General features: G+C 43.8%; 1 protein-coding gene across 1 annotated transcript; it reads left to right on the top strand.

Moving 5' to 3' along the window:
• Window positions 1-30,288: 30,288 nt before the first annotated feature.
• Window positions 30,289-57,042, top strand: LOC147627312 (vacuolar protein sorting-associated protein 32 homolog 2-like). Its single transcript, XM_086815947.1, has 7 exons — window positions 30,289-30,436; window positions 30,587-30,731; window positions 55,774-55,873; window positions 55,974-56,059; window positions 56,327-56,418; window positions 56,514-56,628; window positions 56,708-57,042. Exons 2-7 carry the CDS (start codon window positions 30,660-30,662, stop codon window positions 56,897-56,899), a joined length of 657 nt encoding a protein of 218 aa, XP_086672073.1. The 5' UTR covers window positions 30,289-30,436; window positions 30,587-30,659; the 3' UTR covers window positions 56,900-57,042.
• Window positions 57,043-72,089: the final 15,047 nt, after the last annotated feature.

Consider the following 72,089-nt stretch of genomic DNA (forward strand, 5'->3'; position numbering starts at 1 on the left):
TGAGCTATTGTAATGTACTAGGGTTTTCCCTCATCATAGAAGCTTGGAGGGATGAAAAGGTTGGAGGAGTGGAATTGGAGAGGCAAAAAGCTTATCTCGAGCAAAGAGGTAAGATCTAATGAACTAATTCTTGAATTAATAATGTTAGTTGGGAGGAAGGCCACATGAATGTAGCCTTCCCCTCGGCAACTAGACGAAGCTTTGGAGTTCTATCAATTTTGCAAGTCTAGCTTATATCATGCTAGGACGTAGGCCACATTGATGCATCCTTCTCTTAGGCATGTTTGTTGATAGTAAAAACAATTTGACACATGCACTAGGATCAATGATTTAAGATGTCGAATCAATGATCAAAGATCAATTCGAGAAGTTAGATCAACAATTAAAAATGTGTGACCGGTGAGGTTGGATCACAATCGTAAAAGTGAGATCAATGGTTTGAGATAGCTTTATGTCTAGGTGCCTGAGAAAATAGAATGGTATTTAATGAATTAAAAGATCACATTATTTAATGTTTAATCGTAGCATGATGTTTGAACATTTTAGTGTGAATGGTCCTTTGCGTGTCGTTGGTCTGAACGTCCACCTTAGTGTGAAAGGTTGCATCCACTGTTTCAATTGTGAGCTATTATAATGTACTAGGGTTTTCCCTCATCATCGAAGCTTGGAGGGACAAAAAGGTTGGAGGAGCGAAGAGCTTGAAATGAAGCTTAGAGGGGAAAAAAGCTTCTTCGAGAGCGAAGAGGTAAGATGAAATATGCCTATTCTTGAATTAATGATGTCAGTTGTTGGGAGGAAGGCCACATTAATGGAGATGGAGCCCTATTGATTGCAAGTTTGGCTCATATCATGTTGGGATGTAGACCATATTTTTGATGTGTCCTTCTCTCGGGCCCATTTGACAGTAAAACACTTTGATGCATGCAGTAGGAAATGATTTAAGAATTTGGATCAACGATCGTAGAAGCAGGATCGACGGTCAAATATTTGAGATCAATGATATTGGATCACAATTTAAGACCAATTTAGGAAAAATTCACAATTTTGGCACTATTCCCTTTGGTTAATACATGGAAATTTGAGACTGTCTTCTGCACAAAGTTACGAGTGAGAGATGTTGTTTCTTATGTTTTGAAATGAGGACGTTTTGTTAATAAGAGAGTGATTGCTTTAGTGACTTGCATGAAACTCGATTCTATAGGTGTGGGAGAGAAAGAGCTACTGTATTGTAGAGATAAAGATTTAAATTAACTTTTTTTAAGGTTACGATATTTATTTTTTAAAATAATAATTAATTTTAATTATAAAAATATTTAATTTTATGTTTTTAAATTATTTTTAAACTATCAAAAATTGGATTTTATAAACCTTGTTTTTTTATACCTATTTGGCTTTTGATTGTTGTTATTGTTGATGTGTTGTGTGTGTGTGTGTGTGTGTGAGAGAGAGAGAGAGAGAGAGAGAGAGAGAGAGAGAGAGAGAGAGAGAGAGAGAGAGAGAGAGAGAGAGGAAACATCTCCACAAAAATTATTTGTGAGAAAAATAAATATTTAAAGAATTTGAGGCTCAAACTTGAAAACATGTTATGAAATTGTGGTAAGTGCTATTTCCATTATCAAAAACCACAGTTACAAATGTTTTAGTCTCAATATCCATAACTAAGGCAATCCGTAACCCAAATAACCATAAACATCTAAAAGTAGCCTTATAGTATCACACATAGTGGGCCAAACTTGGGTAGGAACCAAGGTACTTCACACGAAGCTGCAAATGAAGGAAAATATGTATGCACGAATTCTTGCTTCATCACCTTTGTTGACCATATAGAAGTATATGTGTAAAGTTTCCTTTGAAAACATCATGAAGATTGCTTAATCCTCATGATCTCCTTCCTCACTATCATTGGCATAGGTGGTATTTTCAAGCTCCAAACTTTCTTGAGCCCTTGAGATGATTGTTTTTGGAATCTTTCTCTTGTCTAGCTTTTTTCACTTCCTTGGCATCTAGCTCCAACTAATGCTACTAATATGCTTGCAATGTTGAGGATCATTTTCATTTCACTTTAAATGCTTTTTCTAGCAATCTTCATATGCTTTTGCATCAATCACGTTCTCCTTTCATGCCCCTTTCCTGTGACAGGGGGCAATATTGAATCTTAAACTCTCATATAGTTTATCAAGTGTTTGTCCATATCAACATTTGAAACTGTAACCCGTAGTCATACTGGATATGTTGTGTCACTTGGCCGCACAAGAACAAAGTTATCTTTTGTCACATCAACTTCTCCTTTGAACTACTCCCTTGGATTATGACGTGCTAGCCTACACCCTTCATTCTCGTCTAGTCCAATTGTATCCTCGTTGTTGTCAGGGCCATTAATGGAAGCATCCCTTGAAGACATGCTTTTGGGCCAAAAGTCATGAGACAAAAGGCACTCGCTTGAAACTGTAACCCGTAGTCATACTGGATATGTTGTGTCACTTGGCCGCACAAGAACAAAGTTATCTTTTGTCACATCAACTTCTCCTTTGAACTACTCCCTTGGCTTATGACGTGCTAGCCTCATTCTCCTCTAGTCCAATTGTATCCTCGTTGTTGTCAGGGCCATTAATGGAAGCATCCCTTGAAGACATGCTTTTGGGCCAAAAGTCATGAGACAAAAGGCACTCGCTTGCACATTTGTAGTATTCAAGGCAACAACCATATTCTCCCATACTCAATGATAGGTTTAATCCATTTTGCATATGTTGAACCATCTCCTTTTATTTTCATAAAACTTTTCCACTAGGTCAAGAAGGTATTGAGGCCTTGTACAACCTAGATGTTATCCTTTATGCATTCATACACATAGGCAAAATCTTTCGTACACCTTGAGGAATCATAGGTTCCCCTTGATCATTATGCTTCCATAGTTTAATTCCACGGTCAAGCAACCACTCATTTGATTTGGGATGCACTTTGTGTTGCATCAACGATATGGCATGATTCATGTAAATCTAAACTACAATGGCTTTGAATGGGCCTACTAATCTGTCTACCCCATCATGCAAGTACCCTTTCACATAATACTTGAAATCTGGCACCTCCTTCATAAAAAAAGATGTCGGTTTCATTCTTGTGCACTCATTAAAACTTCTCATCAAATGAGGAAAGGTAAATGTCTAACTTGTTCTAAGCTACTCAAAAAATTGACTAAACAATGCATTAATATCCTCATGCGTGTGCCGTGCCATAAGAAAACCAAGTTGTGCCATCTCTCAAAAACTCTTTTTGCCACCAACAAAGACAAATACACAAATATACAACAATTCTTGTTCTTAGATCCACAATCAATAATGCCTTTAGAAATCTCTTGAATGTATCCATTTGAATGGTAGGTTGAGTGTCCTAAATTATGTCCACCATTTGAATGGCAGGTTGAGTATCTTGAATTGTGACGTCATTTGTTTCTCTGCCCTCATTTGTTTGCTTAATTTCATAATCTTCTGCCACAAAACTACCATCTTGAGTGTCCTGATTTGTTTGCTTATTTTCATCATCTTCTACCATTGAACTACCATCTTGAGTGTCCCCATTTGCAATGAATTTTATCTGCTTAGAATCCTTTGATGCACAAAATAATATTTTTTCATTGATGATCCAATGTTATTATAGACATCCATCATTCAAAAATGCTATGTGATGTTTGAGTACTGCCACTATCATTTACCAATTCACCATGCACATGACTATATGTTCTCTTAAAGTTTGCAAGACATTTTGATAAAGAACCAATTGTGACATTGTAGACATCTTCTCGAGTACACTTTTTGGAGAAAGATGCATTCTTGTTAGTCTTCCTTGCTTGCCTAATTTTCATTACATACCTTCTCTTTAAAGGTAAATATATGGTGGTCTCATTGTTTGTGGTCTCATTATCTCCATGATATTCTTCTCACTCAACCATCTCTGAACTGCTATTTTCATCTATATGACTCTCTTCCACTATCAATTGTCACTGCTTGCCTAATTTTCATTACATACCTTCTCTTTAAAGGTAAATATATGGTGGTCTCATTGTTTGTGCTCTCATTATCTCCATGATATTCTTCTCACTCAACCATCTCTGAACTGCTATTTTCATCTACATACCTTCTCTTTAAAGGTAAATATATGGTGGTCTCATTGTTTGTGCTCTCATTATCTCCATGATATTCTTCTCACTCAACCATCTCTGAACTGCTATTTTCATCTATATGACTCTCTTCCTTACTATCAATTGTCACTACTATTTTCATCTATATAACTCTCTTCATTACTATCATTGTCACTGCTCAATTGATGTTGATGATCATTGTTAACCCATGACGGACATTGAGACGTACTATGTTTTACGTCATGTAATTAATTGATTCTGAGTCATGGGCCGGGCTTGTCGGCACCATATGTAAAGGATAAAGGGATTGGGTGATCGCCGATGAGAGGCGCACCTTGAATATCAGTAGGATAAGGGTTAGGATCGACCGGCCATGTATGGACGCCCATGTGTGAACGGCTAAGTCACCTATAAGAGTCAAATGTAACCCTAAAACTCTCATTCTCAATGTGTTGAATACAAAGTGTGCTCTTGCCTTATCTTCTCGGTCCCCTTCTCCTGCGTGAGAGAGAGAGAGAGAGAGAGAGAGAGAGAGAGAGAGAGAGCGATCTGTGTGGCGGCACGGCGACCGCGAGGCGGTAGAGCGGCGACGGCGGCTCCTTCTTCACTGCGACGCGAGAATCCTTCACGAGACGGCGGTTTGAGCGGTGAGTGACACACCTTTGCTTTCTGTTTGAGCTTGCTAAGTTCTGGTTGTATGCTTGCAGCCATTCGTGGCTCGCATACGGTGTTCGGCAAGTCCCTAGCTCCGACTCGTGCAGCAAAAGCGCACATTTTTGGCGCCGCTGTCGGGGAGATACCCTGCACCAAGCTCCAGTTTGCAGCTCGGGCTGCTACGTGAAGTGAAATTTACACTGTAGAAAAGGCGACTGTGTGTATGTTATTGATGTTTTTTCATGTTCTGTAATCCGTTTCTGCAATTCTGGTTCCCCTGGTCAATTTCTTGTTCCGCGTTCTGTTGTCTGGTTTTTTGAGTTGCGCGCGTGCGCGAGCAGACGAGGGGGATTTTTGAATCCCTAGCCCTGCGCTGTGTGCGAGCAGCGCCGCAGCCAAGTCCAAACCCTAGAAAACAAACCCTAGAAAACTTTTTCTTTTTTTTAAATAAAAAAATAAAATTAAAAAAAACTAAAAAAATTATTTTAAAAAACCCGTGTGAAGAGGAATGAAATTTTGTATTTGAGAAAAAAAATTTGAAAAGAAAAAACCCCCAATTGACCCCGACTCGGTCTTTTGATATATAGATATAGGAGAGTGAGCCTCCATAGCTTTCTTTCATGTGAACGTTAAAGGGAAGTGGAGCTCTATATGTAGCCCAACCCCTAAGGAGTGGAGTGAGCATGTGGGATAAAGCCTTCACCCTTCCCCCACAAGCAAATAGACTGTTCTGAGGACCACAGGAGCTCCGGATAGGCAAATACTGTGCTGTAAAGCACGCTAGGACCCCTCGAACGATACGCTCGTCTCGAGCTATCACACGCCCTAGTCCAGGTTCGACCATAAATAAGGGGGTAAAAAACGGATTGATAACAATACAAAAATAAGTAAAAACGGGGTGCGAAACACCCGAGAAACCACTTGGGTGGCTTCAAGGGTAGTTACCAACGCCCGTAGGGTACCCACGTCACATGCATCTACGCTCTGGTCAGCTGCTAGAGTCTGAGCAACTAGAAATCATTTCAGTTTACGCAGGCTCACACCATCCCTCCACGTTAGCATCTTGGCCTTCAGCTGGAACCCAAGGAAGTGCAACCCAAGATCCACGAATAGCGGATAGTGAATCGTCCTCTGACTCAGAAGCCATGGAAAGGCACCCTACCAAGAACCCTGAGGAGGCAAGCCAAAACATGCCAGTTTGGGCCCCACAACCCAAATCTAGCATGTTTAGTCGTCTAATAGAGACCTTTAGTAGAGCTACACGCTCTGAACATGCGACAAGCGAAGTAAACGAAGAAGGAGGGGTAGTAGATTCACCATTCACATCTCATGTAGACCCTACCTTCCCAAAGAGTGTCCATGTGGATATTCTACCCACTTCGTTTAATGAAGGCCCTACGGAGCTACCACCTTCTGATGCGCTTCCTAAAGTAGAGGTCCCTAGAAGTCAATCCATAAGAAGTGACATTGCGTCCACTTCAAGAGAACCGCTTGGCACTCCAAGTCTAGATGGGATATTTCTCAATGAAAATTGGGAATATGATCTACACACGGAGACTCTGACTGACCTATACACGGGTTACACATACCATGTAGGTTGGTTAGAAGTCATACGATCTACATCTAGTGCCACTAATCTAGAGGAGCAACAACAAATGATATGTGAGGTTATTCATAGAATTATCCAATTTGAGAGGCAAAATAGGGGAGTAAACCTAGTTTCCATTGGCCCTATGAAATTTTTGGATACGGACAAGCCCAAACAACCAACCCTGTCACAATTGGAGACTCCCTCGGTGAGTCCCATAGACCCTTCGTATGTTGTTTCGCCTGGAGTCTCAATGCAAGTTGAGCCCACGAGCAGTAACTTTAGCTTTCCAACCTTGGCTCAACTTTCCATTAGGGAATCCACAATGCCTACTCCGATGATGAGCATGACGAAAAGTGCACCTGTTACCACTATAGTTAGTACGACACCGCTACCTAGTGGAACAGTACCTACAACAGTGCGTGCCAGTGCCTATCGACCATATGTACCTATCGCTACTCATGCTCATGTAGCTCCCATGCCTCTTGTTATGCCAATGGCATATGCTCCACAACCACCTTATCATGACCCTTATCCAAGAGGAGCTAGGCCTAGTCACATATCATATCCTATGTCAGCTGCATACATACCAAGACCAATGCCAACTCCTGTCAGCCAGGCTATCCCAGAAGCACCTCCACCAGCTATGCCTGCTCACCTAGGTGATCTCGCAGCATTTGCTCAGACGATCGGACGATCTATTGCGGAAAACATGCGGGGCATGCCTGAGAGAGAGCCTAGAAGCAAGGCGGTACAAGTTGCTACAGTGGGGTAACGAGGATGTTAGGAAGCACATTGAAGTTTTTGAACATGTGTGTGATTCCTTGGAAGAACACAATGAGCTACATAAATGTAAAGCCTTAGGCTTAACCTTGAGTGGAAAAGCCAGAGATTGGTATCGAACTTTAAGGGTTGAAGAGCGTACTCACTATCCCACTCTCAAGAGATTGTTCTTGAAGGAATACATACGCAAGGGTGTGCTTTGGGGAGTAGCATCTCAACTCCAAAAAGCTGAACGCGAGGAAGGGGAGTCAGTGAGAGACTTTATTAGTCGATTAAAGCATCTAAATTCTCGTTGCACCACTAGCCTGGTCAAACACACCTCAAGTACCCACGCTGATGCCTGCACCACCTGTCGAGCAACCATCTCACAGCACATAGTTCCAAGGAACCCGAATGTAGTCCAGTCTGTGCCGTTACCACCGCCAGTGCTAGGACCACAACCTCCACATCCAAGGATTACTCCTATAAACCAGATGGGTTGTCAGTCACATAGTGCGTGTGGGGATTATGAAGAGGAGATAGACCCCACTGTTTCATATGGGATTGATACGTTACCTCCTTGTTTGCCACCAAGTTTGTTTTCTATGTGGATCATCAAGCATTGTTGTATCTGGTAAAAACAAACCATGCTCCACAGGAAGAATCACACGATGGTTATTGATTCTTCTTGAGTTTGATTTCATTGTTGTTGTGAGACCTCGCAAAAAACATGTCATGTGGCTGATCATTTGTCTCACATACCTAATGGTGAGGCTCCTACAGGAGTTGATGATGACTTACCTGACACTTCCCTGTTCATGGTGGAGACAATGCCTGAATGGAGTGAGAAGATTGTTAACTTTTTGGTTAATGGCTTTCCACCCACCAAGGAGCTTCGTAAAGATCTAGCACGAAAGTTGATCAAGGAATGCGAACCCTATTGCCTGATAGTAGCCGAGACTCTTTATAAAAGAGGAAAGGATGACGTTCTTAGGCGTTGTGCCTGAGAGGATGAGTATCTATACATTTTGCAAGAGGCACATATGGGCGTAGCTGGTGGTCACTTCTCAGGAGACTTAACTGCGCAAAAGATCTTACAATCAGGGTATTGGTGTCCCACTATGTTCCAAGATGCATCACTTTTTGTAAAGGGTTGCGATGAATGCCAACGATACAAGAAACCCCAGCGGAAAGATCAGATGCCCCTACACCCAATTAAAGTAAACCAACCATTTGAAAAGTGGGGTTTAGACTTTGTAGGTCCAATTAGCCCAGCGGCCCGCAACACACAATGGCCACCAACTGACTATATGACCAAATGGGCTGAAGCGAAAGCGACACGTAAGGCAGATGCAAGGACAACAGCCAAGTTCCTCTTTGAAAATATAATCACACGCTTCGGTTGTCCTTTTGAACTTGTGAGCGACAATGGTACACATTTTATAAATGAAGTGATTAAGGAGCTCACAACAAATTTCATGATATCCCATCATAAATCTACCCCTTATTATCTGCAAGCGAATGGCCAAGCCGAGAGTACCAACACGACCTTAATCTCTATTTTGACAAAGACAGTTGAAGCTCATTGCACGGATTGGGATCTAAAGCTTACGACAGCTTTATGGGCCTATCGTACTACTGTATACAAAGTGGCTATTAATTGCACACCATTCAAAATGGTATATGGCCAAGAAGCAGTCATGCCGTGGGAATTTGTCATTCCTAGTCTTCGTGTTGCTACTCAAGAGGGTTGGGATGGTAATCCCTTAGTAGAGCGTCTGTATATCCTTGAGCGGCTAAACTAAGAAAGACAATTGGCTGTGTACAATGCCCTTGTGGAGAAGGATAGAAGGAAAAAATTGTTTCATCACCACCTGAAAGACAAGGACATCAAGGTTGGGGATAAAGTCCTGATGTATGGAGTGCGTAATGAAAAGAAGAAGCTCAAATATGCTGGTAAGGGACCGTATAGAGTATGTGAAATTACCCCGCAAGGTACCATCCGAGTGGAGACTCTCGACGGAGTTGAAACTATTGGATTCCTCAATGGGAGTAAATTCAAAAGATACTATGACTCCCTGAGCCAAGAGGAGTTACATGCAATCCATCAGAAGAAGGCAACTAAAGAACAAGTTGAGCTTAAGAAGATAAATGTCTCCTCATAGTCTATGGCATAAGTCTGCGCATAGCCCTTGGCAACCAATCTTGCCTTGTACACCTGCTCACTGAACCATCAGCATTGTGCTTGACTTTATACACCCACTTACATCCAATTGCCTTCTTTTCCTTAGGCAAAGGCACTAACTCCCATGTTGCATTTGCATCCAATGTTGCCATCTCCTCATCCATGGCATCTTCCCATTTCTTATTTCCAATTGCCTGTGCTCATCAAAGCAAGTGGGCTCAACCTCCTATATTGCTTTTACCATGTAAGCATAATGATGGGCTGTATATCCATCATATCTCAACCTGTCATTAGGGTATCTAACCCTCGTAGACCTGCGTCCACTTGGATCACTGCCAGGTGTCCTCAAAACAGCCCTGGTTCTCCTTACACCAGGAGTAACCACAGACGGAATGCCAAGCTCCTCATCAAGGCTCTGCTCAGAGCCACTAGAGTCACCATCCACATATGGGTGACCTACTAACAGATCAAGCATAAAAGGTTGATCTACCTTTTCCTTTCCTTTTCGTGATACATGTGTACTTGCATCATTCATCAACATACCTGACCATGGGCTACTGACCATGGGCTAACATTGGATCCACTGCTTGAGGACTCCCCAAGTCCACTCAGCACCTGTGATTTTGCTGCTCTACATGTGGTGTAACATCAACACTTCTTACATCTTCATCTTCTCTTACCATCACTACTACTGGTGCATACCAGCTACTCACCTCATCGAAGACAACATCTCTGCTTACTCGTATCTCACGAGTGGTAGGGTTATAGCATCTATAACCTTTTTTTCTCCATAGCATAACCAATGCAGATGCATTTCTCTGAATTTGGATCCAACTTTGTTCTCACTTCATTAGGAACATGTACATATGCAATACACCCAAACACTTTGAAGTGAGACACATTCGGTCTTATGCTGCCTGTAAACTTCTGTTCAGGAGTCATACCATGAACAACTGCAGTGAGTGTCCTGTTCATAATGTGCACAACAGTCGGCTACTACTTTTGCCCAAAAGTAATGTGGCATATTCTTTTCAAAAACCATTAAGGCACGTGCCACTTCTACAATGTGCATGTTTTTCCTTTCTGCAACCTGTCCAACAGAAACCAGGTTCTTTGTAATATTTGAAACATGAAGTACATTAGCCAAGTACTTCATTTGGCCATCCTGCATAGACAATGGCACTTTACCAACATGCGCAGTATCATCACCTGTTTTTACATAACCTGGTTTTTTCATTTTTTACATATCTCTAAACCACTTAGTATGACTAGTCATGTGGTTAAAGGTGTCAGAATCCACATACCATATATCTTAAGATCCTAACACATTCCCTGTTATGGAACTAAGCATGTGTTGCATCACAAACAGCTGCTAACTTTTGTCATCACCTCCATGTTTGCTAGATGATGCATAGTTGCCTTGCTGCAACTTCCCACTTTTAATGTCATTTTGCTTTTTGTAGCAGTCCTTTGCCATGTGTCTTGGTTTGCCGCACTAATAGCACCCTATGCTATTTGCATTTTGATTTCTTTGCCAACCACCTTGGCCTCTTTGGCTCTTTGGCTCCCCCCTGCCTCTAGATTGGCCTCTTCCACCTGTGTATGATTGCTGCTGTGAATCATTGGACTGTTGTTGTCCAGAATTCTGATTTCCTTGTCCGCCACCACCTTGGCCTTGACCACGGCCTCTACCTCTGCCTCTACCTGAATTAGAGTAGAAGTCCTATTTTCGATGTGTTCTTGCTTTGCGAAGAAGAATCCTCACCTAAAGCCTTTTCTTCTATAATCAGCATAGATATCAAGTCCCAAAAGTTGGGAATCTTCTCCCTAACTGCAATGGAGGTCTTGAATGGCTTATACTCTTTTCCAAGCCCATTCAGATAGACACTCACCAAATCATTATCCTTCACTTATACATTGATAGAACCAAGGGATTCAACAATGCCCTTGATCTTAAAGGCATATTCATTGATGGACATGCTTTTCTTTTCCAAGCCCATTCAGACAGACACTCACCAAATCATTATCCTTCACTTATACATTGATAGAACCAAGGGATTCAACAATGCCCTTGATCTTTAAGGCATATTCATTGATGGACATGCTTTTCTTTTCCATAGTCTACAACTCTTGCTTTAACTGCAACTTCCTTGCCTTTGTGTTAGTCTGGAACATCTGAACCAGATTCTGTCATGCCAACTCTGCTGGAGTGTTTGCATCATATATGTGTTCTATCATAGTGTCTGTGACAGTAATTGAAAGCCAAAACATGACTTTTCTTGCACCTTGATTCCAATTCTTGAATGCATTTATATATGCAGGAGTGGCATTCTCCTTAGATAACTCTGGAGGCTCCTCATTGTCTTATTCTACATAATCCCAAAATCCTTTACCCATTAGCAAATTGGTCATTCTAAACTTCCAGGCATGGAAGTTATTCTTATCCAGCTTCTCACTAGCAATCTGATTAATTTCGTGAGACATGTTTTCTTATTGCAATCAAATAACCTACAGACAGACAACTTATGTATGCAACCTGTAATACAGCAGTATCTCCTGTAATTGCTGCAGTAGTGGTACTTCAGCACAGCCTGTGTGTCACCAAATGTGACTAGAGTACATGTACATACACCCAGTATCAACAATACATGTACAAACCGTGTCTGCACTTCCAAAATGCATTGCTGCACTACAATAACTAGATTTTGAGCAGAAACAGCTCTCTACTAGAACTTCCTGAAAACTATCGAAAATACCTTGTAGTGACAAAACGGGGCCCATGCCCGAAACACGAATCTGGGCTAAAAAAACTTTGTCTAGTAGGACGATATACCTACCTTGTAGCTCCGCTTCCACGAAGACAACTCCTCAATCATAGATGTGTAGCTCCCAAAGCTACTGAGGGGGTGTTGTACCTAAACCAAGAAGGGGAAAGAGATGATGGTGCTCTTACCCGTGTAGTACCGCTTCCTTCCTTGCTTGTTCTTGCCTGGTATAGTGCTTGTTAGTTGGTTGTACAGGTTGAAAAGTTTGAGGTGGGTTCGCTTTCAAATCCTGAGATAGCCGCAACGCTCATACAAAAATATCTCATCAAATTGCGGGCATTTCTCTCATCGAATCAAGGAGATCTCCAAAATATAGGTGTAATTCTTCCATGCCCACTCTCTTTCGTTTTTACTGTTCAATTAATTGCATGAACTGAAGGCATGACCACATGGAACTTGTCAAAGTACTACTTAGTTTTTGAAGTTGCCTGACGTGCTAGTGTAAATCATTAATGAGCTTAACCTTATCGGATATATTCTTGAGAATGCATGAAGTCTTTAGTTAACCTGGGAATATGGTTGTCTTAAGTCTAGGGTTATAACCATCTTAATGTTTGAACAACCTGGCTGTGTGTGTGTTGACCTCTAGGACATAGCTTTTACCCCTTTGTCGAAAGGATGTAAGAACACATTACAGTTCAGGAGCGAAATCAAAATAAATAAATTTAAAAAAAAAAGCCTACAATGAATGGCAATGCAAGTCTATTATGTGCTCTAATGTTGGCCTATCGCCTTATTGACACTTGGTAAGCGAGGAGTATTCTACTCCAGACCGATGCCCTGGGTTGGTAGGGGGTAGCCTTGTCTAAGGTGAACTAATAGATTCATGGAGAATGCCTTGTGTTAAACATAGTACCAGGATCGATGTTAGTTTTGTCTTAGGGAGGTCGCCATTGTGTGTAAAAATGTCACGTGCATAAAGAAATATTGGCAAAAGGCTCCTGTAACTTTGATGTTTCTTATGTCCCTAGGCTCGTGGTATTAACTTGTTCTTAGAGCAGACACATTGTGGTCATCTGTTTATTTATTAAGCTGGGTAATTTTCCTTGACTTAGGCCAGTTATAGACCTTGATTAACATTGTGGTCATCTGTTTATTTATTAAGCTGGGTAATTTTCCTTGACTTAGGCCAGTTATAGACCTTGATTAACCTTCGACACCTTGTTAACTCTTGATTTACTTTCAATATTTTTAAACTCCTGTTAATTTGCTACGCTAGCTCATTCATGTGACCCCTTAAACTAAGTTCTCATGGCAACATCCATTGTGGTCTAACATGCTTGAATTTATTACACTTTATATCTTTTGAATTCCAGCATACTTTCACTCTACTTCCCTGTTTTGCAGACGGTCTACCACAACAAACCCTATCAAGCTTACCATACCATAGATTCCGAGGATGGAATCTACATCAGGAAAGGGGGCATGTTAACCCATGACGGACATTGAGACGTACTATGTTTTACGTCATGTAATTAATTTAAGTATTCTGAGTCATGGGCTGGGCTTGTCGGCACCATATGTAAAGGATAAAGGGATTGGGTGATCGCTGATGAGAGGCGCACCTTGAATATCAGCAAGATAAGGGTTAGGATCGGCCGTCCATATATGGACGCCCATGTGTGAACGGCTAAGTCACCTATAAGAGTCAAATGTAACCCTAAAACTCTCATTCTCAATGTGTTGAATACAAAGTGTGCTCTTGCCTTATCTTCTCGGTCCCCTTCTTCTGCGTATGTGAGAGAGAGAGTGAGTGAGAGAGAGAGAGAGAGCGATCGAGCACTGTGTGGCGGCACGGTGGTGGCGAGGCGGTAGAGCGGCAACGGCGGCTCCTTCTTCACTGCGACACGAGAATCCTTCACGGCAGCGGTTTGAGCGGTGAGTGACACACCTTTGCTTTCTGTTTGAGCTTGCTAGGTTCTGGTTGTATGCTTGGCAGCCATTCGTGGCTCGCATACGGTGTTTGGCGGCAAGTCCCCAGCTCCGACTCGTGTGGCAAAAGCGCACAATTATCAAGAGGTGGTCAAAGGATTATCAATAATGATGCCTAGGTTTGTTTCTTGTAGTTCCTTGAAGTTGATAGCCTCATAAAGGTAGAATGGCCCCATCTCCAAGTTTTTTTAGTCTTATCCTCATTCCAGACAAAGACCCTTTTCTCTCTCCAAGAATCTCTTGGTGGTGTTGATTCAAGTTGGTGAAGCATGCCTTCCCCAATGTTGTTAGTACATTATGTGCAATCCATTTCATCTCTTGATGCATACAAAAGTAACATGATAACTTATGCATGTGATAATGGGCCATCAGCAACATGGTAATTGATGCATCCTGAACTAACATGGTATCTGGCCATCTAATAATTCTTCCAACTACTTCACCCATTATAGTAGCATCCATTATTGGAAATGGAATAGTATAGACATTCTCAAAGCTTTTAAGAACTTGTATTGAAACACATGCATCACCAATTTTTATGATGCCACAAATCTCACTAGGATCATTGGAGAGAACGTTTCCACAACCCAATCTTGAGGCTACTTATAAAAGAAAAACTTTATCCCCTTTGCTTCACATGTTTTACACCTTCATATAAAAGAACATCAGAGTGTGTTAACAATTAGAAAGCAATAGAACTCCATGACACACAATTCAGATGACACAAACATTATATGCACATTGGGCCAAGAGTTTATGGTAGTACTTGATCATGTAGAGGATGCAAACAGTTAGGTACCCTTTTTGATAGGCAATTAATGTTGTGAGTTATGAAGTATGGAGTGGGGCTCAAACTTGAGTTTGAGGAAAATAATCTTATTATGTTTTCTTGTCATCCCATACTCGAGCCACAGTTTGGGATTATGCAGAAGCTTAAGGCAAATAATCTCACTATGTTTTCTTGTGATCCCATACTCGAGCCATAGTTTAGGATTGTGCACAAGCTTGAGACCCAAGCTGACACCAGTGGGACTTAAACCTAAGATTGAGTGAGCTTCAAGCTCCAACTTGAGATCAAGCTTTGAACCTAAGATTGAGCCTGAGGGAGAGGCTAAACTTGAGATCAAGCCTCAAACCTGAGATTGAGCCTGAGCTTGAGGTCGAAACTTGAGATTAAGCCCAAGCTTGAGGCCCAAACATGAAATAGAGTCTCAAAACTAATGCTTGGTGTAGAAAAATAAAACACGCAACAACAAGATGTGTTATTGAGATCAACATCCGTTTGGATTATCCATTGGTGGTTTCATTGCCAGGGGTCCATCGTCCTTCCAATCATGAGAATCTTAAGAGTCCATGTAATGCTCATGTCTTCACATCCTTATTCTATAAAGCATGCCATCTTGTTCTCAATCTAATCTTCTAATCAACATCAATTCAAAGTCTTGAGAAGCTACACAGGCAGAGGGGATGCAGTGGATGTACCACAATGATCAGCAATACCCAAAGCTTACTACATCTCTCTCTTGAGGTATTGCGAGTTTCAATCTCTAGTTTATGTGCAATATATTGGCAGTATTTATTTGGTGACTGAGGCTGCAACTCTAAGGTAATCTTCTCTCTGCAAGTCTTAGTAGTAATAAAAAGCAGGTGTTCTCCCTACTAAGCATTTACACACGCTAGTTTCTCTGTGGCAGCTTGATGACTACTAGCACGGAGCTTGCAAGGGTATCTCCTTGCAATCGCTACTTGGCAAAGGATGGGTTCTTGGCAAGCCATCATGCCCACCAGCCTCTCATTGTTGTCACCTCCAAGAGTACCAGATGGAATTTTGCACACTTTTGTATATCTAATTCCTTATCCATAGCTTTTCCCTTTATCTCCTACAAACCATCATAAGCCCTCTAACCTTATTTTTATCTTTCCCTCTCCATTGCAAAACCTATTATTGTCTCTTTGTCTTCTTCACAAATCCTCCCTTTTCCCCTAGAAATGCTAGCCTCCTTATATTGTAGCTACCTCTTTATATTGTAGCTACCTTATACTGCAAATTGTATCTACATGAAGCCTTTTGTATTACAAGAAGGTAGCTTTGAGAAAACAAACCTATTCGTGACAGATTGGGTTCTAAAGAGGATTGTAAGTAGTTCCAACCCTGAACTTCTAATCTGAACCTTTACCAATCAATTCACTTATGCTTGTTGCCAAACTGACAGTGTGAAGAATGACTATCCAGGTGACAGTGGCTCTTTCTAGGCTGCATTATTCTTAGATTTGGAATGCTTTGCGGTGGGCTTTGTCATTCCAAATCTTTAAAAATGCAAGAAGCTGAGAAGATGCTCTCAAGTTGATTCTGTGTTCACTCGATAGGTTTATATGGACAAACTACTTACCATGGACACTATGCTTATTGCCAAAGAGTGTACCCTCCAACCACTTGGAATACCCTTCTTTTATTTTGGTTATGTTTAATAGCATGCTCATAGTTGTTAGAAATAGTGTCCAAACATGTGCTAGATTTCCTAATGTTGTTTTAGAAATTATAGAAGTCATTTAGCACCAAGCATAAAAGGTGAAGCTTGTGAGCAGATTCTACTGTAATTGAGAGAATCAATGAGCTGATTTTGAGGATAAGATTGTGGAGAAGGATTTGCAACCTCCAAATCTAATCAGTGATGTACACCGCTTGAACCTTTTGCCTATATAAAGGTGCATCTAATACAAAGGATTATATGCGTGTTTTGTCTATTATCATTCCGCCTCATTATTTATTCTACTAATCGCATATCCCTAATCATGCTTCCATTATCACCATGAAGTATTTAGCTTTTGATCCACCATAGTTTTCAATAAATGGTATTAGAGAGCCAGATTCAGCTTCTGCTACGTTGCTCTCTGTCATCACCTGCTATGACCAATAAACATCAGTAGAATTGTTGCCTTCAACTACTGTAATTACTGCAGCCCGCCCGTTTGTGCCATTGTCACTTCAGCTTCACAACGCCACTATCGTTTCGATCTTCTGTTCAACGTTCTTCTTCAACTGTGCTTCTCTTCAATAGCCCATGCCAACACCATCCTCTGAGAGGCAAGGCATCCTCTAGCCACATTAACAGCTGGCACATGTCGAAGTTCAGTGCTGCTCGATGTTGGCTGCTTTTGCATAGTTGCAGCCAATAGCCGATGTCATCACGTTTTTCAGCTCCTCATGGTATACTCAAGGTTTTCATCAAGGATTTTCTTCAAGTCTTCAGAGTTGATTCCGACTGCCCATCTGAATTTGACTGCCCGGCTGATTCCGACTGCCTGTCTAAATTCGATTGCCCGACTGATTCCGACTGCCCAGTTGATTTTGACTGCCTGTCTAAATCCGACTACCCGGTTGATTTTGACTGCCTGTCTAAATCCGACTACCCGGCTGATTCCGACTGCCTCCTGTCAAAATCCGACTGCCTGTCTAAATCTGATTGCTCGACTAATTCTGACTGCCTGTCAAAATCCGATTGCCCGACTGATTCCGACTACCTGAGTGAATCCGACTGATTAGCTGATTCTGACTTGTTTTGATGATTTCAATATGTTTTGCTGATTCTAACATGTCTTGCTGCTTCTAACTTCCCGACTAATTCCGACATGTCTTGCTGATTCTGACTAGCTAATTCCGTCTAGCTGATTCTAGTTAGCTTATTCCGTCGAGTTGGTTTCAAACTTGCTGATTTCAAACTTATTGATTCCGAAGAGTCCAACTGATTCCAAACTCACCTTGGATTTCTTCATGACTTATAAGTAACGCCCATTCGTAGTGAGAGTGGCTGAAATCATTAACATTTTGACTTCTGAGAGTGAAAACTCATCATTATCTTCAGTCAACCAACTCTCCAAATTTCCATCGAGCACCTCTAGGAGAGAGAAGCTACCCATTAGAAGAAAAATTAATAGAGCTTCTAAAAAACTGTGGAATGCAAAGAAACCTTGGTATTATAAAAAAGAAGGCATTAAAATGGGTTTCAGTCCTTATCTTGCATACCAAGAGAATGGCTTGAAAGCTAGCCATGAGCCTTGACCATAGATGGCCATCTCCATAGTAGGAGCCAAAGGTACAATGCAATGCCCAGATTAATAAAATGACAAAAGGTACTATCCATGTGCCCAAGGCCCTATTTATAGTGTTTTACTCATGGGCCCATTTACATGTATGCTATAGGTTTATGACAAACCATCCCTTCCCAAAGATTTTGTCCCTTCAAGTATAGGTTCATGACAAACCATCCCTTCAAGTATGGCCGCAATTTGAATCTTTGAGAAGTAAAGAGGCTCCCCAAAAAATGCTCTTGAAGTACATTTGGAAGAAGAAACCCAAATGTAGTGAAACTTGCAAACTCCTTCTCCAATGCAATCATGTGAGACTATTATGGTAGCCTTGTTGTCGGTGAAGATCCTTGAAAATACTTCATGAAATCTCCATAAAATGGGCTGCAATTGATTCATAACCTCAACCAAATGAGTCCCACATCTTTTCCTTGTATCATAATGATCTTCCAAGTGTGTTGGAGTAGAATGATGGCCCCAACAATGGATCCAACCCAAGCTCTCTAGAAATTATAGTAAATCTGTCCAGAAATTTTAGCATATGTAATCCTCATGTAATGCCCATTCTCCACATGCTAAACATGCCACTTGGTATCTCAATCCCAAACTATATTGAGTGGAAAACCATGTATCTTGAATACATGCTCCATAAATTGCTTGGCAATGTGAGAGGCTTCATATATAGTCTTGGAAACAATGAAATGGGCTGATTTAGTAAGTCTATCCACCACCACAAAGACTTGATCCCATCTATGCTTTGTCTTTCGCAGACCCGTGATGAAGTCCATAGAAGTGTGAGTCCATTTTTCCCATCCGGAATATGCAAAAGATGGAGTAAACCACTTGGCAATTGGTGACTATCCTTATTCCTTTGGCATGACACACATTCCAAAACAAACTTCTTTATATCTCTCCACATGCCTTTCCAATAAAAGCTTTTTCTCACTTTGTCAAATGTCTTGAGTACACCAAGATGACCCGAAAGCGGTGAAGAATGCATCTCGTGAAGCACCTTGAGAATGTAAGATGAGGTAGGAGCCAAATACACCTTATCCTTGTGCCATAAGAGACCATTCCGAAGCTTATAATGAGGAAATTCTTCACCATCTCCTTACTGTAATTTTCTGTAAATATGGACAGCACTCTCATTGACAAGATACTCCTCTTGAATCCCTTTGATTCATTCACTATACACTTCCATAATTGATGTCATAGTGCAAACCCACATTCTAGACAATGCATCCGCTACTACATTGTATTTCCTTGGAGTGTAGCGCAAACTCTTTGGCACTTGGAAAATGTCATCATAATCCTTGAGAAGAGCTGCCATTTGTTTGTCTATGTGCTGTCCATTACCATCCATCCCCTCTTAAGTGACATGTGCTGTCCATTACCATCCATCCCCTCTTAGGTGACATGCAACACATAGATTGTGCCAAATGCCTTGAGTTCCTTCTTGAGACACTTTGGATTGATTAAAGAAATCCCTTTTGGTGCATTTCCAGCCAATACCACTTGTTGTCCATCATGTGAAAAGCTCATAACACCTTGTTGTTGGAGGTTCATGTGGAAATTGTTGAAATATACAAGTGAATAGGGTGTGTGCGGGAACAAGCCCTTGGCTAGAGAGGCTGTAAAAGAGAATATGTAAATGTGAGAGAACCTGTGAAAAGGTGAGAAGAATCTACTGGGAGAGAATAAAGGGTAGCATGAGGAGATTTAGGAGGTGCGGAGATATTCTGGGAGAGGTGGAGAGAATCAAGCAAAAGAGGTGGAGAGAATCAAGGAGAAATCAGTGGGATTAGATGCTTGGATGTAAACTCTATAAATTGAGGCATTGGCCTAATGAGAATTTGCTAGTTTTTGATTATCCATGCCTACATTAAGCTATCAGCAGTTAATTGCTCATCATGTCTTAATTATCATCTAATCTCTTTGTTAATGATGTTGATTCTAGCATTTGATCCACCATAGCTCATCACATTGCTGTAATTTTAACATGGTATCAAAGCTTAGCCTAGAATCCATCAAGTTTATGAGCCCATTATCTAACTAATTAGGATTAGTAGATGATTGAGAAATAATCACTTTTTTAGCTATTTTCAACTAGGCCTCTGTACCCCCAGCTAGTGGAGGGGCTTGATCTCCCTCGAGGAGCAACATTAGGGCAAGCTCTTCTGGGTATACATAGCTACTTCATTGGTGCTCCAGCCAAACAAATCAGCATAGCAAACCGCCTACGGAAGCTCACGTTTTTCGCTAATATGCAAGTGCCTTTTTGAGGAAAAATGACATATCTTCTTCTCCAATTGTAATGGGTCTAATTCCTCTCGGTTCTATGGGTTTTCAAGGGTGCTCTACAAGCTGGTGAAGTCAGAATTTGATTTGATCAAGTCTACAGTGAGATCCAAGCTCTTCATCAAATCTGCAGGTGACTTTGGCAAAACAGAGATTAAGCATTCAATATTTGGTCAAATCTTGTGTTTCTTGGCTTAATCCTCTACTAGACTAATTACTATTGATGGCCTTGAAAGCATTTGAGCTCATTTGAACTCTAAGGCATCAAATCTGGGCTCCCCGCATACTTTGTTTTTTGCACACAAAACAGAGAATTAATTTGCTAATCAGTGATTAATCAATGCTAATCACTATTTTTTGGTGCAATTGAGGCTTCAAATTAACCATTAGGTATCTAACACAGATCCCTATAACTTCAAATTATTGCAGTTCGGAGATGGTTTGATACTCCAACCATTCCGTATAAATTGGTTACCCTTGATTTAATGTAATTTCTGGTGATTTTATGCTGATAAATCTGTTGTAATCATCTCTTAAACACCAGATTGAGTTGTAAAAGGGTAGACACTGCCCTTGAATCTTGAAATTCAATCAAGAGGTAAGGCCCCCTTCACATCATCAGTACAACACAAGAGATAGCCAAATTTAATGGTGGGGAGGAGCAGTTTTACACATGGCAGACAAAAACCATGTATCTGCTCATGAGGAAAAATCTATGGGGGCTAGTTGAGGGAAGAGATGAATGCCCAGAGATGAGAGGGAAAAATGAGTGGAAGAGTAGGAATGAAAAAGCATTGGGATACAATGGGCAAAAGATGCATGGGATGAACTCAATAAATTATTTGGCACACAAGCTAAAAATTGAAAGATAAATCTGTTAATGCAATTCTACAAATTGGATAAGAAGGAAATTGAACCTTTAATCACACACTTGAAAAAATATAAAAGCATTAAGCAACAACTGGCAGATATTGGCAAAAAGGTACAAGATGATGAGGCACTAGCAGTGCTTCTGAAGAGTGTGGATAAAGGTGAATATGAAAACTAGCAGTGCTTCTGAAGAGTGTGGATAAAGGTGAATATGAAAATATTGTAGCAACACTAAAGAATGTACTTGAATTGAAGCTACACGAGATATAAGGAGCTCTACTAGAGCAAGAGAGCAGAGGCAAAGAGAAGAAATGGCTCGACTCAACAGCAGGAGAAGAAAAAGCATTCTTCACCCGAGGAGGATTCTCTCGAGGATGAGGACAAGGAAGAAGCAGAGTAGGAGGAAGGACCTTCATTTACCACAACTGTGGAAAGCCAGGACACATGTCAAGAGGCTGCTACAGCAAACCCAGTGGAGAAGGAACGACATCAGCAAACTTCATGGAGGCTCCTAAGGAAGTGGAGTCGGCTCGGATCATCTTTTCTGAGAGAGAGAGAGAAACCCCAGAACCCAATGTAACCTGCCCCAACAGAGTAAAACCACCTCTGAGCCACCGATGATGTAGGCCATGTGGTAGATGTATGTGTGAGCACTTTAGTCAAGGTCACGGGCACTTGTATTAGCCTTGGACACATAGAGAGAGAGTGTGTGTCAAGGACTATGAGTTTAGGGACTTGAGGCACTGGTCACGGACTATCAAGTAAGAGGAAAACTTGGTATAGGGTCTAGGTGTGCTAGGAGTATTCACTTGAGGGGTGGTGTTGAAATATACAAGTGAATAGGGTGTGTGCGGGAACAAGCCCTTGGCTAGAGGCTATAAAAGAGAATCTATAAATGTCAGAGAACCTGTGAAAAAGTGAGAAGAATCTACTGAGAGAGAATAAAGGGTAGCATGAGGAGATTTAGGAGGTGTGGAGATATTCTGGGAGAGGTGGAGAGAATCAAGCAAAAGAGGTGGAGAGAATCAAGGAGAAATCAGTGGGATTAGATGCTTGGATGTAAACTCTATTAATTGAGGCATTGGCCTAATGAGAATTTTGCTGGTTTTGGATTATCCATGCTTACATTAAGCTATCAATCAATTGCTCACTAATCACGTCTTAATTATCATCTAATCTCTTTGTTAATGATGTTGATTCTAGCATTTGATCCACCATAGCTCATCACATTGCTGTAATTTTAACAGAAATCACCAAGAGAAGCTAACCAATCACATCCCATAATCACATCAATGGAAGGGCTCAACAAGGCCAAGTTGAGCCCTTCCATTGGTGAGGCATGACTCATTCATTACAACCAAAGAGCATGGACTCATGCTTTTCAATCAAATTCCAAGAATCTTTCCTCCATCCAACAAAACCACTCAACTCCAATCACCACAACAATGGCAAGCCATAGATTCATCATAAGGGCATGAATGCTTGCCTTGATCATCAAACTCTTCAAAAAGGCATCCCACATGTGGCTCAATGGCAAATGAGAGCCCTAGAATTTCAGCCCATCAAAAGCTATCAGGGTGTGCAAATCTTTCATCATTCTTCTATGGATCGTCTTCACATGATATCCATCATAGGATGCATATGGGGCATGATTACATAATCCGTATAAGTGTTCTCATCTTAAAAATCATAATCTTTTAAGCTATCACTTTGCTTAGGCATAATCCATAATGAATGAAAAGCATAACCATTCATAATAAGCATAACCATTCATAATAAGCATAATCGATTCATAAATTCACCCTTTTCTTATTACCCAATGGCAAAGAAAATAAACAAACATGTATATGAGGTTAACTTACCTTCATTCTTGATCTAACCTAGCCAATAACATTTTCATAATATGCTTTTCAATCAACAATTATAGTCCATAAACATGGAACACCGTATAACAAGATATCGATCCTTATAAATCATCTTATATGCAAACAAGCATCAACTATCACTCCCATTCTTCAACCCCTAATAGCTGTTGGGGGACTAAATCTTAACACACATAGTTCCTCAGTTCATTACAAGCATATAACCTTGAGATCCTTGAACATTAAGTGATAAGGTTGATCCCAAAGCATGCACATACATAGTACATACACACCACTTAGTGAAATGGATATTCTCAATATATATATTTATCTACAACTCATGTAATCTAATGACAAATCCATTAGAGTTCCCACTAGCAGAAGTGCGCATGTGTGGAATGGCCATATGCTAGGGGGGAAGGGCGTTGTCTCCACTCTTTTCTACGTGGGGAGAGATGTGACTCCGTGCACTAGTCAGCGAGGTTGCTTCTGTCCATGTACTTGAGGAAGAGGTCGAAGAGATGGAGACGTTCTAGAGAGAAATGAAATGAAATTTTATTATTGTCTTTGAAGGACCATAACGGGTCCATGAGACACATGTCAAACATACATGAATACATAAGTCGATGAGAGAGAGAGAGAGAGAGAGAGAGAGAGAGAGAGAGAGAGCGTCTACTAAAGACCCAATGGGCCTATGAGACCAAAGTGATACAATAATGTCCATGGCATATCTCATCATGGAATGGAAAATAAAACAGAAAGAAAACATAAACATAGCTATCTCACTAGAGTGATACAAAACTATCCATGGAAACTCATCATAGAATACTAAGACAATAGAAACATGAGAGCAACATTAGCTCCGACCAGATGGTATACCACTCTCCAACATTAGCTCCGACTAGATGGTATACCACTCTCCAAAATATCAAGCATGGGGCTAATGAGTATGGCCGAGAGGTCTCCTTCAGCTATGTCACATGGAAAGGTAGCTCGATGGCGGTGGAGCATGTCTTGGATCTGGAGCTGATGAGGTGATCATTGTTAGCGAGACAGGGGGGGCCGAGGGCGTTGGGAATGCTGGAGTGCAGAGGCTCGGTTCAAGGTTACTCCTCTCGGGTGAGGTAGGTCTAGAGCAGCTCGTGGAGGGTCCACAAGATCCACTATGTCGGGTCCTCCACCTCCTGGGTCCGGAAGAAACTGGTGATGGTTGCCTAGCGAGGGAGGGGCAGGGTGGCTGGGGTCGAAGCTCTCTCAAGAAGGTGTCCCTGTGTCTGCGGGGCCGGCGGCGGAGGTCAAGCAAGAAGAGGCCTAGGCAACGCTAGTCCTGGAAGTTAATGATCCTGGATAGTGGACGAAATCCCTCACGAAATAGATAGTGAAACCTCCCATGGATAATGCTCCTCCATCTCAACCTCTTGTGGCATAATCGTTAGATCCTCTCCTCTTTGGGTCTCCGTATGAGCTTCCCGGCTCTGAAGATGCACTCAGCTCTACCTGTCTCCACTTTGAGGCGCGGTGGGATGAAACTTGTATCTAGCCAATCGCAATCTACATGACATGGACATGTCAACACTCAAGTAGCCCGGCTGCTGGATGAATCCATCATCAGTGAGTGTGAGGAAGTGATCTCTGTAGAAGTACATCTTCATGGGGGAGCTCCGGAGGTGTGATCCATGTGCAATGGGTGTAGAGGGTGTAGAGGCTGAGAAGATCTAACCGGATAACCCGGTTGGTATCCTCGTGAGACAGCTAGAGAAAAGGGGAGTCCAAACTCTATTGAAAGGGGGGGGTAGTGATCCATGCGGAGCCCATATACTGAGAACCAAGTGGAAACTAGTGCATACCAGACTCCAGAGTGGCCCTCAAGTGCTAGCTGTCTTGAGGACTCTAGGGCAAGCCTCAGGTACCTGTGGGGATCCATGTGACTGATGCGATGGAGGTATCTGACTGTCTGGAAGAGTGCATCCACTACCATCAGGGCTGCAGCAAACTCTGCCTGGATAATCTAGTGTGGGACTGATGGTTTGCTGCGGATCATACGGGAGAACATCATGACCTGGGGCCTCTCAACTCGCTGCTGCCAATCCTCATCGGATAAATCTGGCCCCCAGAAGGCTGCTCCATACATCAAGGCTGGTGTGACGAGGGTGTCAAAAAGCCACCCCTTTGTCCTGGGCTCCTAGAAATAAGCCTGAAAGCACTGTCACTCAAGTAAGCTCAAGGTTAAGGGAGAGGTCCCGCTGAGCGCAAAAGTCATGTAAGGCATCTAACTGTCTCTGAAGCCCCCCGGCTAAGTTTGAGACGAGGACAATGTCATCTACATAAAGTAGTATGGGGATCAATATGCCTGCCCAGCCCCGCCTAATCCATCAATGAAGCTCGAGATCTCATCAATGTAGAGGCCGAAAAGAGTGGGTGATAGAAGGCAGCCCTATTTCACCCTAATAGTGTTGGAAATGTCATGTGATGTACCTCCTAGGGATCTCACTCGTCTAGTGATGGACTCATAGAGGGCGATGATGCTCCAAACCATGTCAGATGGGACTCCGATCTCTTGTGTAGACGGTGTAGGAGGCGCACTCGGGGTACAGAATCAAAAGTTTTGCGAAAATCCACAAAGCAACAGTAAATCTTGTGATGTCGTGCTCTACCCTCCTCGATGATGGCACAGAGGGTGAAGATGTGGTCAAGGGTAGAATAGCTCCTTTGAAAGCCAACCTGTCCTGATGAGGCTTTGCATCCCTGGCTCTTTGCAAATGAACTGAGCTCCGCCTCTAGCATTGATCCATAGAGTAATTATTAGGATCAATCACGATCGTCCTGTAATTATTGGGATCAAGTGGATCTTCGGATGGGGGTGGTAGTGTTGGTGGACCAAGAGGGTGGAAATCCTTCACAAAGGGCTCTATTGATCATGTAGGCTAGTAGGGGTGCTAGGGTATCATTGGCATGTGAGATGTACTCTCAGCAGCAGTGAGTCCCTCATGATCCTGGGCTTACTCATTGTGTAGTCTACGAATGGCCTTGAGGACCATGCCCTTTGTGAAGGTGGTGGAGGTGGTGGGGTGAGAATCTGGTGGTGGGGTTAGGGGTGGCTGATGGGGGATATGATAGAGGGAGTGTGCATAGGAGTGCCATGTGTCCGGGCAGGTGATAGATGTGGGAGGGTGATGTTCTCGAAGTTTTTTCCAGGCCTCTTTGCAGTTCGGCCCTAAGAAAATTCGGTATAACTCATCCTCTTTCTGAGCATAGAACTCCCGTTTCTTGCGTTGGGTGAGCCGTTGAGAAATCTGTTGCGCTTGGTGCTTCGTGATTTTCCCAATCTGTAACTCATGCTTAAGATGGGAGCGTGTGGCCCGACATTCGTCATCATACCAGCGGTTCTAGGGCATGGAACCACAAGGTGGCTTGGCGGTAGACCGTTGTTGTGTGCAAATGAAAGAAGCGGTGGTAGATGTGTGGAGTATGGTGGTGAGTTGTGATTGAGGGTGGATAGGGGGACAGTAGGTTCCACATCATGGAGTTGGCGGTAGATGTGGTTGGAGTAAACAAGGTCAAGTTCGTGATCAAAAAGGACCTGAGTGGGGTGGTGGTGGAGGGACGGGTGGTGTGCAGGTAAGAGTGAAAGAGAGGTAGGCATGGTCAGCTTCAAAAGGGGGTGGCAGGATGGAGAAGTCGGGAGAAGGTGTGCCAAAGCCGGAGATCCCATAAGGTAGTCCATGGTGCTAGTACCTCCTGAGTGAGGGAAGGAGGTGAGGGCGTTGGAGGAGGGCCATCGGGACATCCCATTATAGATAACAAGACCATGTGCAGCTCCCAACTCTAATAAATATCTCCCATACACTGTGACCTCCTCACGGCCCCGTGATGATCACTACAGCCCTGTGTCATTGATGTCCAGCTCTTGTAGTCTAATAGGGTCGTCTAGATTGAGTAGTGGGACCTGCTGACTTCCCGTCTTGGCATTGAAATCCCCGAGCAGGAGGACTTCCCCCAGCTATGAGAACTCCATGATATCCCCATATAATGGTAAGTACGGTGATTGGCCATGCTGTGCGGCGTAAGGGGAGTGGCGTGGTGCAAAATAACACATAGCAATGTGTAGACTCTACACTGCTAACGCACCCAAAGATACCATGCATCCTCGTCCATTCGGACGATGCTGCGAATCTATTGGAGATGGGATCTAAAAAGGACAGCTCCAGAGCCACGTACTCCTCCTGATGTGCGGGCCTCGCCTCGGAAAGCTGACTCCCACTCATACCCGGCTATGTATGGTAAGCCCCTCTTAGGGCTTTGATGAGTCTTTGTATAAAAAATGACATCCCTACTTGTGAGAATCTCGCTCAAGCCTCCTGGATTCGACCACAGCATGCCATTGTAGTTTCATACTCCTAACCTTAGGTGTTTGGTCTCATAAACCCCGCGTCCTTATTTGGGATGGCGCTCAGTGATAATGACCCCACCATCTCTGTAGATAGCCCACTTGCTTGCTCTGCGGGCCTCATGAACTGTCACCATTGCCTCACGTCGGTGTGCCACTTGTGTTGGAGTGAGATCATCTCCCATGTACACCTATGTGCCCTTGAGGGTAGCCCGCCTGTCTACTAGTGGCATCAGGGAATCTAATGATGAAGGGCTGCTCTCGTGTCATGTATCTGCAAAGGGGAGGGCGATCCCGTCGACTCCTAGCATCTGGCAAAGCGTCATGGCATCCTCCTTGGGGGAAGCCCCCGCCTGTAGCCCTCGCACTCGCACATGGAGGGCCCTATCCTTCTTGTGTTTCTCCTCCTCGTCGAGAGTCTCATGTATGATGGTATGTGGGGGTTTGTGCTTCTTCACCACCTCCACCCAATCTTTCTTAGTGGTCTGTAGTTCTTCCCGTAGCTTATCACTCGCAACTTTCAACTGCTCCAAGTCAGTCCTGAGACCCTCCTGAATATTCAGTTCCCCTTCCTCCACTGTATGGTCCTTGACCACAGCCTTTAGGGCTTCCATTTTTGCCCAAAGTTCCCCTATCATTGGGGCAGCCTCTGGCATTCCTTGTTGTTGCAGAGCTGGGTCTCTTTCAACATTTGAATCACCTCTTTGTGGTGGTCACCTATGTTGCCAATCCTTCAATCTTGTTGTTCTTGCCGTGTATCTCCTTGTGGAGGCCTTCCAATTGTTTCCCTGTCCAGCACCTTATTTTATTCGCCCAATAACTTCTTGGTGTTGTCCTCCACTGTCTTGATGTATGCCTCTAGCTCCTGTAGATTGATTGTGGTTATTTCCCCCTAGTTACTGCCTTGGGAACCTGAGCAAGGGTGGGTGGGTGGGAAAAAGGGACGCCGACAACCTGAACAAAGTACAAAGACACAGAACAGAGCGCAGCTAGGAGAGGGCAAGTGGAGGCGGGTGGGGCACAACCAAAACATGGCGCAGCTAGGAGAGGGCAGGCGGAGGCGAGCAGGGCGCAACCAGAATAGGGCAAGCGACGGGAGGTAGGGCGCCAGCTTGCGGTGCGTGAGAGCAAGGAAAAACAGGGCGCAGCCAGGATAGGGCAGGCGACGGTGGTAGGCAAGGCATAGCCAGAACATGGCAAACGATGGTGAGTAGGGCGCCTGTAAGAGAGAGAGAGAGAGAGAGAGAGAGAGAGAGAGAGAGAGAGAGAGAGAGAGAGAGAGAGAGAGAGAGAGAGAGAGAGAGAGAGAGAGAGAGAGAGAGAGAGAGGGGGGGAAGTGTGACTCCACGCACGAGGTCCATGTACTATTGGAGGAAGACCGTCGCTTGAAAAGGTGCAGTAACATGTGAAAAATTTGAAAGTGGGTGTGCATGAGACACGCGTGTGCGCTTGGATGCACTCGGCCATCTCTATATTATATATATTAATATAAATAAAAAAAATAATTTTTTAATATTATATTCATATAAAGGAAGAGTTTCACAGGGTTGCCACGTGGCAAAAATTTGGAGATTCAGGAAGAGGAGGAGGAGATTGAGGTAGAATTTGAATTTGGAGCTTTCAAGAGACAAGGTTTTTTTTATCGTATAATTTTCTCATGTTTATTGCCCAGTTGTCGCCTTTGCTATCTTGTCTCACATTCTTCTCATCCTCCGACCACACCATTAGGATATAAAACAATATGATAGGCTCACCCCACTTATATAGCCTTAGTCAACATATAAATAACCATTGACTCATAAATAGATAGATAGAAATGCCAGCCCCATCGATTGAATCAATCTCTCTTAGGTCAATCAGGGTCTCTCTAAAAAAATGTATGTTCCTCTCATTTTCTCTCTTCCCATGCATTTGTGATATAACCTAGGGAAGGGCTGTGTGTGTGTGTCTCTCCCTCCCTCCCCCCCCCCCTCTCTCTCTCTCTCTCTCTCTCTCTCTCTTTCTCTCTCGCATTTATGTATGTCAATTTCTTTTTGCACAAGGGCGTCTAGTGAAGGGTGCAGCATTGCACATTTTTCTTCTCTCACACAGGGGTATCTATTGAGGAGGGTTGTATGATCTATCGCCAGGACTCAAGTCTAAGGACAGAAAGGCATTCGTTTGATGGAATTTGAGGACAAGTAGGGGAGGATTTTGTATCCATAGGAATTTTCTTCATGATTTATAAAAAATAGCTATGAACATATAGCTGTAGTCGTTTGGGAGATAATCGTAGAGAAAAATACGGCACCAAAATGTTTTTTTCCTTTGCATTGAATACATGAAGTAAGCACATATGTCTCGCGCATGGATTCTCGTCTCACTCGATTAATTAATGGATTATTGGATTCAGCAAAGGTTTGGAATTAAAACTTTTTTAGCAACAAATCATGGTAGATAATCCATCAGTGAATTGACCCGTGCTTAGCATAACAAATTAAAATACTACCGTCTCTTTCCGGCAGCATGTTTTGGGTGACGTCATTCAATAATTACATTAGGCTTTAGAAAAGCCCAAATTTAAAAAGTCGACAAAATACCAATGAGCGCTAGTTTAACTGTTAGAGTGTTGGACTCTAATCCCCAAGGTCGTGGGTTCGAGTCTTGTGGGGGCCTCATGTGGTATCATCTTCCTTGGGAGATTCATAAGTCCAAAAAGTTGATATGTGGGCGGCCTCGGCCCCGGCTTGTGCCATACCCGAGGGGGGTGCCTTCCACCATACGGGGGTTGGGGGGGGGGTGTGAGTATTTCTACAAAATTTCCTGTACCTGCTAAAAAAAAGAAAGAAAGTCGGCAAATGATTTATTGACAGGTACGAGACACTCCCCCTCCTCCTGCATTTGGGCCTTTGGCACAGTATTGTTTGCGTCAGATCTTAAGAAGAAAGATGTTTTAGGGAGGGTTTTCTCTGTCTGAATATGATCAAGCCATAATCTACAAAAGGTGCTTGTCTGTGTAACAGATCCGGTCTTCTGCGTTTTTCTAAAACCCTAATTTTACACCCCTTCCCTCCTGCTCTTTGTTGGAGGTTCAAGATGTTTAGCCGGATGTTTGGAAAACCTAAACAGGAGCCAACAACGCTGGCAACCCTCGACAAGCTCAACGAGGTATGCAATCTAATAGCTCTCTGTTTGATTTGGATAGTTTTTGTTACTGTTTTGGATCGCTTTGGGACGACTTTGGGGGCCCTTTGGCTGTCCCCTGATCACCGAACCCTAGCCTTTTTTATTCACAGTACTGCCACATTCAAAACGTTAGCACATCCCAAATCTTAATACTTGCATCCTTGGGTTTCCTAGCTGGTGGCACGTTCAAGATATTGAATGCGTGAACCCAAGGAAAGCTTGATCGGTAGTTAACACTGGATTCCCTTGGATCAACTTAGCGCCTAAGTGCTATTATTTGAGCACACTAACACATACCGCCCACGCTCACATGGTTGAGGCACACAAGCAAAGGATTTCTAACTACATTTAAAAGATATTTCTAGGTCCATGTGTGCATAGTAGTGCTTTTGGTGACGCTTCCCTTCATGTCAGGTGATGGATTGAGTTGTTCTTTCTCATGAATCGCAAGCTTCATTCTCTATGCGATAGCAAGTGTTCTGGGAGCGTGTCGTGGGAGCAGGTACGTGTCAAAATACGCAACGGAAATGATATCCAAATCTGAGACCACAAGAGCAAGTAGAGTGCAGACAATAGACAGCACAAGAGAAGGAGAGAGATAGGCGTATAACTCTTCTCTATACACAAGATCCCGAGGAAAACTGAATGAATACAATGTTGGGCAATGGGGCCTATTTATATGGCCCCCATCATGCAGTCGGCCAGCACTAGCATGCGCCGCCAGCCCTCATGACTGGGCACATCCAGTCGGCCAACAGAAAAAAGCTCCATGACTACTTCTGATTAGGTCGGCCAGCCCACATGTCCAAGTGTGCAGCATCAGAAGCTCCTGCCAGCCTGTGGCAGCCACCCACACCATGGAAAAAATGGGAAAAAAATACGGGGAGTGAGGAAAAATGATAAAACACCTATACAGGACGGGCACACCCACAACAGAGGCCCTGGTGTCTGATAAAGACAGGAGATGACTTCTAACACCCCCTCTCAGCTCCTGGTTGTGAAATCAACCCAAGGAAGCTGGAGTGCCGCCTGAGCGTAGCTTGAGGTAGAGACTTCGTGAAGAGGTCCGCCGCATTGTCCTTCGTCGAACAATAAAGTAGCAAGATGTCACCAGCCAAGATCTTCTCACGTACAAAGTGATACTGTATCTCTATGTGCTTGGTCCGGGCATGGAAGATCGGGTTTGGAGCAATAGCTATACAACTCTGGTTATCGCACTGGATGACTGTGGGCTCCTTCTGTGGAAACCCAATCTCGCCTAGCAGCCTCCGCAACCACACAACCTCGCAAGCAGCACCACAAGCAGCCCGGTACTCTGCCTCTGTCGAAGATAGGGCAATAGTTGGCTGCCTCTTACTGCTCCAAGAAACTGCTCCTGAGCCGAGGGTAAAACTGTAACCTGAAGTAGATCTCCTCGTGTCTGGATCTCCTCCCCAATCCGAGTTACTCCAACCTTGGAGTTTGACTCCATCCCCTCCTGTGTAAAAGAGTCCTAGATCCTTCGTACTCTGTAGATACCGCAAGATCCTCAATCCTGCGTCCCAATGAGACTTCAATGGCGTTTGCATAAAAGAGCTCAACAGTCCCACGGAGAAGCTCAAGTTCAATCTGGTGTTCAACAACCAGATCAATGAACCAACCAACTTCCGATACTGCGAGGCATCAACTGGCTCACAAGGATCATTAACGGTTAACTTTGTGTTTGGGTCCATCGGCGAAGTAATAGGCTTGCAGTTCTCCATCCCAAAGGCCTCAAGCAACTCATGAACATACCGCTGCTGAGAGACAAAAAACCCCCTCTGGGTCTGCCTGATCTCCAATCCCAAAAAGAAGTGGAGTAAGCCTAAGTCGGTCATTTCAAACTCCTTTGACAAGGCAGCCTGTGTCACGCCAATGTGCTCTACATGACCGCGAGTGAGAATGAGATCATCCACATAATGGATGATAATCGTAACGCGTTCCCGAAAGAGATACAGGTTAGGATCTGCAACCGATCTCTGAAATCCAATCCGAACAAAGAAGGAATCAATCTTTTGATTCCAAGCCCTAGGAGCCTGCTTAAGACCATACAAGGTCTTGCGTAACCTGTAAACCATCCCTTCTGATCCTGGAACAACTTATACCTGTCTCGCCGATTCCATCTTTTGCATTGTGCGCACCATGCGCAAGTTAGCGCGGCAATACACTAGCCGCTCTAACTATTGCGTGCTCAAGCGATTACGTAACTTCGTGTGTACAAGTGAGTAGGAACTCCAGTTCCTCTCACATGCACTCCTTAGATCAAGTATCTCCGCCATGGGGCTGTCTAGAATGGAGAGGTCGTAGAAGCGAGGTAGGCGCCTCCGATGCCGAGCAATAATGGCTCTGATCCGGCAATGGTGAGGATGCCGTGGTCGGGATCCTGGTGGGCGTGGCGGACGAGCACGACATAAGATAACTGCTCTATGAGTGGTGACTCCTTGGGAGCGTGGTCGGTGCCCAAAACACCAAATGTGTGGTAGCCACAAAATGCAAGTCAACCCTTGCATGTGTGTCACATCCATATAATATAGAAGTACAAAAGTTATATGGATAGTGTCCTTTCACACTTGATATCCAAGGGGAAAAATCACATGGGAAAAAGTGCCCTTGGTTAAGCCCTGTTCACACAGCACTACCATAAGTGAGCATGTGCCTACAAATCCCCCCTGTAGTGAAAGTGTGAACCTGTACAAGGTAGCAGATTACTCTCTGTATGAGAGTAAGCCCAAAGCTTTGCAGAAAGCTTTAAACTTCTCTTGAGGTAAAGCCTTCGTGAATAGATATGCAACATTATCCTGTGTAGGGCAGTAAGATAAATTGATCTCCCCTGCATGTAACCTCTCTCTGACATAGTGATAATGAATCTCAATGTGCTTGGTACGTGCATGAAATACGGGATTTCGTACCACGGCCATAGCACTCTGGCTATCAGTGAGAATGGTGGTGGGTGTCTGCTGACACTCACGAAGATCAACCAATAATCTCCTCAACCATACACAATCTATTGTAGTTGTGAAGACTGCCGTGTACTCAGCCTCGCAAGTAGATGTGGCAATAGTGGGCTGCTTTTTTCTCAACCAAGATATGCATGAACTGCCAAGAAAAAAACAATTCGCATTGGTGGATTGCCTGGTATAATAATCACCAGCCCAATTTGAATCATTGTATGCATAGAGTTGCAGGCTGCCCCCCCTAGGATAGAACAAACCAAGATCCAGGGTATCCTGAAGATAACGATGTCAGAATATGCAGCGGAAAACCAAACTTGGGTAGACAAGAGCAAGTAGACTGCAGAAAATAATCAGCACAAGAAACACAGAGAGATAGGTGTGTAAACTCTTCTCTATACACAAGATCCCGAAAAACTGAATGAGAGTGGTGGGGGCTGAGGGGCAATATATACAACTCCATGTGGGCAGTCGGCCAGCTACTACAGATGGTGCCCACGACTGAGAAAATACCCACGATTGCTGAAAAAGCAGTCGGCCAGCAATCTGATGCCTACGCCTGAGCAAAGCAAGTCAGCCAGCACTCCTAAAGCCCACGACTGATGTAGATCCAGTCGGCCAGCAATAGGGTGCTCCTGGCATCACCTGGCAGCCCTCCAACCACTAGGAAAAAAATGGAAAAAATAGGGAAAAAATACGGGGAGTCTGGAAAAATGATATACGGGCGGGCACACCCACAACAGAGGCCCTGGTGTATACAAATAGACAGGAGATGACTTCTAACACCCCCTCTCAGCTCCTGGCTGTGAAACCAACCCCAGGGAGCTGGAGTGCCGCCTGAGCGTAGCCTGAGGTAGAGACTTCGTGAAGAGGTCTGCCGCATTGTCCTCCGTCGAACAATAAAGTAGCGAGATGTCACCCGCCAAGATCTTCTCACGTACAAAGTGATACTGTATCTCTATATGCTTGGTCCGGGCATGGAAAACCGGGTTCCGAGCAATAGCTATACAACTCTGGTTATCACACTGGATGACTGTGGGCTCCCTCTGTGGAAACCCCATCTCGCCTAGCAGCCTCCGCAGCCATACAACCTCACAAGCAGCACCACAAGCAGCCCGATACTCTGCCTCTGTCGAAGAAAGGGCAATAGTTAGCTGCTTCTTGCTGCTCCAAGAAACTGCTCCTGAGCCGAGGGTAAAAGTGTATCTTGGAGTAGATCTCCTCGTGTCTGGATCTCCTCCCCAATCTGAGTCACTCCAACCTTGGAGCTTGACTCCATTCCCTCCTGTGTAAAAGAGTCCCAGATCCTTCGTACTCTGCAGATACCGCAAGATCCGCAATCCTGCGTCCCAATGAGTCTTCAATGGCGTCTGCATAAAAGAGCTCAACAGCCCCACGGAGAAGCTCAAGTCCAATCTGGTGTTCAGCAACCAGATCAATGAACCAACCAACTTCCGGTACTGCGAGGCATCAACTGGCTCACAAGGATCTGTAACGGTTAACTTTGTGTTCGGGTCCATCGGCGAAGTAATAGGCTTGCAGTTCTCCATCCCATAGGCCTCAAGCAACTCATGAACATACCGCTGCTGAGAGACAAAAAACCCCCTCTGGGTCTGCCAGATCTCCAATCCCAAGAAGAAGTGGAGTAAGCCTAAGTCGGTCATCTCAAACTCCTTTGACAAGGCAGCCTTCGTCACTCCGATGTGCTCCACATGACTGCCGGTGAGAATGAGATCATCCACATAAAGGATGATAAGTGTGACCATGCCGCGTTCCCGAAAGAGATACAGGTTCGGATCTGCAACCGATCTCGGAAATCCAGTCCGAATAAAGAAGGAATCAATCTTCTGATTCCAAGCCCTGGGAGCCTGCTTAAGACCATACAAGGCCTTACGTAACCTGTAAACCATCCCTTCCGATCTTGGAACAATAAAGCCTGGAGACTGCTCAACATACACCTCCTCTTGCAGGTCACCATTAAGGAACGCAGATTTTACATCCATCTGGTACACGGGCCACCTCTGAGAAGAAGCAAGGGCAAGAACGGTCCGAATCGTGGTCATCCGCGCTGTCGGTGCAAAGGTATCCTCGTAGTCGATGCCTGGCCGCTGAGCATAACCCTTAGCCACGAGCCTGGCTTTGTGTTTGTCCACCGACCCATCAGCCGCGTACTTGGTCTTAAAGACCCATTTGACACCAATGACTGACCGCTTCGACGGCCTCGGTACCAACTCGCAAGTGTTCTTCTTCTCGATGGCGTCAAGTTCCACCTGCATGGCTTTCCTCCAAGTATCCTGTGAAAGGGCTTCCTTTACGGAAGTGGGCTCTTTATCCCGCATGATACGAGACATCAGAGCATAGTTCACCTGAAGAAGCTCCGCCGTGTTGCTTTTATCTCGGACTCGATGTGATCTTCGAGGGCCGTCCTCTGTGGTCCACTCGGAGGGTAACTCCGTGACACCTGACTCCCGAAGGGTGTTTAACAACCACCTAGGTACTCGAACAGATCGTGGAGCCTCCTGTGGTCGCGGAGGCTCAACTCCAGCTGCGGGCTCAACCTCCTGTGATGACTGAGGTGGATCAACTGGAGTGGTAGACTGGGAATCATCATCAGACTCCTCTGGATCTCCAAGAAGTGGCGGCTCCTCGACAGTGGATGCTGGAACATGCTCGTCTCAAAGACCACATCCCGGCTGACAACAATCTCATTCCTCTCTGGATCATACAACCTGTATCTCTTGGAAAGAGAGTTATACCCCACAAATACCAGCTTGCGGGACTTGGAGTCAAGCTTCCCCCTCTGCTTCTTCGGAATATGTACATACGCGTCACTCCCAAAGACACGGAAGTGCGAGTCATCGGGTTTCCTGCCAAAATATGCCTCAAATGGAGTCATATGGGGTACAGAAGTCGTTGGAGAGCGGTTAATGGTATGGACAGCTGTTGCCACAGCCTCACCCCAAAGTGGACGAGGAAGATCACGATGCTCCAGCATGGTCCTCGCCATCTCCACCACAGTCCTGTTCTTACGTTCAACAACTCCATTCTCCGAAGGCGATCCTGTATTGGCCAATTCCCTCTTGATGCCATGATCTGCACAAAATCGGAAAAATACAGTCGAGGAGAATTCACCTCCTTTGTCAGCCCTGAGAGTCTCGACCTGGAATCCAGACTCTTTCTCCACCATCACGTGCCAATCCTTGAACCGAGCAAAAGCCTGGTCCTTCTGGGAAAGAAAGTAGACCCACGTGAATCTGGTACAATCATCAACAAGCAGCATGAAGTAGAGAGATCCTCCCAAGGACGGTATCTGCTGTGGTCCACACAAGTCAGTGTGAATCAGCTCCAAAGGTTTTGAAGCCCGCCTAGAAGCCTGCTTCGGAAAGGATTCCCTGTGTTGCTTACCACGTATGCAAGAACTGCAGCGTCCTTGCCTATTTCCAACATTTGGCAAGCCAACCACCATCTGGTCCCGGAAGGCACGCCGCAAAGCATCCACATTTAAGTGGCCAAAACGAAAGTGCCACAAATCTCCGACTTGAGAGCCTGTCAATGAGGAGAGTGCAGAGAGCTTGTAGATGCCATTCTCCACACCGCCTTCCCAAACAACTTTGCCTGTCTCACGGTCCCTTAGAGCAACTGAATGCTCCTCAAATTCCACCCGAAAGCCAGTCTTGCATACCTCATGCACTGACAAAAGATGAAAGCCCAGAGCAGGGACATAAAGAACACGGGAAGCATGCTTGCCCCCCTTGCCGTCGGGAATAATCTCCATCCGGCCCTCACTATGTATCGGAATAGTGGAGTTATCGCCAATAAAAATACGACCTGACTGTCGTTTCAGATCTAGGAAGAAGTCACGGGATGAAGTCATGTGCCTGGAAGCACCACTGTCGAGAATCCATTCCCGGGTATCCTTTGCAGTGAAGCCAACTGCCTCCTTGTTGGAAGATGATGAAGCATCGAAGTCCACCATCTCCAAGTGCACAAATGCCGGAGTCTTCGCAGCTGAGGCTGAGGAATCAGCACTCTTCCCTGTCCGCTTAGGGCACTTCCCCCAGTAGTGGCCTTTCTCGCCACAATCATTACACGATCTTTCGGCCTTTAGCTTCTCTCGTTCTGGATCAGGCTTCTTCTTAGAAGACTTCTCCAGTGAAGCCTTCCCTTTGCCCTTGTTGGTATTACGGCCTTTCGACCGTTGCCCAGTTAAGGCCTCCGAACCTCCGCCGTGAGGAGGGTTCGTGAAACGTTCCTCCTGGTCCAAGACCATTGGCACAAGCTCCTCCTAAGTAATGGTGCTGAGCCTGCCACTCGTGATCAACGATGAATAGAAAGCGGAATACTGACCAGGCAAGTGGGAAAGTAACGTGATGGCCATATCTTCGGATGATATCTCTTTCCCAGCTTGAAGGACTTCCTGCTGAAGGGCCTGCAGCTTGTTAATGTGTTCCCGCATTGTCGAAGACTTTGCAGGGTTCATAACCCGCATCTGCACTTCCAAGGATATCAGCTTCATGGGTGACACCCTGTTGTACAAAGAAGCCAAGCGCTCCCATATGCCTCTCGCCAGCGTCATGTGCTTCACATGGTTGATCACCTGTGGTGTGCAATTGAGGAATATAAACGACCGGACCCCGGCGTTGACACGGTCCCACATGTGTGCCTGTGCCTCTCGGTCCTTCCTCGTCGATAATAACTCCCCTTCCTCAGCTTCCGGCCGTGGCACCCCTATGATAATAAAATCAGCAAGGTCATATGACTCCAGAACTGACTCCATCATGACCTTCCAGATGCCGTAATTGGACCCGTCCAACTGACGATCCACTGGGAACGTGGGGAGAGTCGGAATCTTCACGTGCTTCTCAGCCATCTCTAGTAAATCTGCCATCTCGGAGAGTAACCTGAAAGGGTGGGTGGGTGGGAAAAATCTGAAAATCTGCAAGTGGCTGTCCAGCATCTTTGCCCGCCTTCCTCTTGCACCTCCTCTTACCGTTCAGCCCGAAACAGTCCACCAATCAGCAACCTGTTGCTCCCCCTCTTGCTCAGAAAAACGCCCAAGATCTCCTAGAGCCTAGGGCTCTGATACCATGTCAGAATATGCAGCGGAAATGATAACCAAACTTGGGTAGACAAGAGCAAGTAGACTGCAGAAAATAATCAGCACAAGAAACACAGAGAGATAGGTGTGTAAACTCTTCTCTATACACAAGATCCCGAAAAACTGAATGAGAAAGTGGTGGGGGCTGAGGGGCAATATATACAACTCCATGTGGGCAGTCGGCCAGCTACAGATGGTGCCCACGACTGAGAAAATACCCACGACTGCTGAAAAAGCAGTCGGCCAGCAATCTGATGCCTACGCCTGAGCAAAGCAAGTCGGCCAGCACTCCTAAAGCCCACGACTGATGTAGATCCAGTCGGCCAGCAATAGGGTGCTCCTGGCATCACCTGGCAGCCCTCCAACCACTAGGAAAAAAATGGGAAAAATAGGGAAAAAATACGGGGAGTGTGGAAAAATGATATACGGGTGGGCACACCCACAACAGAGGCCCTGGTGTATACAAATAGACAGGAGATGACTTCTAACAAACGAAAAATGCGTTTGACTGCTTGCCAATGCTTTGTGCTTGGGCTGTGCATGAATTTGCTCAACAAAGACACCCCAAAAGATATGTCAGGTCTCGTGTTACACAAGTAAATGAGGCATCCCACTGCTTGGCTGTAAATGCCGCCCTCAAAAGGCTTTCCAATATCATGCATAGTAAGCCGTACACCTGGTTCTACTGGAGTAGAAATGGGCTTACATTCATCCATGTGAAACCTTTTTAGCAAACTTTTTATGTACTTAGTTTGCTGCATAACAATGCCATCATCTGTATGCTGAGATAGTAGTGTAAAGGCCCCAAATTTGACATATCAAATTCAGCTTTCAAATCAGCTTTGAAATCTGAAATTTGTGCTTTGCTAGTCCCTGGAATGAGCATGTCATCTACATACAAGATGACTGAGAATATCGGCACCGGTTTTCTTCACATACAATGTGCTTTCAATTGGACTATTCACATAACCTTGGCTGGTTAGATGGGCATGCATTTTATCATACCAAGCTCTTGGAGCTTGTTTTAACCCATACAATGCTTTGTGTAACCTTCATACTTTATGTTCCTCGCCAGGAACTACAAAACCAATGGGCTGATTTACATATACTTCCTCTTGTAAACCCCCATTTAAGAATGCAGTTTTGATGTCCAATTGATGCACTTTCCATCCTTTATGTGCAGCCAATGCAATCACTGATCTTATTGTAGTCATTCTCGAAGTAGGAGTAAAAGTCTCCTCATAATCTATTCCCTTTTTTTGAGAGTAGCCTTTAGCCACAAGTCTTGCTTTGTACTTGTCAATAGTACCATTAGACTTCCTTTTGACTTTGTATACTCACTTTGTTCCAATGACATGCTTGCCTTTCGGCAAGTCCACAAGATCGTAAGTATTGTTCTTCATGATAGAAGAGATTTCATCTTGCATGGTTTGCACCCAGTGCTCATTCTCATGTGCTTCTTCATAAGAAGAAGGCTCTTTTGAATCAAAGAGACCACCCATGGCTAATGCAGACTCCCCATGATGCATATTCAATGCATGGTTGGAACTAGCCCTTGTGCTACCTGTGAGTGGAGCTGCAAGTTTGCTTTCTTGCAAAGTTTTCAGCAACCATCTTGGCACCAACTTGGCTGTATCTATGGCTGTTTGCTCTCTGCACTAGATCCAGGCTCCTAACCATAGATCTCTCACAAAGACACGCGAGACTCTATGAACTATTGACTAACCTTGGCCACTCTTTTATAGGCTCTTGGCCGATCACCGGGCGTCCACACTTGGGCGCCCGCCTGTCCATACTTGGGTGCCCGCTTGTTAGTCTATCCCTTGCCCAGCTCGCCAATGAGCCTGCCTAGCTCCAAGCTTTCCCAAGCCTCGAAGCTAGTCTTGTGTGCGTGTAGCACACGGTAGAGACACTGTGCACATGACATACTCCCCTTTCTCTAAGAGCTCACTCTTGAGCTCAGTAAAAACCCAGGGTAGCTCCTCTGAAGGGTAGTCAATGTCTCCCATGTAGCGTCCTCCTCAACACGATCCTTGCATTTGATCTTGTATTTCGTGAGTAGTGTATTTCGCAATCATCTTTTTCGGTTCGTGTGGGACAAATATCATATCCTTGACATCTATGATTTCTTGAGGAGTAACTAATTGGTTTGTTCCCCCCAGTACTTCCTTAAGTCTACTGACATGAAATACGGGATGAACTTTCACATGAGAAGGAAAATCCAGTTCTTATGCAATTGAACCAATCCGGTGTGTAATCCGAAATGGTTCACAGTATCTAGGGGATAATTTCGAAGATCGACTTGTCCGTAAAGTCTCGGAATCTTTTGGAACTCGCAAATACACCATCGTTCCTTCCGAGAACTCTCTGGGTGAACGATGTCTATTAGAATAAAATCTGTATCTGTCTTGAGCACTTCTAATAGATTCCTTCGCAACTTGTAACATCTCTTGCATATCTTGCAAAAAATTACGTGTTGCATCATGTGTTGGGGTAAAGGCGTTATGCCCACCCTTATAGTGTGTACAAGCCCATAAGTTATAGTACATAGTACACTTAGTACTTTTAATGTACTAAGTGCACTATGTGTACTAAGTGCAATATACATGTGTGATAGGGGAGTCACACACTCATGCTTTTCATGAGTTGACTTATCCCCACAACTCTCTCTCTCTCTCTCTCCCTTGCTTCTCTGTGTATGTCTCCCATGAATGAACTCTAAACCCTAATTCAGGTTCCTTCTCCCATCAACTGGTATCAGAGCAAGGTCTTCCCTCCCTCTTCCCTCTTCCTGCCTCTGTGTGAGCTGCTGGTCGTTTTTCTTCTGTGTGAGCCTATCAGAGTCGCAGCAGGCAGCCAGAAGCTTGCAAGAGAACAGAGGAGAAGAAGTCGAATACAGGACTGTCGACTTCAGGCTAGGCGCACGTGGCACAAGGCATCATTCGCAGTCGGGCGGATAAACGCTACTAGGCGAAGGCAATAAGCGCTCAAGGCGCACGTGGCACAAGGCGTATTAACCACTTCAGCGTGGAGCGAAGAAGGCGCCAGGGCGAGCGTTGAGTGTTCGCAGCCAACGAAGGCTTTCATGCGTCAACGTGGAGCGAACACAAGGTGGCGCTCATAAGCGTGCGAATCAGTAAGCATGGTGGCGCCGGTCATAACCGTGCGAATCAGTAAGCATGGTGCGGTGAGCGTGGAGCGTGGAGCACTGGCAGCAAGGCTAGTAGGCCCCGGCGCCAGTCAACTCGCGTAGCCAACCCGTAGCGTCGTCAACAGTACAGACGAGCGCCTGTAATCAGCAACGAGCACTCGTCATCTGGCAGAGAAGGGTCCTTCAAGACCGCTGGGCTGGAGTCTCAGAGCTGAATGAAAGCCTTCTGCACAAGGCTTGGCAAGACTCCCTTGTGTCCACCTGCACAGAAGCTTGCAAGCAGCAGCATCAACAGCAAAATCGACGCTCTCCTTTCCTGCAAGAAAAATCAGTAATTTCAGAGGTATTTTTGTTTCAATTTTGCAAATTTCTTATCAATTCAAGCAATTGAGCAGGTACAGGTGCCCAAATTGCTCAATTTTGAGCAAAATTGGCAAAATTGGGTGACATTGGTCACAATCAGGAAAAATTTGCAGGAAATTGGTCAAATCAGGATCAATTTGCAGGAAATTGGATGTCGAAATTTGGGGCTTTTGATGTAGTTGTGCAATTAAGCACTCATACATGCTGTATGATGTGAAAAATCGCACATTTGGGCAAAATCGCAGCAAATTGCAGCAAATTGCAGTGCAAATCAAGGGGCTTTTGTGCCGATTTGGTTGATTTGCATACAGGCAATCGCATTTGATGCTGTGGTTAATGTGCTGATGCCTTACAAGCACTCAATGTGCCTGTAAATCAAGGGGCTTTCATGTATTTGATGTATATGTGGCCAGGGGGAAGCATCGTGAACACTTTGGATGCCTTCATGTGCGTCAATGTACCATGTATGATCAGAAATTGATCTTAAATCAAGGGGCTTTTCAAGTTTGTATGCTTGTTGAGCTTGGCAAAGCAGCAGGCAAGACATTTATGCCTTGAATCCTCAAAAATCAGCTTGCAGTCAAGGGGCTTTTGCCCAATTTCTGTTCGGGACTGTTGTATGCAGTATACAGGACTGTAAAAGTCTGATTTTCACTCATTTGGACAGCCAGGAGAGCATTTATTGCTACTGTACCTGCTGGTACAGATTTGGTACAGATTTGTACATGTTTTGGCATGGCTGTACATTGTTTTGAGTGATCAAAAGGTTCAAATTCAGCTGCTGAAATTGCCGGTACAGGTTTGGTACATCATTGGTGAGCGCTTAGTACTGCTGTACAGTACTTTGGAAGGGCAAAAGAGCACATTCAAGGTGCTGTCCAAAATCTGCAGCAACCAGATTTTGGTGTTTTCATCACAAAAAGTGGGAGAAAAGTTGCATTCTTGCTTCCGCAGTGGGAGATAAAGCTTGGGAGAACATTTGTGAGCACTTTGTGTGCTTTGGGTGCAGTGTTTGCACATCTTGGGTGCAGTGTTTGCACATTTGTAGGGAGTCAGGCATTACAGGTTGCATTTTGCTATGGCAACCACAGGTGAGAGCTCTTCATTGCTTCATATCAAGAAGCTTGAAGGCTCGCATAATTATGATATTTGGCAAACCCAGTGCTACAATGTGTTGCTCCAGAAAAAGCAGCACAAGCCTATCAAAGAAAGGGGTGTGATGCCCGCTTCTCTTACAGCTGAAGAGTGGGAAGATATGGATGAGCTGGCAAGATCTACTATCATGTTGTCTGTGTCAGACTCATTACTTTTCAGCATTCGTGAAGAGAAGACAGCTTGGGGAATGTGGCAGAGATTGCAGGACTTGTATGCCCAACAAAGTGCCTCAAGCAAAGTGTATTGGTTGAAGAAACTCATAGGTCTTCAGATGAAGGAAGGGGCTTCTATGACAGCCCATCTCAATGAGTTTAATGGTATTGTCAGCCAGGTCATTAATCAAAAGTTGGCAATGGACGATGAGTTCAAAGCCACTTTTTTGTTATGCACTTTGCCAGAGAGTTGGGACACATTCAGGACAGCCACTAGCAATTCGAATGCTATGCTGTCATATGCAGATGTTGAGGGTGCTCTTCTTCAAGAAGAGATGAACAGGAAAAACAACTCTGTTGGCAAGTCTAATGCAATGAATGCACGTGGGAGATCCCAACAAAGGGGGAAAAGCCAAGAAAGGGGAAGGAGCAAGTCTCGCTCCAAAAAGGATTTGGAATGCCATTATTGTGGCAAGAAGGGACACATCAAAAAGCAATGCTACAAATGGAAAAATGATCAAAAAGAAAAGGGAAAAGGCAAAGACAAAGAGAAGGATGAAGCCAAAGATGTAAAGCCAAAGGGCAAAAGTGGAGTCAAGATCGAAGAAATCAATGTGTCACATGCAGGTGGCAGTGAGGATGAGGTCCTCTTTACGTCTTCACTTGATGCCCATTCACTTCTTACAGGTGGTCATGGTATGCACTCATGGATCATTGATTCAGGTGCCTCCTTTCATGTCACAGGTTGCAGAGACTTGTTTGTCAGGTACACTGCTGGCAATGAAGGAGTGGTTTATTTGGGTGATAACCATGCATGCAAAATTCTTGGCAGAGGTGATGTGAGGCTTGTATTTTCAGATGGCTCACAGCTTATGCTCCATGATGTCAGGCATGTGCCTGAGATCAAGAAGAATCTGCTTTCTACTGGACAGCTTGATGATGCTGATTATGTCACCACATTTGGTAGTGGAAAGTGGAAGATTAGTAAGGGCTCACTGGTTGTTGCCAGAGGCTCTAAAGTGGACACTCTTTATTTTATGCATGCAGGTGTTTGTCACCATGCTAATGTAAATGCAACCGAGCTGCCGGAAATTTCTATGTGGCATAGCCGGTTGGGACACATGAGTGTCAAGGGAATGGAGCAATTGTCTCGTTTGGGTTACTTGCCTTCTCTCAAGTTTTCAAGTTTTCAGTTTTGTGAGCATTGTATATATGGTAGGCAACTACAGTGCCCCCACAAGAAAGCTCTTGGACAGAAAGATGCTCAGTTAGAGCTTGTGCATACAGATGTATGTGAGATGCCTCAGTTTTCTTTGGGAGGGGCAAAATACTTTGTGTCTTTTATTGATGATGCCACACGCAAGGTGTGGGTTTATCCTCTTCGTTTGAAGAGTGATACATTCTCAGTGTTTGAGAAGTTTGTTGCTCTTGTTGAGAATCAAACTGGCAAAACACTGAAGGCTTTGCGTTCCGACAATGGTGGAGAGTATACGTCCAAACAGTTTCAGGACTTTTGTGATGCTAAAGGCATCAAGAGGGAGCTCTCTACTCCTTATGATCCTCCACAAAACGGGACAGCAGAGAGGATGAACAGGACCATACAGGAGAAGGTCCGTTCTATGTTGTCGCATGCTGCATTACCTCATGGTTTTTGGGCTGAAGCTGTTATGACAGCCGTTCACCTTATAAACAGGTCACCTAACACGAGGCTTGGTGGGAAAGTGCCAGAAGAAGTATGGACAGGGAAGCCTCCGTCATACAAGCACTTGAGAGTGTTTGGTTGCGTTGCGTACGTGCACATACGCAGGGAAATGCGCACCAAACTTGATCCTAAGTCTCACAAATGCATATTCCTAGGATATGGTGACAGAGGTGAAATGGGGTATAGACTTTGGGATCCCATAAATAGAAAGATCATACGCAGCAATGATGTCATTTTTGATGAAACATGCATGTATAAGGAGCCTGCAAGGCAACAGGAGCCTGGCAGAGTCATCTTTGATGATGATGGACATCATGGACAACAACAAAGGGCTGTAAATCAGCCATTACAGCAGGAAAACCAGCCCTTAAATGGTGCTGAAAATGGTCCAAATGGACAGCCAGATATGGCAGAAGATATCCCTATGGATATACCACAGTTGGAGGAGATACCGGGCATGATATTTCAGCCTTATGGCATGGAACAGGAGCCACCAATGGGTGATATGCAGGCTGGACAGCAACCTGCAAATGATGGTCATTGGGTACGGAGGTCCACTAGACCCTCCAGAGTCCCTGACAGGTTTGTTCCAGGGGTTGACTACTTGATGCTCACTGACTGTGGGGAGCCCTCATGTTATAAAGAGGCTTTACAGAGGGCAGACAAAGCTCTATGGGAGCGTGCCATGAAGTCAGAGATGGATTCTCTGCACAAAAATGGAACTTGGAAATTGGTGTCTTTGCCTGCAGGCAAGAAGGTTTTGCCATGCAAGTGGGTATACAGGCTCAAAGTTGCATCAGATGCTAAGCTAAGATACAAAGCCAGGTTAGTGGCTAAGGGCTTCAAGCAGGAATATGGTGTGGACTTTGATGAGATCTTCTCTCCAGTGGTCAAAATGACCACACTTAGAGCTGTGTTAGCTTTGGTTGCGCATGATGATTTGGACTTGATTCAGATGGATGTGAAGACTGCTTTTCTTCACGGTGATCTCCATGAGGAGATATATATGCAGCAGCCAGAGGGTTATGCAGTGAGTGGAAAGGAGAAGCTTGTATGCAAGCTGAAAAAGAGTCTTTATGGGCTCAAACAGGCACCAAGAGAATGGTATCATAAATTTGATACATTCATGAAATCTCAGAAATTCAGGAGAAGTGACATAGATCACTGCTTGTACACCAAGAAAGCTTTGGATGGCAGTCTCTTGATTCTCATTTTGTATGTTGATGATATGTTGATTGCCGGGAAATCTCGTAAAGAGATGGATGCTTTGAAGAAGAGGCTGCATGAAACCTTTGATATGAAGGATTTGGGTGATGCTAATCACATCTTGGGTATGCGGATACTTCGGGACAGAAATCAGCATGTGTTGTATTTGTCTCAGAAGGAATACATTGGCAAAGTCTTGCAGAGGTTCAATATGGACGGGGGGAAGAAAGCTAGTACTCCTTTGCCTCCATATGTGAAACTCAGTGCTAAGGACAGCCCACAGTCGGATAGTGACAGGGCTGATATGGCCAAGATTCCGTATGCTTCAGCTTGTGGCAGTCTCATGTATGCCATGGTTGCTACTAGGCCGGACATTGCATTTGCAGTGGGAGTGGTTTCTAGATACATGGCCAACCCTGGCAAGAAGCATTGGGAAGCAGTGAAAGGTGTCATGAGATACCTGAAGGGCACACAGGATTTGTGCATTTGCTTTGGCAAACAGGATGCATTAGTGCATGGTTACACGGATTCGGATTATGCCGGTCATCCAGATAACCGGAAGTCTACTACCGGTTATGTATTTACATTCACAGGAGGTGCTGTGTCATGGATATCCAGGATGCAGAAGTGCACTGCCTTATCTACTACAGAGGCCGAGTATATTGCAGCCACAGAGGCTTGCAAGGAGGCATTATGGCTATCTCGGTTAGTGGTTGATTTGGGTTATACAGGGGATATTCCATTGTTGCATTGTGACAGTCAGAGTGCCATTCAGTTGGCAAAGAACCCTGTTTTTCATGCAAAGACGAAGCATGTGGATGTGAAGTATCACTTCATCAGAGAGGTGATAGAGAACAAGCAAATTCAGCTTGTTAAGATTCACACGGATGACAACCCGGCTGATTTGTTGACGAAGAGTTTGCCTCCGGAGCGGTTTGCTCATTGCAGACACTTGATGGGCATTGGATGAGGCCATTTTCAGCCTTGATATGGCCTTGTATATTATCATGTACATGCTGATTTTTTCTTTTCCTTTACTTAAGGGCACTTTGCCTTTAAGTGGGAGGTTGTTGGGGTAAAGGCGTTATGCCCACCCTTATAGTGTGTACAAGCCCATAAGTTATAGTACATAGTACACTTAGTACTTTTAATGTACTAAGTGCACTATGTGTACTAAGTGCAATATACATGTGTGATAGGGGAGTCACACACTCATGCTTTTCATGAGTTGACTTATCCCCACAACTCTCTCTCTCTCTCTCTCCCTTGCTTCTCTGTGTATGTCTCCCATGAATGAACTCTAAACCCTAATTCAGGTTCCTTCTCCCATCATCATGCTGAAGTCTTGAAAATCCCACGGTAACAGGTGATGTAGGTTGAAAACTGTACATAAGCATAAAAGGACTAAAACCTGTACTCGTATGCTTAGTACTATTATATGCAAATTCTAACATAGGAAGATAATCCTCCCATGAACTCTGTCTTTTGGAGACACATGCACAAAGCATATCCTCCAAAATTTGATTCACTCTTTCAGTTTGGCCATCAGATTGTGGATGATATGAGGAACTCAAATTCAAAGCTGTTTCTAACTTCTCAAAAACAAGCCTCCCATACAGTCTAAACAATTGCTCGATAAACTGCCTTGCTAATTGGGTAGTTGTAACGGTCTTTCGTGTCGGTAAAAATGTAGTCAGTTTTGTGAAGCGATCTACCACAACCCAAATAGAATCGTGGCCTTGACGAGTTCTTGGCAATCCAGTAATAAAATCCATGAAAATACTTTTTCATTTATTACCTGGGATTTGCAAAGGATGCAACATTCCAGCCTGTCTAAAGCGTTCGGCTTTATTTGCTTGACAAACCTGACACTTGAGGACATAATCTTCTACATATCCTTTCATCTTTGGCCAATAAAAAGTGTGTTTTACTAAAGCTAATGTCCTGTGTACCCTAGGGTGTCCAACAGAAGGGGCGTCGTGACACTCCTTAAGAATCTTGGACCTAATGTCCGGGATGTGTGGTACACAAATTTTCGGAATAGTAACCCATTCTGAATCAATCACTGGCCTCCCACAGCCTGAATGGTAGACTGCTCGGTTACTGAGTCTTGGTCAATCAATGAGCTCCCGTCCTGGATCCTCTGCCAATATGTACCAAAATAACTATCAGTCTTGCAAAGTCCTCTCAATGACTGAAATAAGTCAGTAGAAATCTCGGTAAATGACAAAGTATTCACCTCTCTAATCCGACTAAGCGCATCTGCTACACTATTCATGGATCCCTTTCGATAACGGATTTCAAAATCAAAATCTTGCATTAACTCAGTCCATCGAGCTTTTCTTCCTCGCAAATCATCGGCATCACACACATACTTGATTGATTGATGATCAATCAATATTACAAACTTGGAGCCATATAAATAATGCCTCCAAACCTTGAGAGCGTGAATGACAGCATAAAGCTCCTTCTCAAGGGTTGGCCAACGAGATTGAGTGTCGTCCAACTTTCTACTCTCGAAAGCAACAGCTCTACCATCTTGGAATAGAGCAGTCCTGATTCCATAGTCACTCGCGTCAGTCTCAAGAACATAAGGCCAACTAGGATTGGGTAGTGCTAAGGTAGGTGCTTCCTTGACTTTATCTTTCATAAGGCCATATCCAGATCGTTATTCCAAGTGATAGGCTGATTCGACTTACGTCCACGATCTTTCAACAAGTCGGTCATCGGTAGTGTAAGCTGAGAGTACTCCCGCACAGATTTTCAAAGAAAAACAACAAAACTGAGAAAAGAACGAAGTTGTCTCATTGACTGCGGTATAGGCCAGGCCAGAACCTTCTGAACTCGATCATAGTCAATGCTCAACCCATCTCTTGTGATCTTGTGTTCCAAGTAAATGATTTCTGTCATAAAAAACTCACATTTACTTAATTTAGCATACAGGCGATTCTATCTTAAAATAGTTAAGACAATCGTGAGGTGTCCAACGTGATCCTCAAGAGTACAACTGTATACTAAAATATCATCTAGAAACACAACCACGAATTTTTCCAAATGTTCACGAAAAAGATCGTTCATCATTTGCTGGAAAGTGGCTGGAGGCTTCATGGGTTCGGAAGACAGTTTCTTTCTATGTTTAGCAGTGGTGATCTACTATGCTTCATCGAGGACTTGTGCTTACCACTTGGGTGGAGTGCAAGCAGGTTTTGGGTGCCTGAGGATGTATCAGATGAGGCTCAGACGGAAGTGGAGGATCTTTATGAGGTTCTTATTCCCGAGCAGATACTGGCACATAAGGAAAGAAAGGTACAGGGTAAAGTTTCCCGTCGCTATCCTGTGAAGTTCAAGAGCTGTTCACTGATGGATGCGAGGTAGATGGAGGAGGGTGACTTAGCAGATTCACCTCAGGATTTGCAGCTTTATCTTGATGCCTTTGAGTTGGAGTCGACTCTTGTTACGGCTCATTCAAGTTCAGCAAAGCATAGGTCTGGAGCATTGCCTGATGCTCAAGAGGGGGGGTAGCACCTCCGCTCCCTTGTTACAGACAGGCTTAGTTGTCATCTAGGAGTCGCTTGGTGACATCTTTGTATTCACCCGAAGGTACTGAGGCTGACAGTACATCTGCTTATGGGACTTCTATGATATTGTGTACTAGTCACACGAGATGGCAAAGTTGTGTATGGTTCACAGTTGGCCGCACCTTGAACTATAACTGCAACTATGGATAACTCTATGGAGGGCATAAGTCTTGCGAGCAGTCCTAGAGTTGGTTTGGTTCATGGATATATGGATCGAACTCTATTTGTGCATGTATGCATACACTTTTTATGGTATTATTGTATTCTGGTGCCATTGGATCTTGGTACCATTGAGAATACATTGGGTAATACTCTGGATTGTGTGGTGTGCTGCATGTATATTGGTATGATACATCAAGTGCTTTATTATGTTCATGGATGCACCACTGGGTGTGACTCCTGCGGGATGGCCATGAGACATATGTGGGAAGTACTTAGTGGATGTAGTGTTTGGATGCATTGAGTGCTTTCATATGCTCATGTTGTACCATCAGTCGTGGGTCCTGCGGGGGGATGCCCATGGGCGTAAGGCTTGCGAGCAACCCTTAGACTGTTACTTTAGAGTAGGTAGAGCATTTTGAGGAGCATATTGGTTGCGAATGCGTATATGTGTCATGCATATGTTTGTCATATGTAGAATGATGCATGGTTTTGTTTTTGGCTAACACAGTTAACGTGTTTCCATTTGGTTTTAGACTTTTGCTGTAGGTTCTGAAGGAACAAGCAAGAGGTGTTTGTCACTTTAGCGTGACAGTGTGGCCTATTGTGCAGGATGATTGTTTTATCACCCAGATGCATTGGAGGGCCATTGCTTTTGTCATATGGGGAGTCTTTGCTCATAAGATGCCTTACTGTACCATTGAGTGCAATCGAGGACGCTTGCCATTTTTTAAGAGGGGGGTATGTCACGACCCTGTGTTTTTCTCTGGACAGTATGCAGGTGTGCACGGGGACGTGGTGGACAGTGTGAATGGGATCAGATTGGAGTTAAAAAGGAAGCCCATGTGTGGACAACCCCAAGTGTGAAGGGGGCAAAGATACTTTAATTTAAAAAGGTTTTATAACCTTTGGTGGGCAAAAATTAAAGTTATAAAGGTTTTAAAACCTTGGGAGGCCCCTAGGAAATTTATAGAGGCTACTCCACTTTTGGAGGTCCACGTCTCTCTCTTCTCCCTCTCTCTAGCTTTTTGGGAAGCGTGCTAGTTCTCTTGTGTGGATGCAAAGGGAAGCACAGTCGACTGATGGAGAAGGTGTGGCTGCTGTGAGTTTTTGAAGAACAGGCCGTACAGCTCTGTACGGACAGCAGGTACAGTGTACGGTGGCTGCAGGTACAGGCGGCGCTGGTTCAGGTGGCTGCAGCAGTTCTTACGCTTTCTCTCTCTCCTGTGAATAGGCGGCTGGCTGGACTGCAAAGAAGTGTAGCTTTGGACTGCACGTGGTCAGGACTATTGGATGACAGGACAGTCGCTCTCTCTCTCTCTCTTGTTTTTGTGTGAGAAGGCAGTAGGGCAGGGGCTGAACAACGTGTGGGGATTGTTCTCCTATGAGAGTCGGCTGCAACTGGATGTGTGGAAAGGCTGACAGGCTGGTTGGGCAGCAGATACGTGCTTCTCTCTCTGGTGGAAAAACAGGCGATCAAGTACGGCTGCACGTGCCCTCTCTATTTGGCGACTGTTGGGTTGCAGAACAGAAGGTGGGCTGGACTGCAGGCGCAGAGGGCTGAAACTCATGCTCTTTTGCACAAGAGTCAGGCTGCAGCTTACAGGCTGGTTTCTCTAGACACACAGGCAGCCAGGTGTGTGCTTTTTGGAGGACGCCGTGTTTTTGCAGAAAGGAGGGGCTGGTTTTTCATGAACATAGACATCATGTCGATGGCGTTCAACTGATGGAAAATTCAGCTTCTCTTTGCTTTGGGTTCGGGATTGTTTTGAGACTGTTTATGGGTTGTTTTTGTTTGGCTGCAAATTCAGCTAGCTCTACTCTGATCAGCTGGGTCTATAATGTCCAAGCCCCCCTGGGCCAGCGGAAGAGTAATAATTGCCCAAGCAACCTTAGCCCGGGCCGGTTGACCATCCCGCCCAGACCAAAGAAAGTTCTTGATCAGCCTCTGTACCTGGTTGATGCAAGAGCTCGAGAAAATCCAGCAAGACGTGATATACCACATAGTCGCTAAAAGCACCTGATTTGCCACCACCACCCTCCCGGTCAAGGATAGCTTAGGCCTGCTTCCCTTTGAAACCTTTTTCCTGTTTCCATACAAAACCATTCACAGCACCATTCAACAACAGTGCCAACAACGGCATACATCTAGTTACCTGTTCCCTCATGAAACATCTAGAAACATAGGGATGCCCATAACTGTAGGTCCCTTTGTTCCTTTCTAGCAAGAAGAAAACAATCTGCTCCATGAGCACGTAGCCATGCGAGCTTGCTTCACTCCCATGCCAAGAATCATAACCAAGTGACCTGTACTTGCAGCCAATAACACAAGTACACTTGGAGATAGGTCACATGCAGGCATAAGGTACAGGAATGGACACATGTATGGTACAGCTTTGCTATTGATTGGACAGGGGACAGAGAATCCATGACAGAGATGGATAGTACCCCTGGAAGGTAGAGAAGGTTGGTACAGGTGTGTCGACTGTATGGTATGCTGTGCTGTGATGCGAGTTCTCTTTTGAGAGACAGTTTGGGAGTTTGTGTTGTGATGCAGAATCACTGGATGTGTCAGGGTGTGATGTTGTTCATAGTGTGAGAGGCTATGGATGGTTGTGGCAGCCCTGATCATGGGAGAAAGCTTCTGTATGTAGACTCAATGTGAGAGACTCTTTCGATGTGAACAATGGCTGGACTTGTTTGTGGATGCCGAGTGGACAAGAAGCCATGATGCAGGTTCTTTGCAGGCTTCAGGGGTTCTACTGTGACGGCTGAGTTTCTAGCCTTATTGTAATCAAAGCTCTTATAATCAATTAAAGAAATATCGCAAGGGGCGCCACTGCGTTTTGGGGCCAATCGTTGTCCGTGTACTGTTTGCAGGAGCACTCTAGCTCCCCCTGTTTGTTTTCCTTTTCTAGGTCCTCAATGGCGTTGAAGTGTTTTATGTGTGAGTGTTTGTTTCACCGCCCGTCAGGCCGGTTTACACGATGTCATCTGCATAAAGTAATATGGGGATCAATACGCTTGCGAGTGTGGGACCAGCCCTGCCTAATGCGTCAATGAAGCTTGAGAATCAATGTAGAGGCCAAAAGGAGTGGGTGATAGAGGGCAGCCCTGTTTCACCCCAATAGTGTTGGAAATCTCTTGCGATGTACCTCACAGGACGTGAGGGCTTGCAATCTCAAAGAAGTCCCCAGTGAGTCTATCTCCAGCCTGGGTCTAGAAGAAAGCTCTGGCATGGTATCTATACTCCACCCTCCTCTCCTCGATGGATTTGATCTCTATACGGGCGGCAATAAGCCGACTCTCAATCCACGGACTATAGGCGAACTCTTCTGAAGGCGTTGGAGAGAAGCAAGACCCCTTCGAATGCTCCTCTCCTGCTCACGACATCCCTCCAATCTGCTCTCGTTGAGGCCCGCATCCAAGGTGCACGTGCATAACATAAGATAAAATTGAGTCCCTCCCATATCTGCTCTATCCTCCTACAAATCTGAGGGTCTTGAATGAGGTTGTTCAGAATCCTAGTGCTCCCATGCCTTTCTTGCCTCTCGAGGTCCTCCAAGGACATAATAACCAGAGCGTGATCAGAGAAAGTGGTGCCCACCAAGATACCAATCATGCCCTTGTGACCACAAGCCCACTCATCCACATAGAATCTATCAAATTGAGAGAAGTTAGGGCCGGTGCTCCTCCGATCAGACCGTGAGAGGTGTAGGTTCTCGGGGTTGTGCCCAAACTCTGGCAGGTGCCAAGGGTCCTGTCCCCTGTGTGTCAGGATCAACTCCTCCCAAGTTGAGTACTCTACGCCTGAGACTGTAGCCGTGTCTCCTCCGAGTTTGTCCTGTGCTGACTCAATCATGTTAAAGTCTCCACCCGTGCACCAAAAGTCAGTCTAGGGAAGGGATTGGCGGACTGTACTCCAGAAGGTGGCTCTACCTTTTTCGACGTTCCAGGCATAAACATTAGGAAGCCCACACAATCCTCTCCAATCCTAATGGTAACCCACTGAGCTCGCCTAATGACTGTGTCACGTGAGCCAGCCAGTGCCGGCAAGAGCTGCTCACTGACAGAAACACAAACTCTCCCTTGCATCCCGGAGGGGCCGAAAGAGGGAGACCAAAAAGTGTGATTCTTGCCTAGTAAAATCTTCCCACAGCGATGGGTACGCCCCTCGGAAAGAGGTGCTCCTGGAGAGAAAGAATGTCGATGGGTCCCCCAACTGTAGCTCTTTGGAGCTCTCCTCTAAGAACGCCTCACCTCTGAAAGCATTGAGGCCCCCTCAAACCTTGAATGTTCCATGAGGCTATCCGCATATCAATCTCTGTGGGAGGCGGAACTATTGGAACTGCCCTCCACTTGAAGAGTCTTGGGCGTGGGTTTCGACGGGGAGTAGTCTAGGGTGAAGGCGTGCCAGGTGGGCGCGGATCCTATCCTCCATGTGTTGCCACTCTGTCCGAGCGTGAGAGTAAGCATACTGTGATTTCCATCGTTCGCAATGAAGGTATCTGTAAGAGGGGGGGAGGGTTCTGCAACTATGGTAATGATGTAGTTCGATGTCTAGTTCAAATTGCTACCTTAGGTAAGAATCCGCAAGGTCTGGGGCTGCTGTTGGATCCGTTGCAAAGAGGGAAAGAGGACGTGTGATGGGAGAGAGACAATGATGGTGACCAGTACGAGAAAATTGGGGATTAAAGGGAAGTACAATAGGGCCGTGGAAAGCGTACATGTATTATAATATTTCTCCTTTTTATAGGAGAGAGCCCCCTCTACAAAGGTGAAGCATATGCTGCCACCACATATGCCATATGCCATATGCCAAACATGATGCCAAGTGTCCCTAGTAGGTGTCACTGTGCCACACATCATTGCTTACATAATATCGTTCTAAGAGGCTGTTCCCACACAAAAGAACTCATACACACTAGCGGTTGTTCACACATTGGAACCGCTTTATTTAAAGCCTAAACTTACAAATAATACAATGCTAGTTTACACAACCACCTAGCACTTGTTTATTCCCACATTGATTACTATTAATATTTAACAACTGCTGCTGCATGTTTACCTATTGTCGAAAATGATCCAATGCATCATCTATCTGTGCAAAGATAATTACTTTTGCAAACTATATAGGAACATCCATAAATACCTGGAGGCAATGCTCACCACTGTGGTTTATAATTTTGATAAGGAACATATTGAATATCCCAATATAACCATAGAATAAATCTGATTGTCAGACATTGCAGTGTCCCTGCAATTGCAACTATGCGTTTGTTTTTCAAAAAGTAAAAGTCAAAAAGTAAACAAAGACACTAGTTGGTATACAGGAGCAAAAGCTCCACTCTGTTTTGAATGTTTTCACCTTGTTGCTCCAATTAGCTCGAAGGCATTGTCTATATTTCAGTCATAAAGGGTCTGAATGTGTTGGTTCCATTATTAACCCTCTAACGAAGTGCTTGTTGAAACTTGAATTCTCTATGGTCAGACGTTGGAGATGCTTGAGAAAAAGGAGAAGGTGTTGCAGAAGAAAATTGCCTTGGAAGTAGATAAAGCAAAGGAGTTTACAAGAACAAGGAATAAGAGAGGTTTACAAGCTGGCAGATGGGAGCATTTTACACAATTTCATTGTGAGGATTTGTCTAGTGCACTCTCTTCATACATTAATCCCATATGTTTCATGTGTAGCTGCCATTCAATGCCTAAAGAGGAAGAAGCTTTACGAGGTGCAAGTCGAGCAACTCGGGAATTTTCAGCTGCGTATACATGATCAGGTCATCTCCACACCTCACAGGCTGCTTTTCTTACATCCTTATTTGATAAAAGCTGCATACACATACGTCCTGACCATATTTGCTGTCAGAAAGTTGGACATTGATGGGTGGGGGGGTTACTTTTCATGGCAATCAAGCCCGTTCACTTCCTGCCCATCTGCAAAAGACGGGCTTTATGCGTAGTGGGCAAATGGCAAGCTACCATACAATGGCTTTGATTAAGAATGGAAAGCTTCATACGTCTCTGACTAAGGGTGTTTCTTTTAGATGATTTTGTTGGAAGGTGCAAAAGCCACGACAGAAACTGTTGATGCTTTGAGAACAGGAGCGGCAGCAATGAAAGCCATGCACAAATCTACGTGAGTGTGGTTGAGCTCAAACTGGTTCAAATTTGGATGTCTTTCTTTGAATTTGTGGTCAAGCTTTGAGAGTTGTTCTATGGAAAATCATACAGGAACATTGATGATGTGGACAAGACCATGGATGAGATCAATGAGCAAACAGATAATATGAAGCAAATTCAGGAGGCTTTGGCTACACCTATTGGGGCAGCCGCTGATTTTGATGAGGTAGTTTTGGTGGTTTTGGCTCCCTGTTTTTTTTGTCCGCCGAAACCCGTCTTGACTTTCAACCTCTCGTTGTGTCTAGGATGAATTGGAGGCTGAATTGGAAGAGTTGGAGGGAGAAGAGCTGGAAGAGCAGCTGCTTCAGCCAGCGACGACAGCTCCAGCCCCCCAACTACCTTCCCTCCTACCACAGAGGCAGCCTGCCCGGACACCGGCTCAAACTAGCGCTGAAGAAGATGAGCTGGCAGCATTACAGGCAGAAATGGCTTTGTAAATATACCCATATGATTGGATACTGTGTTGTGGTATGCCATAATTGGATTCTCAGATGGCTAAATGTGCTATCCATTGAGAACATGTGTATAATTAATGCAGTGCTATAAGGGGGAGTCTAATATTAAGTTTGCTTTTGATAAAGACCTGTCTGACACTTTGTGCCGGATATTCTGTGTTGTACCTAGTCCCTAATGGCCTTGAGCCTGTGGTTGTGACTGGGCATTATTGCAGGAGTTCTTGGGTTTTGATTTGTGGCATGTTTGATAGATAATGAAATCTTTAATGGAAATGATGGCATGGTGACTTGTCGTGTAAGACACTCTGCAAAGTATCAACGCGTCTTTATATCCTGGTCATAATACTTTTGAGGTGAAGCAGGTATGCTCAAATACTTGAGGAGTCCGTGTGCTTGCACAGTGGCTAGTTGGGTAATACTACATATGGCATGCTTGCACAGGTAGCTTGGTGGTGCTGTAGATTTGCAAGTTGACAGTTCCACAGCAGGACTGGAATGACTGCAGAAGATGGCTCTAAGGTTTACGGGTACAGAAGAGTAGTTAATGTTCAGAGTGGTAGATACCATTATGTCAATGGGGTGAAACTGACAAAGCTGATGTGTGTTGATGATCTTGCATACACAACGAGATGTGGGTCACAATAGTCTCTCTTCAGCTATGGCTTTGAATTTTATGCTTTCCGTGGTAGACATACAAACACAAGTTTTCTTTTGTTGACGTCTTTGTGGAGGAAGGATCTGAAAACCTTAAATTACCTGTCCTATGAACGGCACATTCTTTAGGCGTCATTACCGATTTTATTACAGCCATTTATTTGCATCAATGTCATTTCGTTTGCATCTACAAAGTTTACATATGGTCCGAAATCGCCTACAGCACCAGATAATATTCAGGCTAGCTGTACACAAACAAGTGAAATAATAGTAAGAATTCAGGTTTTTGGAAAAGCTACCATGTTTACAAGGTCATTTTACAGTGGACCACACCAAATATTAGCATACGTGGTTGGATACATTCTCCCAAGCCTTATAAGAGCCTATATTTATTTGAGATATTTTTATTTACCCTTTGTTGTAGCTACGTGAAACGACTTAGAGCTCCAAGGCCAAGTTTATATCTTAGCTGATTTTGGGGTGAAGAAATTGACTTACAACTACTAAAATACACATTCTTTAAGAAATTTTTGTAAAAAGCAGGAGAGGGTACTCAATTTTAGTCACCGCTGAGCTATAGTACACATCTTGAGATACAAAGCATTAACAGCCACATTTGGCGATAGTGTGATCTTGAATCTTTGAAAGAGACTATTGACAACACAGGCTGGTGAGGCATAATATAACCTACCTTGAAGAACTAGATGTATTGGACTTTGGAACTTTGATGCTTTCCATACTAACTTGTCTTTGGTTTAGTACTTATTTATTTATATACTAACTTGTCTTTGGTTTAGTACTTGTCTTTGGTGGTTGAGTACTTATTATTCATCGTTGGCGTTTTTTGTCGATTATGATCCCCTTGCAATGAAGAAATTTTGGTGCCTTGGCTTTTGATAGTTTCTCCTAGGTGATGCAAGAGCAATAGCCTGTATTTTGTACTGACTTTTGAAGTTAGGTTGTATTTGCGGTTCATAATACATCTACATAGTATGTTCTTCATAACATACACCTGTATGAATATAGTTTTATCTTTGAGCCAACCATGATGATGGCTTAAAGCTAAACCAGTTTAAATGCCGTTTAAGTTTAAGAGGAAAAGTTCTTAGAAGCTTTGGCCTCTAGCACAATTGATGAAAATGGAAAATTACTTGTAACAGAAAACAGTTTACCAAGGCAGGAAACTGTTTTGCTAGAGGAGGACAAGAAAATCCTTCATCATTAACAGTAATCAGCCCCTTGTGGTAAGAAAGCCCTACTTTAAATAAATCTGTAGCAAATGCAGCATTCTTGATGGTGGCTGCAAGTTTAGAACACCAATACATTCCATTCCACCTACCTTTAAAAGAAAAAGAGATCATGAGAAGATGCCTCAACATTTATGCCCAAGGTAAATGACCTTCAAGCAACCAAACTGCTCCTCTTGCAATCCAAGGAGAAGTACTATCACAAAACCCGATCCATCAAGCTTCTTAGATGGAGTCGAATTCCACCAAGCGAGAATAACTTTGGGTTTTTTTTACCTCTGTTTCTATCCCACCAACTAGAGCCATCTTCCACTAGGCCCTGTATAACGAGCCTCAATGTGGATGTCCTTTACAAGAAGGCAACAATTCCTAGCCCCGAAATGTGGAAATGCTGTTTCTTGAGAGTTTCCGTTTCCGTTTCTCCGTTTCCTAATCTTCAATAAAAAATCAAGCATTGATTTGTCTCATTGAATGCTTGCTTTACAAATTTTGCTCACTATTTATTTCAAATTATGAGGTGTACTCTTCAAACTTTTCCCTAGTTATATTAATTTTCTCATTATTTTTATATTATGTATCATACATCCACAGTTTCCTAGCCATTTCCGTTTCCTAGTTTCTAGCAATTGCCGTTTCCGAGGCCAGCCGCAGTTGTCATTTCCGTTTCATATGCAACTATGTATCAAACACTAACTACATTGCAATCTTTAGCCGTCCTGTTTGCATTTCAGCTATAACAGATGCATTCCATTGCCCTAAGGAAAATGTGACGGCTGGCATTCATCTAGTTGTGGTTGTGGTTGTGGCTATGGTTGAAAGGATGGCATCCAATCCACTCGGGCAGGCAGCAACCGGCAGTCTCCAACCCTGCTAGGGTTGCATCCCTAAGAGACTCGTCATCATCCTATTATCCTCCCCAAATCAACGTCTCCAACTGTGCCTGGGCGAACTTCTTAGCCTCCTTGTCTGCGAGGCGCAGTTTCAGAACCTCAACTGCTCCAAATTCTTCCTCTGCTTCCAAGATTTTCTGTTTCTTAGTTCTTGTTTGCCTTCCTTCCTCAGTCCCAACTCGAAACTTACTTGCAGAAGGTGACATTTTGAGGCTGTGGCGACGATGAGCGGCAAGATTGATAGAAGGAACCGTAAATTAACATATTATTAATAAAGAGTTGATTCTTCCTTACATGATGCATCCATGTAAAGGTCTTTAATCTTAAACCAACACAATCCCTAGAGTAGTTACATGTTGTCTCATCCCTACAGTACTTAAACGTGCTATTTGTTATCATCCCTAGAGTAGTTACATGTTGTTTGTTATCATCCATAGAGTAGTTAATAAAACCCCCTCTTAATTAGTTAATAAAACCCCCTCTTAATGCTAGAGTAGTTAAATGTTGTTTGTTAGTTAATAAAACCCCCTCTCAATGCTAGAGTAGTTACATGTTGTTTGTTATCATCCATAGAGTAGTTAATAAAACCCCTTCTTAATGCTAGAGTAGTTAATAAAACCCCCTCTTAATGCTGTTATCTTAATGCTAATAGTTCCTCTATAGATAGGCACTACCACATGAAAAGAAAAGAAAACCATTATGCTCCTGCATTTAAATTTACTCCTCATGACATCTAATGCAATCCTTGGCCGCACACAAACTAAATCCTGATGCGTAGAAGTAATTCAAACTAAAAAAAATATAAGAGGGATTGGAGGGCTCTTAAGCTACTAATTAGCTCTGTTCTCTCCATCCTTCGTTCTTGGCACATTGCATGTGATTGTAACACATTTACTTCTACTTTGGCTCCTTTAATCCTTGGCTGATATAAGCTCTTGCTATTGTCCATCCAATTCTTTAGGAGGTCTATTCTTTTTCACTTTAGAGTCTTCAAATCCTCATTGCTTTTATATTCACGAATTTATTCATTATCACTCCTCCTTTGGGTATGTGTCATTACTTGACGATCTATTTTGTTCAGTTAATAGATTGGACCAAAGAGATTTAATAAGGTTGAGGGGGTTACACATACATATTGCTATTGGACATTTGATTCTACAACCATTGCATAACAGTTAAGAAGCTCGATGAGATTCATGTGAATGCCATTTCAATGATCTACAATCTTAGAGCTCCCTCTGCTAGCATAATATTCCTCTATCTTCTTTGTTGAGGAATCATTATACAAGCAATAGAAGGTTGCACCGTAAGTACCCCAATTCTCTAAATTATTCTCTCCTCATTCTCATTCTTGAGGGAACAATAGGTACTATTGATTGTTTGGGTACATAGCTCTAATTTGGTTTCCCATTTGGCCATTACAAGATCTTTGGTTTACCATTTACATAACCTCTTTATATGGGTCTTGTGGCACCATGCATGCAATTTTCTATGGCAAGCCAATAATGACTAGCCTTAATAGCCATAAAGCCTCTAAACTTAATTATTGAGTAGCCATGCTTCTTCATGGGAGCCACAAACCAAGCGGTACCTTGAGCAATACTTGGGGCATCCATTGTTGCCAATACTTTTAGTTATCGGGAGGATTGAGGAACATATCATAAGTGAGTCTGAGGAGCATATCATAAGTGAGTCTGTAGGTTTCATCCTTATAAAAGTTAGACTTATATTCATTAGAACATTGTGTATATGAGTGGTATAGAATACATCCAAAAATAGATCTTTGCCCATGGAGTGTAAGTCAACCTTTTACGCTAGCACGTAAAGCTACCTCCTTAAATTGGACCGTAATGTTTAATATTTCTAGATGAAGAAATTATTACATCAATAAACTTGAGGGAGTGAACCTTGAGGTTCCTATCCTTGAGCCCGTTCCTTCAGTGGAGCTTTGCCCAATCTTTAATGCATTATTATTTTAGAAGAATCATCAGACTCGATTAAATCTTAGAAATGTATATATATTTATGCTCTTCAATGGATTATTAATATAGAAGAATCATCTCAATTAAACCTTATGAATGTGTTTATTAATCAATGAATATGAAATATTTATACTTTTATTTCTATGAAACATGCTTTTTCATATTTGAACATTTCTTAATGCGGGAATTCTTACACACACACACACACACACACACACACACACACACACACACACACACACACACACACACACACACACACACACACACACACACACACACATAAGCATCATAGATCTATAGATATTTTATAAATACAATGACCAACTTGAATAATGTGATTATAAAAAAAGATATAAATACAATGACCAACTTGAATAATGTGATAATAAAAAAGATAACCCACTAGGAAAATAATACATAAAGTCACATATGTACAAACATAAATATGATAAAGTTATATTAGAAATGTGCATATTATTTAATGGTGTAAAATTGTAAGAAATAATACACTAAAGATATAGGAGTGCTTTTAGGGTTTGAGATAGTGTTCACATAACCCGATTTCTGGTGTAATTTTTCTCGCTGAAATTTAAAAATCTCGGTTGGAATTCGACATTGCCTTTAATTTTAAGGGGTGCATTTTGTATATTTTAGTTATAAATCTTGGCATTTTTTTAAAACCTAAACATTACCTTTAATTTTAAGGGTTTTAAAAAAATATTTTTTTTTCGAGCAGTGGTTTGAGATACTTTGTGAGTGTTGTATTTTAAGGAAGACATGGCGAACACAAGGCACCATCAAGCCTGATCATGAGTTCCTTTGGCTTTATTTTTGGTTGGGCAGTGTCCCATTTTGGCCCAATACAGCCATGGTACTGCAGATGGATGGAGGAAAAGCCCAAAGGCAATAAATAAAAGGCTTGTACATATACAATAAAACATTGATTAAGCAAAGCAGCACCATATCCAATCCATCATCAAGCATCACTATACCTAATTAACAAAACAAAGGGAATCATTACAAAGTTATCTATACCTTGATTTTTTATAGTATACGCTCAAATCATTATTCCTATACACTTAATCATTCGCTTGATTCTTCAAAAACAAAGCGAATTGGCCAACTACCATAACTAATTTTTTCGTATTATACACAAACCATTATCTTTGATTTTTCATTGATGCACATCATATTCTATAATAATACTGAGTCATTTCTGGTCTATAAATGGTGCATATGCATGTTGTATACTAATAGGCTAATAGATATCTAATTCTTTATGAATCCGATTCTATACTATCTCCTATTTTCTATGTATACATACTATCTCCTAATTCTCTATGTATCCAATTCTATACTATCTCCTATTTTCTATGTATACAATACTATCTCCTAATTCTCTATGTATACTTATAGTATACTTATTCTATAAGTACATTAATAGACCTTATATGTTGTAGAGACTCTATTGTTTTACAAAGGCATTGTCCCTACTCTTTGTATACATATTGATTGTTGACATGTGATAGACTATACTACTAATTTACATAGTATCCCCACAATCAAATGAACAACATGGCGTCATAATCAAATGGATAATGTGGCTTTCTAGAGGCTTAACAAGAATGATTAAAGATGACACCTCAAATCCATCTCTATTTTGAGCCCACGTGGAACATATAACAAACTCAAAAGGAAAGAGTTGAAAATATTCATGAGCATCCACTCGAATTGTTTAGAGAATCCTTGGTCTAGTTTATGAAAGATCAAACCAAGTCCCACACTCAAACATATCTCTCTTTCCAGGTGAGACAAACCAAGTCCTATACTTAAACATATCTCTCCATCCATGTGAGAAAACAACCTATCAGTCCAATTGTAATATCAAGGCAACTCACAAAATAATCCTCACAATATACTCAAGTCACAACATACTCCACACAATATAAGTACTAACATATCACTTGAAATGAGAAAAAGCCACCAAATGTCTGAGAGACTATCACAACAATCAATCCATGCCTCATATGGTCCTCAATCATTTGATATGAGAAAAAGCCACCAAATGCCTGACAGATTAGCTATCACAATAGACAATCCATCCCTCACATGGTCCTTAGTCAATGAGTCCCATGAAGGCCATCCACCATGCATATATACGCCTTTCCCTTTTGGGAATTCCAATAGTATGAGGTTCCATACCACTTGATTGTCTTGCTCATTTTCATGAACTATCTATTTGATCTAGCCACGGGCATTAAAAAATCATATACCTTCACATACGTTCATCAGTATAGAACTGGCCACCATGGTAATATAGTTTCCCACTTGTCATCTATACATTCTAGGAGTTACATGGCCTAATGAAAGATGTATATGTATTTATGTATGCATGTGTATATGTGTGTGTATGTGAATATATGTGTGTGCATGCACGTGTATAATATTTAAGTCTTAGTTAATTTTCAAACAAGAAAATGGAGCCCATAAAAGTGTATTTTAGATACTAGTTTTTCAATTCCAAAATATGAGGTACGATGATATAATTAATACAAACAATGTATATTTGATATCAGAAAGTCACATATAATGTCAACATCTAGATATTTCTTCAATATCAAAAAATCTCACATAAATCTATCAAAATCCATACCGACAAAGTGATAATAGTAGCTGTGGAAGAAAAACAAGGCTGTAAACACACAAATAGATCAATAGCTAGAAAAATACATCAAATCCACACTACAAAAAAGATCAATAGCTAGAAAAATACATCAAAGCCACACTACAAAACAACTATATATTCTATAGGGAGGAGTTAGCTCTTGTACATAACCATGTTTTTGCATTTCCAATGTTTACTCTATGTTTACTTCCATCATTTCTTTTTCTTAGAGTAGTTTATGACATACTCAATGAATCAAAGTAAAACTCATCTAATCCCATCATCAACTGTATTAAATATAATGTATTTTACAAGAAAATGACACACAGATCTATGATATAAAGAAGTGACTTAATAAACATGAAGAGGCCAGATAGAGAATAAAGAGGCTAGTCAATGAATATACATGATCATAAGGTCACATGGATGATTAGTATAGTATAGTCTATCGATAAATGTACCTCGTTTGTAAGCTTTAGGTAGCAAGAGGTCTCAGATAGAGGATAGGGGATTTGGTGTAGGGGATGTTAATTATGAGGCTCTTCCTATTGTCATCTCATTTGAATAGTGAGAGTCACCATTGAACTTGCAACACATTTTGGTTATATGTCTGATTTCTAGATAGACATGTTTGTTCATTCATGGATTTTTATGGCAAATATGATGTGAAAATGACACATGCAAAGCTAATTTATTGAAGATGAATGCGATGAAGATTAGAATGTGTGTAGGCATTTTATTAAGCATAATGTCTTTATTGGTGCATAAAATATGAAAACATTAAAATGTATTATATAGTGGGTTTATTGGTGTAGAAAATACAAAAACATTAAAATGTATTTTATAGTGGGTTTATATGTTGACAGTGTGGAAGGTGATAGTGTATTAACTTGAGAAAATCCTAGGAGTTTCATTTTTATACTCACAAAAAGCTGAAAATCGCAGTAGAAGTTTTACAAATATGAGTTAACAGGTTGATCAAAATAACACTTTATTTGAATTTTAAAGATCACTCTGAAGAGTGTTTCGCTCGGTTTCTAGTCTTGCTTGGTTTATCGACTATCTTTAATATTAGTTAGTCTATTTTCTTACAATCATGGAGCATGGTGACACTTCTGCTACATTAGCCATAATCTCCATACCATTGCACCTTCATCCTTGAACCGCTTCTAGAGGAGGTTGAAGAGTTGTCATCTTGTTTATCTATCATATGTTCAAAATTGGAGTTTGCCATATGCTCTATATTTATGGCGATTTTTTTTTTACAAGCTTCCCGTGCGAACTTTTTTAAAAATTTGCGAGCTTTTTTTTTGAACTCTAGGTCATTGGGATGATTTTTTGTGATCTTGGATATGTGACCTTTTTTTAATATTTTTGTGTACTTTTTGCATCCAAGATTTATAACAAATTCCTTGAATAATGCATTAGAAAGTATATGAGTTATACCTGGAGAAATATGAGGTAACCTAATCTACACTACCAATATGGTGTAGCCTACTCTATGATACCAATGTTCTATAGAGCATCTCTAGCATCAGTAACATCCTTTTCTACGGCATGCTCCCTCTTCCACCTCCCGTACTTTATGCAATCATGTACATGACTAAATGAATCTTTTTTTTTTTTTTTTTGCAATTGAGGATTTGCAAGCTTTGTTGAAATAGCCACGTTCTCCCATAGAGTTCCTCCCCTACCACCATTAGCGTTAACTCCTCCCACTTTGGCATAGGCACTTTGATAGTATATGGCACATAGTATATAGCATTAACTCCTTCCACTCTGGCATAGGCACTTTGATAGTATATGGCGCATATGGTAGGCTTATGGGAGCAACATTGTAAGCCTTTGGGAATAGCCACAGTGTCGGATTGAAGGGTGTTATGTGCATGATCACCTTAATGAATAGCTTTGGTTGTAGCATCGGGTTTCCACTCTAACGAGATCTTAATACTCTTTCACATAAGGTTATCCCAAGATATTTTTGTAGAATAGTCTGTAGGTATTCGAAAAGGTGGTGGGATTATCTCAATGTAGCTTGTTATTGTCAGCTCTTCAGGGCCAGTGATGACTCCTCAAGGGTGAGAGTATCAGTGGGAAGTAGTAAGAGGACACACCTTACCCATGTGCAGTGGCCCTATCCATCCTTGTTCCCATCAAATACCTAGGAGGTGGTGCCTTTAAATGGGGTCAAAATGAAGTCGTCACAAATATCACATCAAAAAAAAGAAAATATAATGGTGGTTGTGATGATGCATGGAGGACCAACTTTCACCTCCCCCTCTGAGTCCTCCTTCATTATATCTAGCAATGCAGAATCTGGTCAGATTGGTTTTAGAGGCAAAGGATCTAGAGCTCGCTCTTTTTCTAGCCTCTTGAGAGAATAGTTACAGTCTTGGTCAAGGCCTTTGGCTGCTACACTGAGGTTCCCTCATTAGTTCTATGATTGGCTCTAGGATAGGGTTAGAGATCAGCTTAGGCAAGGTCAGTGGTTTGTGCTCAAGTACTGGCTCTAGTTCAGCCTACAACTTCCTCACAAGCTCTTGGGCTTGCTTCATTTTCTCTTTCTGTAACATTGGGTTGGGGTACTCCTTGAGTTTCTTTGGAAGCTTTTTGTAAATCGATTTCTTCTCTTAGGGAAGATTTGGTTTAAATGGGAGATCGCTGGCTATCTCCACAAGGGAGGCATCTTTGGATCTCTCATCCGAACCACACTTTTGATGGTCATGATGTTGTTTCCCTTAATAACTGATCTTGTATTGCATTTATATGTGATCTTTGAGGTCTTCTTCTTCTGGATATCTGGTTTTGGTTCATTGGCCTTTTTAGGGGCTACCAAGGTTGCACCTTTGGCTCTTTAGCTAGTTGCTTCGAAGTTGAAGCCTCACCTTTCTACTTATTGGAAGCTTTGGATGTTCCTTTGGCTATCACCCTTGTCTTGTCTTGGAGCCTTGTGATTGCATTAAGGGGATTGTGTGAATGAGTCCTCCTATGTTAAAAAGTTAAGGCTTATCAAAGTGGATGCAGATGCTTCTGCCACCATAGGGGTGCTTGTCATGCTGTTGGTACAATCCTTGTAAGCATGATTGAATCCACACGTATAACATGTGCCCCCTTAAGGAATTACATTAGGGTTGGGCAAGAGATTTGGAGTTCTTGGAGCACTCGAGGGATTTGGTGAAGGGTTTTTGTGAGGTCACTCCATAATATGGTGTGTGCCTTTGCACTAGAAACATTGCATTGGTGGCATATGTACCATATTTTTGAGGTCTCTTGCTCTTTGTTGCACCAGGGCCTTGAATAGAGAGGTGTAGTCTATGGGTGATCCCTGGTCAGGAAACCCATAGGGATTATATGGGTCTTGTTATAAGACTCATAGCCCTCTTGTCAGTCTCATAAGACTCATAAGGGTCTTGTTGGTCATAAGACTCATAGCCCTCTTGTTGGTCATAAGACTCATAAGGGTCTTGTTGGTCATAAGACTCATAGCCCTCTTGTTCCTAAGTTTTTGTCTCTCCTATTGCTGCTGCTCATATGAGTCTTGTTGGTCATAAGACTCATATCTCTCTTGTTCCTAGGTTTTTGTCTCTCCTAAAGGTAGGTTCACCGAGTATTGTTATACTGGTGCGGTTCTTGTGGAGGAACCGAATGGAGGTGGATCCGAATGGAGGAACCGAATGGAGGTGGATCCGAAGGAGCGCTCCTCTAAGTGTTAGTCATTTGTGAGGACTGAAGGCTTGGTGGTGGGTTTAAGGAGGTGCAATTTAATGTGTGCTTGCTACAATTGACTATATTGTCATTTCCAACAATTAGTCCAGATCAGGTTCACATCAAAGATTCCTGTTGGTGTTTCTGAACCACATCAAAAAATGGTTTCAAACAAGTTTTTTTTTGCTGTTGCTGCTAGGTTCATGTTTCCAGATTCACATCTTTAGACTCATGTCTCCAGACTCACATCAAAAAGCTCATGTGTCATCCAAGTTTACGCTTCTCATGTCTACAAGCTCACATATCTATATTCATACATCATCCTGGCTCACGTCTCCTAGCAAGGGCTCGCTCTCAGCACTTTGAAGACTCAGGCAGTTGAGTTTTCTCATCACATGAGCGATCTGGAGGTGACAGATGTGATAGGCCGACTTTGGGAGTTGGCTCATTTTTTCTTGGATCCCGGGAGTGTGGATACCTCAGGGATTCGGCATTTGGTCGTGCGCATAGTGGCAGACTTGGCACGCGACCCTGGATATGTGAGTATACACGAGGTTACTCTGTCAAAGCAAGAGGCAGTCGCCATGGGCCACAGCCCCACTGGCGCCTGATCCGGGATTCTTGCAGTACACCGGGTGGGCAGATTCGCAGCCGTTCGGATGGGGACTACTCTCCATCCAAGCCGCTTGCGAAGGCCCGCCGTACGGCTGAGACAGCATCCACCTCAGCAGGGCATCCATGAGGATCATCTCATGGAATGTACAGGGCCTTGGAGCGGAGCACACTTTATACGCTATCGAGGTTGCTTGAGGCAGGAGCTTCAGAGATGCTTGGTTGGTGGCAGCATTGATATTTTGATGATGCAGGAGCACCACTTGGGTGAGAGCAGGATCCGGAGATATGGTTCGGTGATGCCTGGTAGATGGGACACTTTTTGGTCTGCAGGGTTTGGTCCTTTGGGTGGACAGGGAGGAGTATGCATGGTTATTGCAGATGTATGGCGGCAGGCCATTGTGGATCGAGGGATCATTGTGCCTGGTAGAGCACAGTATGTCATTCTGAGGATGCATGATGAGCTATTGGGTGTGCTCAACATCTATGCGCCTAATCATGCTAGTGCCAGAGCAGAGTTCTGGACTCAGGTTACAGATGCATTGCCAGAGGCCGCACATTGGTGTGTTGGGGGAGACTTCAACATGCTTGAGGACCCGGCAGATAGGGTGGGAGGCAGTCATGTTACAGTGCACGGCACGGAGCTTGCAGCTTGGGACCGGTTTTGCATGTCACTGAGGATCACTGATGCATGGCAGCATGGGGCTTTCTCCCGGTCTCAGGACAGTCTTAGTTTCTCTCGGTCGGATCGACGGCAGGGAGGGACTAATCTATCACGGATTGATCGCTTTTATGTGGGCGACTGGTTAGGGGAGCGAGGGGGCTCCGTCGGCATTCTCGCTGGCACCTCATTTTCAGATCATGCGCCAGTTATATTGACATTGGAGGAGGGGACACGGGAGCCTAGCTTGCAGTTGAGGATCCCAGAGAGGGTACTTACAGATCCCAGCCTCGCTGAGGACATTGAGAGGATCTGGCATGATAGTCAGTGCTCTGACCAGGATGCGGGCCAGTGTGCCCAGGGACTCATTGATCTTAGCTCTTTTCTACACGCTGCAGCTTTGACACGCCTGGGACAGATTCGCGAGCGGGAGCAACGGCTGAGACGCAGCCTTGCTTCGCTACAGCGCCTTCAGGAGCAGCAGCCTGCATGTGAGTGGGTGGCGTCCCCAGCTGAGCCAGGCACGCCAGGAGGTTAGAGAGGTAGAGGAGCAGAGACATGAGTTTTACTATCGTCGTCAGGCCTCTCAGTGGACGCAGCTTGGTGATAGAGTGACTGGAGAGTTTTTTGAGATCACTGGACCCCGTCATGCGCGAGCAAGAGTCCGCCAGCTTGGTAGATCGGATGGATCGGTAGCTACTGAGCTCGGGGAGATCAGAGCCATTGCTACTGCATTTTATAGTGACCTGCTTTTAGCAGAGCCAGCCACTGAGGATCGTGATGTTTACAGACAGACTGTGTGGGCCCATGTGCAGAGGAGGGTCACAGACCATATGCGTACAGTTCTAGGTGCGCCTCTGTCAGAGATTGAGCTTGCCGAGGCCTTGAGGGTCCTGCCGCGACATAGTTGCCTAGGGGAGGACGGACTGACGCCGGCCTTTTTTATGCGCTATTGGGACCTTTTGGGGCCAGGCCTCCGCAGGGGCTTTCAGCATGTTTTGGACACTGGGGTGATGCCGCAGAGCTTTTCAGAGGGCTTGATCTATCTTATCCCCAAGGGGGAGGGAGTATCAGATGACATTCGGCAGGCCTATTACGATCCTCAATACTGTCTACAAGGTCTTAGCAAAGGCCTTGAGTTTGAGGATCCAGCCCTTCCTGGGGGAGTTGATTCATGCTACTCAGACAGGATTTGTCAAGGAGCGCAGTATCCTTGACAACATCTTTACTTTCTGGGAGGCGACGGCCCGAGCTAGATTTCTTGGCGAGGACTTGGTCGTGATGCTTCTCGATTTTGAGAAGGCATACGATAGAGTTGATTGGGGTTTCTTAGAGGGCACTATGCTTCGCCTGGGCTTTGAGCCAGGATGGATCAGAGGGGTGGCAGCTCTGTATTCCACAGCTCGCAGCCAGGTGCTGATTGCAGGAGGAAGGGGGCCGAGTTTTGAGCTGACCAGATCAGTCCGTCAGGGGTGTCCTCTCGCCCCTTTCCTTTTTCTCTTCTTTGCGGAGGCTATGAGTATGTATTTGACGGCAGAAGAGGTTGGTTTGAGAGGACTGCAGCTCCCAGTCCGCGGGGAGGACTTGCTTGATGCTGAGTTTGCAGATGACACGGGCTTATTTTTGCATGGCCATGAGGCCAATCTTATTCGGGCTGAGCAGTCGCTCCAGGTTTTTAGTGCAGCTTCGGGAGCACTGATCAATTGGCGCAAGACAGTGGCCTTTTGGATCAGTAGTGCTCCCACTCCGGCATGGAGCCCGGACCCCGGTTTTAGATGGATTCCTCCAGGCACAACAGTGCGGTATTTGGGATGCCAGATTGGCCTAGATCTGTCACCTGAGCAGCAGATTGCCCCGCTTCTTCTGAGCATTCGGAAGAAGCTATTGTATTGGAGTACAGCTCGACTATCCTTGGCTGGGAGGGTGGTGGTGGCAAATCAGGTGCTATTAGCGACCATGTGGTACATTACGTCTTGCTGGATTTTCTCGAGCTCTTGCATCAGCCAGGTATACAGAGGTTGATCAGGAACTTTCTGTGGTCCGGGAGGGACGGTCAGCCAGCTCGGGCAAAGGTTGCATGGGCAGTTATTACACTTCCGCTGGCTCAGGGCGGTTTGGGTATTATAGATCCAGTCGATCAGAGTAGAGCCTTATTGGGGAAGCTTATTGTTCGGGGGTTGCTTCCAGGCGCTGAGCCTTGGAAAGAGCTCCTCTTGCAGCGACTGCAGGCTCGGGCGCCCCCAGCCGGGGGTACTTGGGCACCAGAGATTCGCTGGATCTTCATAGAGATGAGGAGGACAGGCCTCAGTAGAGGATGGGAGGACAGATTTGCTTTGAGTATCCTGAGAGCTTGGGAGCTGCTGAGACTGGGGCTCTCTCAGCGGCCTCCTTCTTGTGTTGAGGAGCGGGCCAGACAGCCGCTCATCTGGAGCCCAGTGGTTCGCACGGAGCAGGGTCATATGCTGGGTTCTCGGCCTCGTCTAGCCTGGGGACCTTTAGCGGCAGGCCCAGCTCGTAGTTTTGGAGACTGGCAGGCTTTCTGCAGTCTACCAGAGGAGATCCAGGTGGAGAGGCTGAGTCACTTCAGAGGGGGGTTGATTATGAGGGATGATATACAGGAGGCACTCACAGAGGAGTGGTTCACGCCTCTCGAGCCAGTGGCCCCACGGTGGATGGGAGCCTTTACACAGTTGGAGATCCTGATTGCTGTCAGAGCTAGCACTGAGGATGGCAGATGCCTCTACTATGAGATT

This window comes from Cibotium barometz, chromosome 21 (assembly GCF_041138505.1).
Source record: "Cibotium barometz isolate CiBa-2024 chromosome 21, ASM4113850v1, whole genome shotgun sequence".
NCBI classification, from domain to species: Eukaryota; Viridiplantae; Streptophyta; class Polypodiopsida; order Cyatheales; family Cibotiaceae; genus Cibotium; species Cibotium barometz.

Excerpts from the sequence above, each read along its gene's own strand:
- LOC147627312 (XM_086815947.1), top strand. The coding sequence starts at position 30,660 with ATGTTTAGCCGGATGTTTGGAAAACCTAAACAGGAGCCAACAACGCTG. Across the intron at positions 55,874-55,973 it reads AAGAACAAGGAATAAGAGAG|CTGCCATTCAATGCCTAAAG; the intron begins GTTTACAAGCTG and ends TTTCATGTGTAG. Across the intron at positions 56,419-56,513 it reads AAAGCCATGCACAAATCTAC|GAACATTGATGATGTGGACA; the intron begins GTGAGTGTGGTT and ends AAAATCATACAG.